The sequence below is a fragment of the Hypomesus transpacificus genome, chromosome 8 (assembly GCF_021917145.1).
Source record: "Hypomesus transpacificus isolate Combined female chromosome 8, fHypTra1, whole genome shotgun sequence".
NCBI lineage: Eukaryota > Metazoa > Chordata > Actinopteri > Osmeriformes > Osmeridae > Hypomesus > Hypomesus transpacificus.
In genome coordinates, this window is record NC_061067.1 from 11,012,275 (window position 1) to 11,084,363 (window position 72,089).

General features: G+C 41.5%; 3 protein-coding genes and 2 long non-coding RNA genes across 6 annotated transcripts; all 5 read right to left on the reverse strand.

The window, feature by feature from the left end:
* Window positions 1-7,024: 7,024 nt before the first annotated feature.
* On the reverse strand, window positions 7,025-10,271 carry slc35g2b (solute carrier family 35 member G2b). 2 transcript variants are annotated; one of them, XM_047024036.1, is made up of 2 exons: window positions 10,111-10,271; window positions 7,025-8,484 (listed from the first exon to the last, which is right to left on the reverse strand). In XM_047024036.1, the coding sequence occupies exon 2, from the start codon at window positions 8,458-8,460 to the stop codon at window positions 7,210-7,212; it is 1,251 nt and encodes a 416-aa protein (XP_046879992.1). In that variant the 5' UTR covers window positions 8,461-8,484; window positions 10,111-10,271; the 3' UTR covers window positions 7,025-7,209. The 2 variants fall into 2 exon arrangements, with proteins under 2 accessions (XP_046879992.1, XP_046879991.1); XM_047024035.1 differs by having other exon boundaries at window positions 7,025-8,507; window positions 10,111-10,194.
* Window positions 10,272-23,879: 13,608 nt separating this feature from the next.
* si:dkey-261j15.2 (uncharacterized protein LOC794828 homolog) lies at window positions 23,880-24,652 on the reverse strand. The gene is made up of 2 exons (XM_047024209.1): window positions 24,292-24,652; window positions 23,880-24,049 (listed from the first exon to the last, which is right to left on the reverse strand). The coding sequence occupies exons 1-2, from the start codon at window positions 24,650-24,652 to the stop codon at window positions 23,880-23,882; spliced, it is 531 nt and encodes a 176-aa protein (XP_046880165.1).
* Window positions 24,653-32,698: 8,046 nt separating this feature from the next.
* LOC124470370 lies at window positions 32,699-38,942 on the reverse strand. The gene is made up of 5 exons (XM_047024210.1): window positions 38,880-38,942; window positions 34,229-34,456; window positions 33,862-34,014; window positions 33,437-33,523; window positions 32,699-33,004 (listed from the first exon to the last, which is right to left on the reverse strand). The coding sequence occupies exons 2-5, from the start codon at window positions 34,382-34,384 to the stop codon at window positions 32,699-32,701; spliced, it is 702 nt and encodes a 233-aa protein (XP_046880166.1). The 5' UTR covers window positions 34,385-34,456; window positions 38,880-38,942.
* A 24,076-nt stretch (window positions 38,943-63,018) lies between these two features.
* LOC124470249 lies at window positions 63,019-63,497 on the reverse strand. The gene is made up of 2 exons (XR_006956389.1): window positions 63,434-63,497; window positions 63,019-63,201 (listed from the first exon to the last, which is right to left on the reverse strand). It is a non-coding gene; the product is annotated as an uncharacterized LOC124470249 (long non-coding RNA).
* A 2,867-nt stretch (window positions 63,498-66,364) lies between these two features.
* LOC124470091 lies at window positions 66,365-68,145 on the reverse strand. The gene is made up of 3 exons (XR_006956369.1): window positions 67,995-68,145; window positions 67,722-67,752; window positions 66,365-67,179 (listed from the first exon to the last, which is right to left on the reverse strand). It is a non-coding gene; the product is annotated as an uncharacterized LOC124470091 (long non-coding RNA).
* Between the last annotated feature and the right edge of the window lie 3,944 nt (window positions 68,146-72,089).

Below are 72,089 nucleotides of genomic sequence, written 5' to 3' on the forward strand. Positions count from 1 at the left end.
TTCTCATCCTGCACGGGGCAGATTTATGCTACCTCTAGAGGCCTGTCCTCAAGCGCCCGTCGACTTAACACGAAGCACCCCTGTCTCGGGCGGATGCTAGAGAAGTTTGTGCAGTAAAGAGAGTGATAGGGAGACGTTTATCTGCTTCAGGCCACTGCTTCCATGCACCACTCACGAAAAAATTGATAGACGGGCTCCCAGAATGCTGCATGATGAAGGATTCGCACACCGAACGTTCAACTGGAGACCTGCCACGAATTCTCGATGGACAACGGTTGCAGTTTACGGGACTCGAACGATGCACCATGAAGCGCACAGCAGACATTTACAGGCAAAAGGCTTCACAGAGAATGCACCACAGTATGTCTAAGAATATTGAAGCCAGGCAGGGTCATAGTATTTTAATGTGGAAGTGCACATCCCCACCTGCAGGGACAGGCAGATAAAGGCAACGTGCTGCAAAATCAGAATCAGCTTTATTTGTCATGGAAGTTCACACAGCAAGGAATTTACTGGGGCAAGAAGGTGCATACAATACCAGAGCTGCCAACTCTCACGGTTTTGCCGTGTGACACACGCTTTTCACCCATTTCTCACGCTCTCATGCCACACCTTGTATATCTCACGCTGAAAAGGCAACGCCAAACAAGTAGCCAAGCTAACGTTGTAAACATTAACGGACGACGCGCAGGTTAACCGAGTGAAGCAACATTGACGCGCAAACAGCCGTGCATGGCCGCGGGAACTAGGGGTGCTGAGGGTGCTGCAGCACCCCCTGACAGCACGATAATTTAAAATGATATGACTTAAAAATCCACCACCGTGGCACAGCTCCGCAGTAGCGGACTGGCAATCGAGCACCGGGAGAAGAATAACAATGGAAAACCAGGCTAAGAAACGTAGGGTGGGGCTGAAAAATTAAGAGACAAAGAAATCACCTTCACAAGACAAGATTTTACCAATTGAAAAACGGCTATGTTTATTTTACATGAAGCTTAACTATTTTGCGCTCAAATAAAGGCCAAAAATGTTTGCATCACATCGAACACAGACTATGATTGCATTAGCAGGGCAGCTGTGGTGGTGTATATGGGGGCCAGTTCTGGTGGGCCGGTCTGGATCAAAGTCCAGGGCCAATTTTTACTCCCAGTTCCTCCTTGCCGCCCCGCAACATTAAGCCCCCGCCAGCACCCCCCTGATAAAATATGTTCCCGCGGCTATGCAGCCGTGTAAACTCGCCTTTGGGGGAAGTGAAGCTCGCGAAAGCTCACCAGGGGGGGCTACCAAATCTCACGCCAAGGTTTTTGGAAAAGTTGGCAGCCCTGCAATACCCATCTATGGATCCAAAGACAAAAATGTATACCAAGACTGCGACGGAACCACCCGGCCCTACTAGCCTAAAGCACGGAAATGCAACCAGAGGAGAATGCGGAAAATATGCTATAAAACCCGAGCCCTGTATTCTCTCTGCCTTGAGAGACAATGAATGGATATACAGACCTGATTGGACATTCATGCCAGGTAATCGTCCAGCTCAAAGCATGGAACTCATCGCAAAACGTATCATGGACTAGGTTCCACGTCGGCAAAGTTCAATTCGGCAAAAATGCTAAGATATCTTAGGCTACGGTCGCTGCCTTCAGTAATGTAATACCTGGATTCCTGGTAAGTAAGCTGATGTAGCCTATTGCATCCTCTCCTCACGATAGGAGACATTCATGAAAATGGCCATCAGACAGTCACATGGTGAATAATGATATGTTGGAATATGTGTTCATTATTGGCAATTATCTGAAGCTTTGATTATATCTGGAACATATGTTCAGCATTGTTATTACACATTTAGACATGTCTGAAGTACTGACTGTCTTTGTGTAACGGACATAGAGCTAGCAGCAACGATTAGCATCATGATTCATTCCTCCACATTTGTTGCCGTTCAGAATTAATCCGGTGAGTTAGAGCTATCACCGATAACGTTGACGTATGCATTGTTACTACTTTTAGAAATATCACTAGGCCGATGTGCTCCAGTGTACCGCTATATTCATCATTACTGCTGCTTCAGAAATGTCATCAACGGCGAGCAAACGGGTTACGGAGCTGACGCTCCACGATTCTAACGTGGTCTTTGTTCTCTCCGCTGAAGAGGATGAGCAACTGAAACCCGCGGGAAGACCCAATCACTAGCGACAACCGATTAAACAACAGCACGAATCAGCAATGCATGTCGTAATGCTCCAATTTTTGTTGACTACTGTTAACCTGAGATGGCGTGCACATTGTATTTGTCCTTGCACGACATGTCCAACCGTACTCCCCGGACCAAGAAAATGTGAACATCCGTAATTAACTGCAAATTCGCTCTTCGTGCCAGATTGCCGCGGGTGCTCGTTGTCGGCTCCTGGACGCAGGTCCCCTTTCAGCAGCACAACGCAGCGCGGGAAAAGAGCCGCGTTTCCCCTTCGCCGGAGCCTCCTCAGGGAGCACGCTGGAGTGCGGACGGAATGGCCATGCTGGACTCGAGGAACAAACAGTCACAGTTCCTCGTGATCGAATCCCATCCTGTACAACGGACAGTCCTTAATGTTGGCCGATCAAGGCAAAAGCATTCATCCCTCAGTGGGACACAGTACAGTAGTACATACAGTAGGATCGCTGTGGCTGTCAGTGCCATACTGTTTCTGCTAACCCTAACTACTGACTGGATCAGAAATGTTCAGACAAGTGTTTCTTTTTCTTTTAAGATTAAACCTTGCAGATACGATTATTAGAATACTAAATATTTCCGACGGTCCCCACAGCGCAAGTTATTTTTCCGAAACGGTAGCTAGCTAGCTTTTATTAAGAAACGCACATGTTGTTAGCCTACGTTTAGCTTTGATTTACCAAAGCATTTTCGAATAAATAAAACGTATTATTTTTGTGTGGTGCCCACAATACACCACACAAGCGATTCGCCTGGCCCCTTTGAAAATGAATGGAAAGCATGTTGCCGCGTCGCTCACATCGCTGCAGGGAAACGCACCATATTAGTCTCAAACTAAGACTTTGTGATCAATGACTATGTTCTGTAGAGCACTTATCTGCCCAAGTACCTCTACAAAATCTTTAATGTGTGCCAAAATGATATCACCTGACAAGCCATGCTGATCAATTTGATCTACTAAGGCAAGCATGCCATCTCTAACACTACTTATGTCTTCCATCATCTCTCGAATCTAGGTGTCCCTGTCTGTCTTCGATCTTGTGCAGCTGCTTTGGTCTGAAGATCACCACGCCCCTCTCGCTTGCATGTTGGATTGGAAATAAATACAGCACCAAAATGAATGTGGTGTTACTTAAGAAATGTCAGGTTGCTGGGCGCTGAGGGAATTGGGCTAGTAATCTGAAGGTCGTCAGTTCGATTCCCGGCCACACCAAATGACGTTGTGTCCTTGGGCAAGGAACTTCACCCTACTTGCCTCGGGGGAATGTCCCTGTACTTACTGTAAGTCGCTCTGGATAAGAGCGTCTGCTAAATGTAAATGTAAATAAAAGTCTCAAAGAATCAATAAATGTGTTATTAGGCATTAAATAAATGTCTGTCATCTTTACAAAAACGTCAATTTGAAATAAGTACATTTATTTATTTATTGATGTACGTAAATGGATTCAGCTATATAATTATATGATCCTATATTTATAGATTTATTGCTTTCTTTTTTTTAGACATTAGTCTTACACATACACTAATGTCTAATTCTGACAACAGTAAACACATTCATTTATGCAACAACATTCAATGATATATTCTTTTAGTATATCCACTTTATATTGTTGTTGTTCTGTTAGCTAGCCAGCATTTCATCTATAAATAAACTAGATCGCAACAAAATATTTGAATGGTTTCAGGAAACCATTCAAGGCAGGAAACAAGGAAAACTGGCATATGATGATGATGTTTGATGAGACAATTATATAGAAGGGTATAATATCTGAAAATATGTTCGAATAATAAACATAGGATACTTAAAGAAATTATAATCACATAAAATTTGAAACAAATGTACATACTCGATAGGTGTCAAGATCCAGTGTAATTTGATAATATGAATTAAGCAAATTAAGGAAGATAAAATAGTCGAAAGAAAAGGTGGAAAATATATCAATGTGACAAAATGAAGTCAGCAAATTAAGGAAGATAAAATTGCCGAAAGAAAAGGTAGAAAATATATCAATGTGGACAGGTATGATGCCTGGAGTGACTTTAAAACGTTTGCTGGGACTACAGAGAACCAATGTACTCCCTGCAACATGGGCCTTAAGGTTTGGGGCACATTTGCAGATACTCTGAACTTGTTCTACAGTTGCTTTGATGGGCTTAACTTCACTTCAAGTGCCAAAGTCAACAAAGCATTATGTCCTGAGAATGTAATCTGTTGGGAATACAACTACTGAACATGAGTAAATCCTTGATTCATACTGCAGATAATTAAATTACACACACTCAGGGTCCTGTCTTCTCCCCGGTCAAAATACTTATGCAATGTACGTATTCTGTGATTCATTTCATTAATTTATTCTATGCTCTATTAAACCTAAATTTCCTCAGATAATTTTAATATTTAAGTTAAACTCTAATCAGTTATACTTTTTTTCACAAAAAATCTTCGTGTGATGTGGGATGGATGGGGCTGCGGAGGATCCACCACTTCCTTCTCTTCTGCTGCTGGTGGTGAACCTCTATGGTGGATGGGCTGCATGAGGATGCTTCCTTTGGTGTGGATGGGCATGCTAGGATGAACTGTTTTGTATTGGACATGACTCAAAACATTGACCACATGTCAGTGGATCAGATCATCTTTCATATACCTGTAAATACTGCACATGCCTGTGTGCATGCTACATTTTGTATTTGTCTGACACCACAAAGTTCTGGAAAAGTGAAGTTATATTCTATTTGCTATCACTCAATCAGTCACTCAATCTCAACCACAAATGTGTAATGTTACATTGGCTAGACACAAGGTTGACTCTCAGGGCAGATTCTTTTTGCAGTCATTCAATCTCAACCACAAATGTGTAATGTTAGAGAGGCAAGACACATGGTTGACTCTCAGGGCAGATTCAAGATATACATTGTATATTTTGAACAATTGTCAAACAATGACAATTACCCCTTCATATCTCTCCATCCCCCCTCCGTACCACTCCATCTAAACGTCCATACAACTTCATCCTTCAATGAGAGACAGAAGCAAGAAAAATAACGTTGTGGTTATTTGACTTTTACTGACCCTTCAATATTCAAACCCCAGATTGTGAAGTCGGTAACAGCACTACTTACTAGTTGAATGGTCTCCCTTTTGAGCACAATTGTTAACATATCAAACTCCTCCACTTCACTGAAATAGTACAGACAATATTACTTCTAGGTGAGCATTAATATCAGTCACACTAACAAAGTAGTGTACATTAATTAGCATTACTTAATTGGTTGATATTATAGGTATTAATAGTAGATGATAAAGTTGAATGGCATAGTGCAGAAAATGTACATTCTATACTTACCTCCAATGAAACTGGTCCAGAGATGAAGACCTTTTTTGCATCCTGCAGGCGCCTGCAGCCCAGCTGACTTGAAGCAGCCAATGGCATTCTCAGCTTCAAGGCAGCCGGCTGCAGCCGACTGTCGGCGCTGTATAAAGTTGAACACACCTACAGTCTCTACTAGCTAACTTTAGATCTCAGTGTCAATGTCGTGTGTAAGCGAGACAAAGGGGGTGGGGTAAGGGCTGCACAGACGTTCATTTGGAACAGGCCAACCGGCCTTGGGGAAAAGGGCCGGCCGGCCAACCATGTCGCTCAATCTTCTGCCGACATTTTTATTAGTAGTTAAAAAAATTCAAAAAGTCAAGCGGCCCTCCGGCCTAGAAGTGTCTCGGCCCATCAGGAATTCTCCCGGTGCTCCCGATGGCCAGTCTGGTTAAGGGCGCAAGTTTGATATCAGCATTGGCAGGGACATCAATAATTAATGAAAGCGCAATGATTTTCGCATTAATTTGAACGCAAATACTGTTTTATTAGCTTTATGTAATATTGTTTTTATGTTTTAGTCAAAGTAAGATGCTCGGTAGGCCTATCATCTTGAAACTTTCTTTAGTTTTGCAATGTTTTCTTAGCCTACCTACCTTACTTGTGTATGAGTCCGACACCTTGACTTGTGTGCCTGCTGTAGTGCTATTTGGCAAGCTCAGAAGAGCGCGCTGACATAGAATTCTGCAGGCACAAGCATTGATTGGGATACTGCATTTATTTTTCCGGAATTATCAGTCTAAATGAATGCACTGACAAATAAAGTAAATTGTTTACTGAGGCACAGCAGATTTATACTAGGGCACGTGCAATGGGTAATCTTTTATGATTTCTAATCTAGATGAGTCTGTGATCTGAGATCGATAATCCACATATGGAATATGCAAATATATGCTGTCTTGGAAATACACAAAAAGTATGTTGTGTGTCTTTGTTATTTGGAGTTCCTGACAACGCAAATTGCTTTGTGCATCTAACTTAAAAGCTGCATTTTTATAAGCATAACAATAAGACAATCATTTTAGTATTTTCCAAGATAAATGCATCCATTCCTCACTCTTATCGCTATTATCCTTTTCATTCTATTTTGAAAAAGTGGAAAGTATTCTATTGAGTGTGTTGATAGACAGAGACAGCAGTTTAAGAAAATTGATGGTGCATGTTTTAAATGTGGCAGGTGCTTTCTAGTTTCATGAGTCTTGGATGAAATTCATCCTGAAAGCTTTTTAGACAAGTTAATGATTGAATAATTTGATAGATAACTACAGTGTAAAAGATGAGAACACCTTGCATGACGAAGTAGACACGTCAGTAGACACAACTGTCTGCAATAAGATGTGCAGGATTTAACATGGATTCATTAACGTTATCAGTAAACAATATGTCTGAACATGTCGATATTAATTATAGGCTTTTGACATAGCAGATACAAAAGCAAAGCTAACAGTTTCACTGTGGAACATCAACTCTTGTATTTATTTGCACGCAATAGTAAGACATAACACAATTGGCACTCCTCCACAACACATAACAAAATCAATAAGTGAAGATCCAAACATTCTTCAATTGCACATGTACCGGGCAACATTGTAAACACCAACAGACAGATAGGCAGCTAGCCAAACCAAGAGCTCATTTGATAGGTGAGTCCAGGATCTCCTGGTAATCCTGGCGCACGGCCCGGCTCACCCTGTAGAGCTTGAGGCCTGTCAGGGCAAACACACTGATCATGATGACCAGGCATCCAAGGACGTCATACACAGAGGGAACCATCCTCAGCACAATGAGTTGAAGCAACATGGCCACCACAATTTCCAGGTGTTGCACAGTGCTGACCAGGGCGGGATGAAACCTGTTCAGGGCATAGTAGACCCCCAGGAATGCCATGGTGGAGCAGATACAGATCCCAATCAGATACCCCCAGGTCTCCCCATCCAGGGGGATGATAGGCTCCTGCATGACGAACATGGTAGACGCCCCCCACACAGTTCCCGTCCAGCCAAAGGTGAAAAGTGCCGTCCACATGCTGACACGCTCCTTGATGGCCCGGTAAACAATCATGGAGAGGGCGGCGGTGAGGCCAGCCATGACGGTCATGGTATAGCCGAAGGCCTCTTTCCAGAAGCCCAGCTTGGACTTCTCCTCATCAGCGACGTTGGGGATCATGACCAGACACAGGCCAAAGACACTGCCCACCACCGTCACCACGTCTGAGTAGCCTAACCACTCGTCCAGCAGCAGAAAGGCCAGAACGGCACTGAAGACAGTAGTACAAGCTCGCCACATGAGGGTACCATTGCTGGGCGGCACAATTGCGAACGAGGTGTAAGCGCAGGTAATAGAGATGACGTTGCACACTCCATAGAAGAACAGACGAAGACGGTAGCCCTTGGGGCCAAAGGGGGCTTCCTGATAGTAAAAGACCACAACGATAGACAGCACTTGGATCACGGAGCGGATAAAGATCAACTCGAGGGAGGGCACTTTGGAACGGTCAGCAGCCAGTCGCGTTATTAACGCCACACAACCGTGGGCCACCGCCGCCCCAAAGAGGGCCATCCAGGTGACCCTTGAGGCTAAGACTGAGGCCTCACCAAAACTAGCCAGTTGACCCCCCACACCCTTTTCTCTCTGCTCCCCCGGTGGCTTTGGCCGGGTCTCCATGGTGCCAAAACAAGTCCTGCTATGACTAGGGTCAGACACCAGTTTCTTACTCGGGCTCTCCTCTGCGAAAGAACTGAAGTCCTCGAATGAGGGTGCATCATCATATCCCTCATCTCCGGGCTGGGGAAAATTGGTGGCATATTTCACTGTGACGGTGTTGGGGTGGATCTTGACTTTCTTTTTGGATCCATATTGCAGCTTGGATGGAGGTAAATCCATGTTTCTTCAGATGTTGAGAGATGTCTGTGAAATTTGATAATGTCAAACTGTAAAATGATTAATAAGGGTTATACAGTTTAATTTGTCTGTATTAAGATCCCAATAACTGACAAATTATATTGTTAAAGAATAGTAGATGTTCTGGGATTTTGCTGACTCACAACAGAGGATTCCCTAAAGATGGCTAAAATGCTTACATAATTCATAAAACACTGCCTCTGTGATCTCTTTCTGCCTCTCCCTCTCCCTCCCTTTTTTCTTTCTGCATCCTTCCCTCTCTCTTCTCTCACACACACCTTTCACCAACACACACACTCTTTACCTCTCACCCGCTCACTCATGTGTTGTGCTATTTCTATATATATCTGCAGCTAGCACAGATAAACCAGTGAGCATCTGAGTTAACAGTGAGCGCCTGAGTGAACACTGTGAACTTGATTCAGTCTGATGGATTATATAATTATGTAAGAGGAAACAACTCTTAGGGGAAGTGCTCCACTTATTAGGCCTGAGGGCACAAGCCATGATCTTTGCTTAATAAATATTCTGAAATATATAGCCTTCAGGTTTGCGATTCTTAGTAAGACCATAAAGATTAAAAAAATGATCTCCTGCTTAACTGGTAAAATGTCATTTAGAAAATAAGTAACACTGGGTAGCACAATTACGTTGTAAAGATATACAACTAAAGCATAATATATTTTATACTCATAACAGTATTCAATCAATGAAGGGTAGCATGAAATTGTTGAGAATTATTTGGAATAAATGGTTTTGGAATAGTTTTTCTTTACTGTCTGCATAGTAATATGTAGCAGCGCTTGAGTACAACCTCCTCACATAGTTACATTTCACAGTATGGTGTCTGTCAACCCACAGTGGTGGGCCAGTGCCAGACAAGCTGAATTATGTCAGCACCACAGTAAAACCAAATCCACAAGGGGGCAGAAACATGTTGTTCCTCTCTCTTCCTTGCTCTCTCTGTCTCTCTCTCTGTGTGTGTCTTTCTCTCTATTTATATATCTACATCTCTATCTAGCCTATCCACTTATATATCCTCTCTCCCTTTCTCTCAAATGTTACTCATTTAGTTAGTTAATGTTAGTCACATTGATACATAATTGCATCAATTAAAAATGCCTGGATTAAAACAATAAACAAACTATCAGGCTAAATGAAAAATAAATCATTAAAACCTGGAGTCTGCTATAAGCAGTAGCCTATTCTCCTAAATCTAGAGTAAACGTTTTCTGCGTCTTGTGGTCGTGGAACATGAAATGAATCATAATATGTGTGCATATTTTGAATATTTCATATTGGTTATATCTCTGTATAGCGTAATTTATACCGTATAAATTACACAATTATTTCTCACCAAACGTAATATGAAATGCCACAAAAAGAGGAAAGAACTTACACCGAGAAAAGGCAGTCACTTACAGCTTAACAAAACGCGAAAATGTAGTCTAGGCAGTGTACAATTCATAGGAGATAACAAAAACTCAATATTCAGCATCTTTCGTTTCTCGTTGTTTACTTCATTTAAAGCAATAAGAGTGCGAGAATAGGTGTCATGCTATTTTGACTGTGAACCAAATACCCAGCGAATAATTGTTTCAATATATCAATTAAAAATATGTTCACACGTACCTTGTATCTAGAAATAGGTTCCTATCAATTGTAAAGCAACATTTGAGTTATAAACGACAATGTTCCTTGATTCCTTGGTCTTTACATTTGGTACATTGCGTTAGCCATTTCTCCATCTTCCCCTTCGAATGAAGCGCGTCTCCAAGAGGCAAGGTGCAGCCTACGTTCAAACGAGACCTTCTCCACGCCTTCGGTAGACGTGGATGTCGGGTGCTGGGTAAGGGAAAAAGGGGAAGAGTCGCGCGCAGTTAGTGTGTTCTCTCGTGTGTCCCGAAAGTATCTTCCTTTGGTTACAAGTTTTCATCATTTTGGTGTGTTAATGTCAGGCATAGGGAGTCTGACATAAAGACATTGATGCTTTAATAACAGTGACAGCTTGGATTGTGTTTGGATTGTGGATTGGGGATAACCAAGGCTCAACATCGTGCATTTGAACAATCAGTTTCTACAATTGTAATCGAATTTGTTGGCGTGTCAAATTCTTGCGACCTTTTCAAGAAACGTAAATGTATTTTCTTTAAGACACAGCCACATTTTCAGGACAACTAATGGTCCATTTCCAGTCAGAGCTCATATCCTTTACCTTTATAAAACATTGACACTTGCATTTCAGCAAGCTGGTATATAGTGTCAGACTCTGACAATAGATAGGCAGTTAAGTGTTTTTGTGTACAAAAATAAAAATGAACTGTACAAGAAAGAAAAAAAAAACAACAAAAAAGGTTTTATTAAATTTGTGAATCGATCTGAATCGTTAGAAGACTAAATGGCGATTCAAATGTGAATCGATTTTTCCCCCACCCCCTACAATATGTTCCGTGCAGTGACGTGCGGTCAGGGGAGGCAAGGGAGGCAGTGCCTCCCCTGTGTCATCATGAAATGTAAAAAACAAATAAGGATTACAAATAAATAAATACATATTTAACCACTGATTTGTGATAGACAGTTTTTTTTGTCAATATCGCTGAATTGTGTATTTCCTGTTCAAATACGGGGGAAAGACGTGAAATGAGGCAGCGACCCAGCTAACACATAGCATTGCGGCAACGTTGCCAGGAAGTGCTCAGTTGGTAACCCGCAACGTTACCTTCTGGCAACGTCGTAGCAACGTTATAAAGGGAATGTTGCCAGTTGGTCCCATGGGCAACGTTGCCACAACGTCGTACCTTGGTCGGCTGGTTACGTAATTTTTAGACCCGTGGGCAACGTTGCCGCGACGTCGTACCTTGGTCGGCTGGTTACGTTATTTTTTGGTCCCATGGACAACGTTGCCGCGACGTTGTACCTTGGTCGGCTAGTTACGTTAATTTTGGTCCCGTGGACAACGTTGCCGCGACGATGTACCTTGATCGGCTGGTTACCTTATTTTTAGACCCGTGGACAACGTTGCCGTGACATCGTCCCTTGGTCGGCAGGTTACGTTATTTTTGTCGCAGGACAACAGATCTTGAGTGCAATATAGTGGTTTATATATATAAATGTAGACAATGCATGTAATTCATGTGCTGCTCAGCCCCAGCATGTCATTGGTCATCAATTTTCTCATATGCAGACACATAGCTTTAATAAAAAAAAAGACATCATGTGGAATATAATTAAATCTTTCATTCTTTACTATGAACATGTACAAAAGCAATCAATGTGTGTTGAGAAACATGATTAAGCAAACATTATTTGTATAGCACACTAAAGCTGTATGACACACAATGCAAATTTGTGCTCCAATAGTTTTGTAATACAAAATTGTTAAATGTGACTAAAAGGTAAGCGACTCTTAAGAGTTTCATTTTCAAAGACAAGTCATCACAGAATATTACAATTCTTCCTTACCAAACCTGCCCCTCAGTCTGCCCCTGAGCAACAACTTTGTGCATGCCCATTTCAACGCATAGCTGAAACTGGGCTTCCTAAACAGATTTTGCAGGGGTCCCACCGTCTTTCACACAATGGATTTTACCTGGAAATAAGTTACTTCAAAGGTGAGTTTCTTTACAGACAGTTTTAAATATATACACATATTTTCAGAAATTGGATGGGGCATATAGGTTTGAAATTGAGTTGTTTATAGCGTTATATCAGATTCACATTGTTTTCAATGTGTCAGTTCAGATTGTTTACGTTAGGATTTCGCAAGCTAGGTTAAACCCTCCAGAAAGTTATCTTGAAATACTGAAAATGCATACATGTTATCAAAGTTTAGCGTCTCACAAATCACCCTCAAAAGAATCAGTGAAAATAAACGTTCAGAACTGTTAGAAAACCTTGTCCCCAAATTGTTTATTTAGCTAGCCCTGAATTTTCAAAGACGCTAGCGCGTGGCTGATCACGTTCACAGTCAGTCATGGCATGCACAGCAATGGCGTCTGTAAAAGTATCATGTCACTAATTTTTCCAATTTGTACATGACATTTGTTTTTGGATAAGTTTATTCGTTTTAACCTTTAGATGCGTGAGTTCTAAATATTTCAGACACTTTCACCAGAGTATGTGAGTTATTTTTCCAAAACGGAAGCTAGACCTAGCAACTTAAGATGATACTCGTACCAATGCTACTACTTGCTAGCGTTACTTGTTAGCCTACTAATTGTACATTTTGAAGCCATACTGTAGTGTTTATCATATAGTTTTTGCCCATGGAAAATAGTTGGTTGGAATGTTCAGAATCACACATGTGCGACGCTACGCTGTGGGGCCCTGCTTTCGAACGATCACGTATGTGCGATGCTACTCCAATATCAATATACTAATACTATGTACGTAAACTACATTCCACTTTCATTTCTGTACAGGTGATCCGACCACCATCACAAGCACTGTGTCCCTTGGAAATTATGGTAAAGTAATGAATGACCGTTTATAACAGTGACAATAATTGTATGAGCCATGGAAACCCTAAAGGCTATGCTTTGAAGCAAAAGCATGGCTTAAAACGTTTGCATCACCAGATGCCAGACCTCTAGGTGTCAACTCTGGTCTGGTGGAGGAGAACCCATAGGGGGCCCCGGAAAACAGCTGGCAGCCAGGCAAGTGCAAATATAAGACACTCAAAAAAATACTCAAAACAACAAATGTTGTCTGGAAGACAAATCTAGAAGAACCACAGTGTATGCCAATCATGCAAACTCTTGTAAACTTGTTTTACTTGTCGTTAATTACAGACACATTACAGGTTATGCTCCGGAAGATGGAGACATTGGAAGAGAACCAGCGAGAGGCTCTCCTGTTCAGGCGACCACAGGGCAGACACACTGAAGAGGTGCCAGTGATGGACCTACAGGTGGCCCAAACACAGGCTGAACTCCAAGACCTTGAGGAGCGCCTTAAGGTGCTGGAGTTGCGAAAGAGACTGGTAAGTGTTTGGAGATCCCATAAACTATGGCTTACACACATTCAACGTTTACATTGGTGCTGACAATAAGTTCATGACTTCTAATTCCAGTTCAGTCAAGACAATCACGTATTAGATTTGAGCATTTATTGTTACATGACATGGAAATGTAGATTTACTTTGGCGGAGTGGATGATCTAAGGGAAGCACTCCCTGCCTCCTCGATGCAACACATACATACATGACATATGAGGCAGGGAGCAATAGAGATATAATCCCCCTGTCGGATAGATACACAGACAGCATGGGGGAGAAGGGGACGGTGGAGGGTGGCAGCAGCACTGATCATACAACGACCGGGGTGAGTGTGTGCATATCCGCGCGTCTTTTAAAGACGCCTTATCGGACGTGGCCCAATGGATATGCGCTGCTACATGGGTGTGGTAGTGGGAGGAGTAAGGAAGGTGGAGTAAGACACCTTATGTCCCCGATCACTGACTGACGCGCGCTGCCCGATTGCCCTGCCAGAACTAGCTGCGCTTATTTCAGTCAAGACAATCACGTATTAGATTTGAGCATTTATTGTTACATGACATGGACATGTAGATTTACTTTGGCGGAGTGGATGATCTAAGGGAAGCACTCCCTGCCTCCTCGATGCAACACATACATACATGACATATGAGGCAGGGAGCAATAGAGATATAATCCCCCAAACACACGCCACCACTCCGCCATGCAGACTATGTGTAGAGCGGACTGCCGCTGCTCCTGAGCCACAGGAGGACCCCCTGAAATCCCACTACGTACGTACTAGTGGCAAAAACAAGCGTTTTCTGGATGCGGGGGTCATGCTAACATTAACGATGACTAAGACTATGTGTGCACATCCATCGTGTTACATACCATCTGATGTGCGGTTTACCGAGCCGTCCCACGCGCACATCCCGTCCAGACCCGGTGCTGGACGGAAGGTGAACCTGCGACAAGCCAAATACACCGACCATCTCCCCGGTACCCTTCTCATCCGACATCGGGCAGATAGCTACCTCCAGAGAGCTGCCCCTCTTTGCGCCCGTCAGCGAACCCATCAGGATGTACACAAAGGCAGCATGTACGCCGGAACACGAAGATATGCTTATCTAGTGAGAATGACTAGTGTCAGCAGAGCACCTGCTGTTCCCTGGCCGGTATCCAGGGTGTCTCCGCAGATATCTTGACTCGGACGCTGGATTCTGATCGATTGCTACCGAATCAGAGCACGTCTGCGGATCACCAGTGCTGAGCCAAGATCTACAGGGACATTCTACAATGCTTGTGATCCGGTAACCTCTCATCCATACAGGGCAGAGTTACAGCTGTCTCTAGAGACCCATCCTCTAGCGCCCGTCGGCAACCCCAAAGATGTACGCGAGGCGCATGTTGTACCATCAGTGTTCCTATGTGAGAATGAATAACAAATGTGTCAGCAGAGCACCTGCTGTTCCCTGGCCGGTATCCAGGGTGTCTCCGCAGATATCTTGACTCGGACGCTGGATTCTGATCGATTGCTACCGAATCAGAGCACGTCTGCGGATCACCAGTGCTGAGCCAAGATCTACAGGGACATTCTACAATGCTTGTGATCCGGTAACCTCTCATCCTTACAGGGCAGAGTTACAGCTGTCTCTAGAGACCCATCCTCTAGCGCCCGTCGGCAACCCCAAAGATGTACGCGAGGCGCATGTTGTACCATCAGTGTTCCTATGTGAGAATGAATAACAAATGTGTCAGCAGAGCACCTGCTGTTCCCTGGCCGGTATCCAGGGTGTCTCCGCAGATATCTTGACTCGGACGCTGGATTCTGATCGATTGCTACCGAATCAGAGCACGTCTGCGGATCACCAGTGCTGAGCCAAGATCTACAGGGACATTCTACAATGCTTGTGATCCGGTAACCTCTCATCCATACAGGGCAGAGTTACAGCTGTCTCTAGAGACCCATTACTCTAGCGCCCGTCGGCAACCCCAAAGATGTACGCGAGGCGCATGTTGTACCATCAGTGTTCCTATGTGAGAATGAGATAAACAAATGTGTCGGCAGAGCACCCGCCGTTCCCTGGAGTCCAGGGCATCTCTAGAGATATCTCGATTCAGACACTATGGATTCTGATTGATAGCTACCAGATCAGAGCACGTCTGCGGATCACCACGCCTAAACCGAGATCTAAAGAGATATTCTACTGTTATGGGTTAACAAGCCGACCCAGTCACCGTCTGCAATGTAGGCTCGTGTATTGACACACTGCGATTAGTCCTTTGACCACATGGCCGCAAGCTCGTTCACGTCAAGCTCATAGATCTCTGGACTCCTACGATGTCCAGGGCATTGGGGCGTACATGGCGCTCGTAAGCCGAGGACGACCAGTCCCCATCATTCCAGCGTGGCTAGGCACTTGAAGATGCCCAGGTGGCCGCCCCAATCCGGAAGCTTTGCGATGTATACCAATCCTGGGCCAGCCCACAGCGAATCGTTGAGCGAACCAGGATTTCGTCATGGCCTTGCCGGCATCGGTGACAACAGGGACTCGGAAGGCGGGACTCGGAAGGCGTCACCCCGGGCGACACGGCGTGACATAGGAGAGTGGACAAAACGCAGTTAGATCGAGAAATCACAATAGAGGCACCTTGTAAAGTATCAGGTTGGAATGTTCAGGACACTAAACGTTCACTGCACAATAGTGGTGAATTCCCCACACCGTGAAACATTAAAAGGTTGTGAAAACACTGACTCGAGTGTTATCGCCGTATAGGGCCCTAGTACCCTTGATCAGTCGGACACCAGTAATTTGAAGAGCATAGCCCTATGACAAGCAATGTCACGGAAGGCTCACATAAGTGGCCCTCGACCAACATAACCCTCAGTGGCCTATGTGCAAGATGGGTAGATGATAGTAGACGTAATCTTGATCCGAATTCTGCTCTCTTGGCCCGTTCAGCAGCTTGCTGAGGGCTCCAAACACCTTAATTGAACACCCCGATATCAGTGTGTAACACGTCTGCGTTGTGCGCTCATTGCCCCTGCTTAGACCACAAAGTTGCATCCTTCATCCATCAGTGTGGATTGAAAAACGTCCTCATGTATTCGCCGGCAGACAACATAGGCCTACATGTGCACCGCGCACTCACCCGGGCCTAAGGTCTAGCACCGTCCGAGAGATGGCGGCATGCTTGCCTATCGGAACTCCACTGAACAAGACAGTGCGCCACACCGTCTCTATAGCCTGAAAGAATGCGGTGCGCAATGAGATTCCCACACTCTGGTCCAAGTGAGCAGTCTGACTAGATTGATATGCACAGACCTCCTTATGATGTGGACCTTGCTTCGATATTATAACAGTAAACTTTTCCCTACGCAATAACAAGCATCACGATGGAATGCAATTCGTGTTAAGCCGTAAGATACGTCTCAAGAGCCAGGAAGTAACCCCGTGGCCACAAGGCCTTGTCCGGAGAGCTCGATAACCCCCAACCTAAAGAGGCATCCTCGTCGATACGAAAATCGAGGCGGAGGACGACTCCATGGAATCGTGATAAAATACCCGAAGCCGTGCCAACGCCGCACAGCCTAGCACGGGTTGAGAAGTCCAACAGACGGGACACGAACTCTGGCACGATGCATGCATAGAAGCGGGGCTGAGCGGCCACCACGACGCAGAGGACACGCTCCGAGGGTAACGACGCACGCATGAAACGCTATCAGGAATGTCTGTATCAGAGTATATTGAGTAGCCTACTATTGGATTCAGACACCTAAAATGATGGTTCGACTACAGTTTGTAAATTTAAATGTACAGTATATATATGTTTTATCTCCCAAAAAATCCCAGACCTTATACAATGTATTTATGTATTATTTTCAGCACTACCATTAGTAACTTAAGGCACTTTTGGCACTTGTTTTCCACAATGTATGCTTCATGTTTTGGCTGCTTGCAATGTTTGGGACTACCTCGCTGTTATGATCAGTGACCTATGCTCTTTTGTAAAGCTCTCTCTTGGAAGTCGCTTTGGATAAAAGCGTCTGCTAAATGCATAAACGTAAATGTAATGTAGTAACACCAAATCAACACTTGGTCCAAGGGTTCTTCCCAACTACCTCAGAAAGGTGGGGTTAATCTCATTCAGTTTTTATATCAAATACAATTCAATATAGTAGTGCATTTGTACACGCGGTGAATCTAAATATTGGCTTCTCCCGCCCGGAACTCCCGGGAGACGTGGAATGTCTGTCTTGACAGTTTCAAAGCATGTATGCAGATAGACGTACTTCATGCGATGGTGCAACAGTACCCATCGACCCACTAGACTATAGCCACAGCGTAGGGGCACTCTGACGGCCCATCACAAGTCAAATACACCCGCAACGATTTGCATAGCCACACTCCGCACATTAGATGCGTGAGTCCAATTATCCCCACGCTCCCACAGCATAAGTACGGTGGGGCCCACAGCTTGCTAGCTTGTTCCTTCCGGCAAGTACCTAGCATGACACTCGTAGCTAGCAACGCTAGACGCTGGTGTTTACCGGTACGGTACCCTCTTGCCAGAAGGCCTACATGTTTTGCCACACCAGCGTAGTGCATAGAGCTAGATAACCGGACGTTCATTTTGTCCGAGTCACACATCCGAGATGGTAGTCTACGCTGTGGGCCCACACACGACGACAGACAGATACTGTGACGCTACTCAACTGGTTAACCGATAATATAGGGATACCATATTTCACCTTAGTATGTATTTGACGTTTGAAGTAATTTGGCTGCCTTAACATCTGCCCGGAGACATCAGACGAATTTAGCGTCTCTGGCTAACTGCTCAATTACACTTCCTATTGATCAGTGCGCACCCCTGAATTAAAGAAAATTACAATGAACAATATTGGCAAGCTGTTACGTAAGCACCGGCTAATACATTCCCGAAATCCGAGTATTCCGTTGCACAGCGTATACTACTGAATGCCATGGCAATCAAGCAATACAATCGATGAGCCGCAGATACACAACCCTCTCATTCGGGTACGCCATTCCTGATTACCAGCCGGTGGTGTCCTAAGACACGGTACCACGTCATTCCTCCCCTGAAGTCAATGCGAAGTCGAAGGCCACGGGAGCGCCTCCGAAGCAGTACCGGGGATCGGCGGATCCACCGCTGTCGTTGACCCCTCCTCCAACGCGACGACCCGAGCACTCGTTTCCGCCAGAGACCTCAACGTCCAGAGGGGCCAACAGCACCGGGTCTTCCTCCCTGGACCAGAGCATTCTCAGCGGGCACCGTTCGGGAAGAGAAGGAAGGAGAAAGGAGCGGCCTTGCAGCACTCCACGGACGTGCAGTTCATCATGATTACACTCAAGGAAAGAGACACGACCAAGACATTGTAGAGTCCAGGATGCGTTGAACCGCCAATCCTGGTAGCAGGCGATCTTTGAGCCGACGCGAGTTACGCCGGGCCCGGCTACCTGCATCGTCGCAACCGCCGTCGGGGTGGTTCTCAGAGGCTGCGAATCCAGGCGAATACCCGAAACCTCCCGCAAACACCCCCAACAACAACAGGCTCGCAAGAGCCGGACACAGCAACACAGGCGAAAGCAACAACCGACAACGCAGGAATACAAACACATTGGCAGCAGCACTGATCATACAACGACCGGGTTGAGTGTGTGCATATCCGCGCGTCTTTTAAAGACGCCTTATCGGACGTGGCCCAATGGATATGCGCTGCTACATGGGTGTGGTAGTGGGAGGAGTAAGGAAGGTGGAGTAAGACACCTTATGTCCCCGATCACTGACTGACGCGCGCTGCCCGATTGCCCTGCCAGAACTAGCTGCGCTTATATGCTGTGATGAAGTGGAAGACGGGACTGGGAGAGAAAGCTGTGGAGCTCCGCATAGAGGAAACACTCAAACACACCCCGGCAGCCCATTCAAAACAAGCCAGGTGAATGAATCATGATTGCAGGTTCCATATGCAATCTTTCACATGGCTATGACACAAATTTAGAATCACATAATATTTTTTTGATGATGTATTATTTTTAATTTTTTTAATGACTTGTATAGCCCCTTTTCACACGTGCGATTATGTTAATCGAACACTAACTTATTTTGTGCTTCCTTGTCAGGGCCAACAGACAGGACTCGTAGCGGGAACTGGAAGAAGATTTTAATTAATTTTTTGCACTTTGTTTGTTTGGCACTTTTGTTTTGCACTGGCACTTTTTATCACGTATGTATATATTTTGGCCATTTTAGTTTTTATTTTAAATGTTACATCCATACTTTGTGCATTGTCATTTTAGCAGACGCTCTTATCCAGAGCAACTTTCTGGAGGAAAGTAAGGTGAAGTGCCATGCCCAAGGACAAATCATTTGGCAACCTTCTGATTTAATAGCCTGATTCCCTAACCGCTCAGCCATCTGACTCCCCTTTAGTATAGGTAGACCACATATTTAAGATTCCTATATGTTGAATGTATATACCTTCCTGCCAAAGTAAATTCCTTGTCTGTGCAAACTTTCATGCCGATTAAAACACTTTCTGATTCTGAAATGCTGCCTCGTTTATGATTTAGCTTGAGTCAGGCTACACATCACACAAACATATTCCTCCTAACGTTGGCTATCTATTATACCAAAATAAGTAGCCTTCTGGGCAAATGAGGTCTGCATATGAAATATAGGTTACTTCATAATTAAGTAAATTATTAACGTCGCAGTTACGGACTAGCAACGTCACAAAATTACGTTGCTAGGAGGTCGCGGTTACGGACTGGCAACGTCACAAAACAACGTTGCTAGGAGGTCGCGGTTACCGACTGGCAACGTCGGAAAATAACGTTGCCACGACGTCGCGGTTACGGATTGGCAACGTCACAAAACAACGTTGCTAGGAGGTCGCGGTTACCAACTGGCAACGTCAGAAAATAACGTTGCGACGACGTCGCGGTTACGGACTGGCAACGTCAGAAAATAACTGCCACGACGTCGTGGTTACGGACTGGCAACGTTGGAAAATAACGGTGCCACGACGTCGCGGTTACGGACTGGCAACGTCACAAGATTACGTTGCGGCAACCTACTGGCGCCCCACAGATGCACGGCCCCGCAACGTCGCCAAACGTGTGTTAGCTGGGGACGAGCTGATCCAACTCTCGGATCGCACAATCCCTCACAAACTGGGTTGAGCTGCTATTTTTTTTGCTCAACTTGAACACGTGCAATTGATCTCTCTGTATGTCACCAGTGTAATGTTTGTACACACTTTTATTATTTGTCCTCACATTCCATAGTCTAGGTATTGTATTTTACGTATGTGTATATCATATTAGTCTTGCTGATCTGACATAACGCCGCAGTTAAAAAGCAGGTATCGCTACACGACTGTGGGTCACAATGACCTGAGGTAGCACAAGTGTTAGGTAAAGTTATCACAACACAATGGTGGGTCACAATTAGGGGTACACCGATCCGATACCAAGATCGGATATCGGCCCCGATATTGACAAAATAGCTGGATCAGGGATCCAAAAATTTAGCCGCTGGCCGATCCATCCTTTTTTTCACAGCACATTCTATGTCATTTTTCAGCAGCATGAGTTAAGTTTTTTTTAATTATTAACCCTGCCACCGCCGAGTCAGTTAGACTCTTCCTAATACAAAAACGTAGATACGTAGGGGAGGGGTATATCACGTAATACCACCAGTAAAAACTAGGAGGAACACTCGCGCCGCGAGGGAAGAAACTTCAGAAAATGTTCGAGAATGAGGCCCATTGTGATATATACCATTTATATATCACGTTATATCACTAGTTAACACTAGGTGGAGCTGTCTCCGGGTCGTTGTGGTCCAGCACAGTGTCTGCGTTGTCAATTATGAACCCGCCGCCCGCCCAAGAAGTTTATATATCAGGTTATATCACTAGTTAACCTCGGAATCAGACGGGTGCCGTTGACCTAGATCAAATTGATAAGGTCGGAACAACGGGAGACAAATGAAATCGACACGTCACCAACCTCGTCTCATCCACTTAATTTTTGTCCAACCAAAGCCTTTACGATTCGACGATTCCTCTCGGCGGGAGAATCGGCAGACCGTCAAAGAAACCGCAGCCGGACCTGTCTGCCGAGTGGCATGGCAGTTCTTGAAATGGGAGGGTCTGGAGTCAGAGAAAACGCAGCCGGACCTGTCTGCCGAGAGGCATGGCGGTTCTTGGAACGGTAGGGTCCGACGTCAAGTCTGGCGTCAGAGAAATCGCAGCCGGACCTGTCTGCCGAGAGGCATGGCGGTTCTTGGAACGGGAGGGTCCGACGTCAAGTCTGGCATCAGAGAAACCGCAGCCGGGCCTGTCTGCCGAGTGGCAGGTCGGGCCTCATAATCAGACAGGCGACGTTGACCTAGATCAAATTGATAAGGGCCGCGTTTCCCAGATTTGTTAAGAAGCTCTTAAGCGCTAAGACCTTCTTAGGAGCGCTCTTAAGAGCGCTGTGAAAGAAAGACGTGTTTCCCAGAGTCGTTCTTAGCTTAAGAAGATCTTTCACTAAGAAGGAAATGTAAGATCAGCCTGACCCACTCTTAAGAGCCTTCTTATACCCCTTTTCCACCAAAGCCGGGCCGGTGCTGGTTCTGGGCTGGTGCTTATGCGGTTCGGTGCTGGTTCTCTAAGAACCAGCTCGATTTTCCACCGACTGAGAGCCAGAGTAGGGCTACTACGTCATACGCCTCCGTTGTCCTAGCAACGCAGCATGAAATCATTGTAACAACTCATTACAACATTGTCACACACAACAAGTCATCAAACATTGAAGTCATTGTAACAAAAATGGAGGAATACCTACCAGTAATGTTTATATTGGCTATACAAACGTATACTGCACTTCGTAGACGTGCATTTACAGCTATTCGTGGTCGCTATGAAGAGAGGTTACGTTCAAGAAGAACGGTAGGGTAATTATCTTGAACGTTTTGGCTGTTAGTATTATAGCTAAACGTAGCAGCTCATATGGACTATACCTGTAAACAAACCAAAACATACATGATTTTACCTTTGCAGATCGTATTACGGCTGAGGGCAAGGCGGAGGTCACATGTTGTGTGGACATACCCCCGATTACGCTATTGGTGGGACACAGTTGTGCCGGATTTCACCCCTGCACAGTTTGTTCAAAACTTTCGAGTGTCCCGGGAGTCTTTTGAATACATTTGCGATCAGGTCAGGCATCTCATGGGCAGAGTGAATACAAATTACCGTCTCGCTGTTCCTCTGAGAAAACGTGTAGCAATCGCTCTCTGGAAGCTGGCCACCGGCAGCGAATATAGGTCCATCAGCCACCTTTTTGGTGTTGGAATAAGCACAGTGTTCAACTGTGTTGAGGATTTCTGCGACGCTGTCATAAATGTCCTGCTTCCTCGACACACTCCAGATGCGGCCAAGCTCATTGAAATGGCCACATTCTTCCATAACCGCTGGAGAATACCACAGTGTTGGCGCAATAGACGGAAGCCACATCCCTATAATTGCACCTGAGGAGTATCCCCGGGACTACTTTAACAGGAAAGGGTGGCACTCGATCGTCTTACAAGGAGTTGTGGATGGGAAAGGCCTGTTTTGGGATGTGTGTGTGGGCTATGCAGGGAGTGTGCATGATGCTCGAGTGCTGAGGCAGTCCCATCTATGGGAGCAATAAATGATGGGGAATTTCTGGGAAAGAACAAAATGGACATCTCTGGCATTAACGTTGGACACTATTTAATTGGTAACCCGGCTTACCCCATGCAGAACTGGCTTATGAAGCCCTTCTCCGACACTGGCAGACTGTCAGCAGAGCAACACACGTACAACTACAGACTGAAGAGTGCGCGCTCAGTTGTAGAGATGGCTTTTGGGAGACTAAAGGGGCGATGGAGTTGTCTCCTCAAAAGAAATGACTGCAAGCTGGAGCTGAGCAAGACGATGACCTTGACCTGCTGTGTACTTCATAATATTTGTGAAGAGCATGGTGACAATTTCATTGAGGAGCACGACAGGCAGTTCAACATTCAGCCTCCAGGTCAGGTATTGCCTGAGCATGGTGAGCTGGAAGGGGCAGACATTAGGGCAGCCATAATGAGCTACTTCAACAGAAGAGAAGAATAAATGTTTGGACTGCATATATATTTCAATTGTGAAGAGTCCCCTATAGTCTCCTCCCTTAACTGTGTTCTGTTCTGTTTACCTGATAAAAGCTGCACATCTCATCAATTCAAGTTTGAGTTGTTATTCACATATTTAAAACTGAAGAACAAGAATACACGGATAAAAAATTATATTTTTATTAATAAATAGTTAAATATAAAAACAAGAATAAGTAGATAAATAATTATATTTTAAATTCATAAATAGTTAGATGGAACAATGTATATTTTATTTATTGGCTTGGGACTCCATCGCCGTCACCATGCGCCCCATAAGACCTAGCAGAGCGCCCGTATCTGCCTCCATTTTCTGCATCATCTCCCTGCTGAAATCTAAAAATCTTGTGTCCGCCTTCTCCATATAGACAATTAAGTCCTCGTTTGCACGCTTTCTTTTTCCTGTTCACAAAACAAAAAAATGGTGACAAACGTCAACTCGTGAAAACATTAACTTTTTACCTTTGTAGCCATGGTTACGGAAAGTTAGCTAAATAACAAGAGCTAACCTATCAGCTGTTTTATTAACTAGCTTCAGCTGCTAACGTCAACAACTTTAACGTTACCAAACGATTTAATGTAATGTTAAAAGGAGACACATTTAATAAATATATTAAATTACTTGACGTAATGAGAAGACCTACCTGAGGCAGCGAAACTTTGTCCGGCTGAATTCAGCACCCCCCTCACCTGACAAGCCGGTCTGTCACCTAATACCGACTCCAGGATGTCATAATATGGGCTTTTCTTAGGACGACCACTGCCACTTCGCCCAAGGTCCTTATTCTGGTCCCTATATTCTTTTTTTAATTTTTTTATTTTATTTATTAGTTGCTCAATACTTCTGTCGTAGCCAGCCGCGGCCATCTCCAGCTTTATATTTTCAAAAATTGGTTTCCTTCGAACGGCACCGTCTAATTTATTTTGAACCTCTGTGGTGGACCACAGAGCCAGTAAACATTTCGTTTCCTCCTCAGACCATTGCTGTTTTAGTTTTGCGTCCATTGTGTTACTGTAGCTGTTGTACTGGTCTTTTTTTAGAAGTGGTGGCGTAATGTATAGGCCTATTGTTTTGGCACGGGACGGGACGATAATCCCGCCCCCTGGCACCCGACGTCATCGGTTCTTGTTTCTGGCCCACCTTAATGTTGGTGCTGAGTTGGAACCTGTTTTTTGGAACCGGAGCCAGGTTTATTTGTGTAGAAAACCGAAGAACTGGTTCGAGAATTGGAACCAGCCCAGAATCAGCACCGGCCCGGATTTGGTGGAAAAGGGGTTTTAGCGACCAAACGCTCACTGCAGCCGCGTCATGGAAAGTTATATCTGACACAAAGGAATACTAAAACCATGTGTGATGATAAATGTGCGCCCACGGCTGCAGAACACTGACGCAAGAAAAATAATAGCATAAGAAGAAAAATAACGATATAAAAATAAATAATTGCCCATGTGTTCCTGTAGCTACATAAATAAAATGAATCATTACTATCACTCATTACGTTTTCACAAACATTCGGCATCTGCATGAGTTTACTTTAGATATAAAAACATCAACAACCCTGTGGTATTTCACAGATAACAGGGAAACTGACAGGTGTAATTGAACTCGGCTGGAACCTCATCAAGAGATCGAGGCTCCACCTTAGTCTATATGTAAAGGCGTTGCTGAAGTCCACGCGAGTGAGACACCATGGCTGCAATACAGCATATTCTTGCTGCTAATCAACAGCATCGCCGTGCGCGAAGCCAGACAGTTTATATAAATTCTCCCCACTGAATGGGCTGTCCAGTCCAAGTACCGGCTTCCCCGTATGGAGATCCAACGCCTCGTCACGCTAGTGTCACCACACATCCGGAGGGCAACCCGCTGCAATTTTGCCCTCATCCCGGAGGTGCAGCTCCTGGCCTTGCTGCGTTTTTACGCAGTGGGTGTCAGAAATATTAATCTATCAAGCATTGCACAGTCAGTCGGTGAACAAGTTTAAGAAAGCTTTATTGCTTGTGGCCGGCCCACAAGGAGACAAAACATCACACCCCATTGTGCTACAAGTTTGTCCACTAGCATGTTGTGCTAGCTAGCTATTTAAGCAGCCCCACTCTTTACAGTCATTGGTTAAGACAAAAGCATGCAAATGTTCCATTGCTCTTCTTCATTGGCTCCTTGCATAGACCTGGCGCGCGCGTGTGTGCGTGCGTGTTTGAGTGTGTGCGTGTGTGTGCCTTTGACCCCTGTAAGCTTGACCACATGATTTACCCAACACAGATAAGGCCAGACATCTTTTATGGCCTCTCCAGTAAGAGAGAGTGGTCAGCCCAAGTCACCTTGTTTACGTATGCCTCATGTTACCCAAAGTCCAGATTTGGGGGTAGGCTTCTCTCTACACACAAGGAATGCTGAACACAGAATCATTCTTATACAGGATAAATGTGTTACATCTTCAATTTTTCCAACATATCCCTCCTGTTTATCCTGAATAAAATGTGTTATTCCAAAGCCACGTCTACACACAGTCAATAAAATCCAAAATACATAAATCAAAATAATTCATAAAAATCCAAAATGTGTAATATTCAATAAGACTACTCAGCATTATAGTCTAGTAGTGTGAATGCTTGGACATGACGGAAGCCCATGGTATTGGGTAAAACCTGTCATCATGCAGCAGAATGGTCATTTGACGTCTCATGAGTTGGGCCTCATCTCAGATCTACTTCACACAAAATCAAATGGAAACAAAGATTGCAACAAAGACATCAATACAGAAATTATCAGGACATAAGAACATGCCTACTTGTTGTCTGCCTGGTCATCTCTAAAACCATCAAACATTCAGTAGACTGTCAGTCAGGTTTTTCTAAGACAGTCGAAACCAGGCCCTGATTGTGCTCTTCCTCTCCAGGTTAGGTGATAAGCATTTCTCTCCAAGTCAGGGAGTCATAAACCTCAGTTAACCAAACAAAAACCTGTTTAACCCTTAAGTCACCCAAGATTCTGTCTCCAGATGTACTCCCCCAGTCAAACTTATCTCCATTTTATAGATGGCAAAAGAAGCTCACCCTCCCCCGAAGGTGATCTCCTGCAGAGCAGTCAGGACTTTAGTTAAACAGACATTTCTCTCCAGCCTACTGCTAACTCTTTTACAACCTCTTCATGATAAAATATCTCTTTTGCACATCTCCTGAAATCTCCTTACATGTTCTCAATTTCTGTTTTCAAATTAATATCAACTTTCTGTTTCTCAAAAACTAAACATCAAGCTTTAATGCAACTCCCAAATAATACTTAATCAAGTCATATAAATGAAACAGTATTGTTATCACCTCTTCCGACAGTCTATAACTGTTCTCAAAACATTCAAACTTCTGCTCTGGAACATAACAAATCAACTGGAACATCTTTACGTAACTGGTAGAACGTATCATGATAGGAGTGTTTGTACCTAAATTTTAGTCCACAGAAAAGTTTCTCACTTATCTCAAGATTAAAACTTCACTTCTGAATCTCTACCATTTGCATTGTTACCAATGAAACAGTTACATCATTATATCCGTATTCATAGCACAATTTTGAATTGTTCATACATTTCTCAACATACAAAACGGGATGTCATTCCCAAGACAATTCCCATCATTATCAAAGTCCAATTGGCTGAAACTGATGCCATGATTGTGTGCATGGTGATTGTGTAATCTTCTCATAGAAAATGTAGTCTAGTTGATAAAAACGGCAACCTCAACGCACTGTACTATAGGCAAAGCACGGAGTTTTCCTTAATTTGACGTCAAACAAAATGCACGCTTGACTCACGTGTACCATGCCATCTCTGAAACTAGCCAGAATGACCCCGTTCACCTTGGGTCATTTTCCAGGACTTAACGTGTCAAATCGGTCACCACAATCCAGTCTCCTTAGGTCAGGGACCTCTCACTGGATTGAGACAGCATCTCTCTCCTGTCTGCAAATTTCAGAACAAAGTAGACTACACAGTAATTAAAATTACATTCTCACAGACGTCAGTTGAAAGCAACTGACTCGTCGTTGGCCCATTCCTTAATCATTACATTTCTTTAGCTCAATAAAGTACATGCATATCTTGTTCTCGCTCAAATCGGGGTATGCTAAAAAAGTTTTTTCTTAAAGTTTTTCTTGAATAGTTTGTAAATCCATTTCTTAATACTAGTTTGTTTTGCTTGTCTCAGCGGTGTTGTCTTTATCTGTCCTATTGTTTCCACTAGTGGCATCATACAGGAGCAATCACCTTTTCAAACCATAGTATAGGGAAGACTATTATGAATATTAGCAACAGTAAGCTACATATGGTACCACGAAGGTCACAATACTACGGATGAGGAAATAGGTCACCCATCCCTTCTACCTTTCCCTGCTTACGGTCTCCTATCTTTTTAGCCCATTTAGTCTACACCAGGGGTGTCAAACTCATTTCGCATCGTGGGCCACATACGGCCTAGGGAGATGTCAAGTGGGCCGGACCATTAAAATTATACCATACTCTGCTATAAATAACCAAAATATCATGTCTTTCTTCTGTGTTATCTAGTTTAATTGATATAAAGACCATATCGTATAAAGTCCGTCCAACCGCTTTAACAAGTAATGATCTCTTCGGTGGTGTAGTTGGTTAAAGCGTTGTACGACTACATATTGTTAATGCGAATCTGGGATCACAAGTTCGCGCCCCAGTCCAGTGAATCTCGTACGATATTCTTTAACTTTTACTGTGAGAAAATGACATAATTCTAAAGGCCTACGGATGTATCACAACATTTTAATGTGTGAGCACTAATATCAGATCAAAATGAACACATGTAGCCTTAATTAAATATTGAATAACGTAGGGTAGTCTACCGTCGGAGACAACCACTACGCCTCATTCAGCCAGTTTAAACGGCTGCTAGATGACGCTGTTCATTTTCAAAGCGCCGATAGTTCGGCTCTTTGGGCCGGCACAATCCGGAAGAAACCACCAAAGCTTCACAAGGCATCGTTCGCCCATCCCTAGTAGAGACCAAGGTATTAACAACGTCGTAACAAGCAGCAGATGGCGCATTGATACCGTCTGCTGTTTTCAGTCTGTCTCAGTGATGCGGCTTGTCTTCTACTCTGATGGAAAGAGTGCGCCCCTTAGCGGATAATCCATGAATTGCAGCGAATTAAAAATATTAATTCCATGTCTTATGCATTTTTTCCACTTTCAAATTATCCTGCGGGCCTGATCGAACCTCCTTGGGGGCCGGTTCCGGCCCGCGGGCCGTATGTTTGACACCCCTGATGTAAAGGCTACACTGTTAGGGCATTTAACTCTCCAAATATCTATGAGATTAAATCTAGTCATAAGGTTTTTTCAGACTCGTATTTGTTGAGTTCGGCCGACCTGGTGGCCACTTATCTATATCATAGTCCTGAATAATACTAAAATCCCCTCCCATAATTATGTAAGCCTTTGGATATTTGCCCAACCATTCTATACATTTATTTTCTATGACCTCCAGAAGATCATCATTGTATCCGTAAACATTGGCTGTAATAATAAACGTATCATTACAGATGAGTAGTAAACAAACAAAGTGCCCGTCTGAATCACAAAATGAATGCACAACTTCGCCATTAAACCAATTTTTCAGTGTCTTCACCCCGGCTGAATGTTCGGAATTGGGACAGAATTGAGATTTGGCATCATCGTCAAGCGAATGATATTTTTGAATATAACAAAAATCAGCCCTGTATTGTTTAGTCGCTTTGGAAGTGACTGGAAGTTGCTTTGGATAAAAGCGTCTGCTAAATGCATAAATGTAAATGTTTAGCGTATAGAAATAGTGCTTTTTGTTTGTATTTCGCATCCCCCTAGCGTAAAAAGATATTAAAGATAAATTCAACAGGTTGACAGAACAAATTGAAGAAATGCAAAAGTAGTATTTAGATGAAGATAAGAAAGAAGAATCAGAATAGATCAAGATCAGCACCCTTTAAGAGCCATTTTCACTAGGATAATCATTAGTTTATCAGTAAAAAAATTACATAAAAAGCTAGGCCTAAGCCTGTTCAACAACTCATCAACACTTTCAGCAACCTGCAGGCCATTTTCAAAAAACAACTAAGCACAGAATGTTGTAACCTTACTTTTGATGAGGATTACAACAGAAACATTTCTCATCAACCATCAACAAAACCTCTACCTCCAACAAGTATGCTGTTTTGCCCTCTCGTGCCTTTTTAATCTTCGGCCACAACTTCTGCCTTGATTCTCTGTCCTCCTTCATTATACCTAGTTGAAGTGCAGGCCATAATTTCGAAGGAACAGGCTGTTTTTTGCAGCTTTCCATACTGCATCCCTGTACCTTCTCACAACGAAGCGAATGATAGGTCTCGACTCGTTCTGGTGCTTGAACCCCAAGCGAAGCGCAACATCGATTGCAGCTGGCAGATCATCTTTTTCTTGTTGTAAGACTTCTTGACAGATACGAAGCACCTCCTCACGAACATCTTCCCTCGCTGCTTCTGGGATGCCGTGAAGTTTCAGGTTCCACCTTCTGCCATAACGTTCTAAATCAGTCACACACAAGCCAGGGTATTTTGCTCACTTACCTTCACACGTTTTTCAATACATCCCATTTTCTCTTTTAGAGCCTTGATTTCTGCACGTGTTGCTTCAGCAATTCCTTCTAAGGCGTCGCATCTGGTGTTAATGAGACTGGCTAGTTTATTAACAATTTCGTCAGACTTCAAGCTATCTGTATTTGTTTTGGTGAGTGTAGGTTTTTTGGCTAACAGAGGTTTACTGGGTGTAATTGGAAGTAATGGATATTCGTCAACGTTGTCCAACTCTTGTAACATACCGTCTTCGTAATCACGATCGTTGCTAACTAGCATGCTATCATTGTTCGCCGAAGCAGCATTTTGTCGTTTTTGTGCTGATTTGGGCATTTTGCTCAGACGTTATAATTCACAAAAATATGCCGAAACACTTTACTATCCCACTTATCGACAGATAATGGCCCAAAACCAGGTTAATCCTATTCGAACTACATTTTATGCTGAGAGCTCGAAAGTTCTGTCCATTCACACCGCCATCTTACCGGCCCCCCCTAGCTACTCGTGCATGCTTGCAACTAGCTGTACACGTCATAATTTGCGACAACCAGTCGCGAGCGTTTGAGCTAATGCATGGCAGTGGAGTTAGAAAACTGGCCGAATGGGGTACAAGTCCGATCAAGAAGCAGGGAGTCAGATGGCTGAGCGGTGAGGGAGTCGGGCTAGTAATCAGAAGGTTGCCGGATCGATTCCCCGCCGCGCCACATGATGTTGTGTCCTTGGGCAAGGCACTTCACCCTACTTGCCTCGGGGGGAATGTCCCTGTACTTACTGTAAGTCGCTCTGGATAAGAGCGTCTGCCAAAATGACTAAATGTAAATGTAAGAAGCAGATACATCATGTGAACTTTACAAACAAATATTAGTACTGTATAGTATTCCTTGCACTTGGTTTTTAGAAATATAGGCCTATTCTAGATGGAACATACATTTCACATATGACTCAGACTCACTAAATATACGTTGTTCTTTTTGGTTAATGTTTTTAGTATTACTGCGTAAGTATTGTGTAGGATTAAAGAAACTGTACACTGTAAACCCGAACTTGTTGTTTCAACTCAAAAATTCAAGTGTCCATGCTGCCTTGAAATTTTATGTCAAGATAACTAAGACAATAAGTTAACTTAAATAGATATTTCTAGTTGACTCAACTCCATCTTCAGTCTATATTACTTGAAACCTTTAGTTGACATAACTTCATCTTGAGTCAAAACTACTTAAATGTATTAGTTGATTAAACTTAAATAGCAGTATAAGTAACATACATTTTCTTGTTGATGTAACTACAAAACTAGTGAGATGTACTTACATTTATGAACTGATTGAAGACAAACCCCAATCAAGATGACATAAATTTAAAAGTTGATTTAACTGCAATACTAGTGAGTTGTACTTACATTTATGAACTTATTGAATATAAACCTCAATCAAGTTTACATACATTTACAAGTTAATTTAACTGATGTACTAGTTATTTGCACTTACCAATATCTTAAATACTCTTATTAAGATCTACTTACATTTCTAAGTGGATAATATTTCTCTTTTTAACCTGTAAAAACATTGCTCAATACATATTATCTGCATACATCACATTTCATTACGTCTAAGGATTTTTTTTCAAGAGTAAATGACGAGCCTTTACACCAGACATTCTGGCAGTCACAGATCAACAGTTTTATTGTAGGCCTACCTTTTTCTTTTTTTTTACTGAAGATGAAATCTTCACATATAAAAAAATACAAAACAGTAACAAGTTACAACTGTACCGACATTTCATCAAAATAACAAATCTGTACTGTTGAGGATTTTTACAGCCCTTTTCTGCATATATTATTTTGTTACCAATTGTATTATGCACACATATTCGCAAAATACTTGTTATTTTAATGAATTTAATTTAGGTATCAATCCTAAAATTATTTCCTCCCCCAAATTTCTCCTACAGATTTGTATTGTGATAACATTAGTTGGCATTCAACAATTTGCTTTTACAAATAGTGCAACAAAACATAAAAAAGGGATGCAGGGGGAAAACTAGTCTGAAAATATGCATTTCAAGTTGTAAATGACTACCAAAAATACACATTATATATAGGTGGTGTCAACTTGAAAAAATAATAATTTGTTGCCATGCAACTATGTGGATTTACAAAAAGTGCATAAAAAATTATCAGCAAGTAAACAACCCAGAATTGTCTGTATTGCTGTCCCCCACATCTAGACAGTGTCTAAATCTTCTACAGCGGTGACATTTGGTTGTTACCAAAACACAGTAAACTCTGCTTGAACTCTTAAACATGCACGGTTTCAACAACTTAAGTTCTTACACCATGAACCAATGCAGAACCTTGCTTTGTTCAGATCGCAAACACCTGACCTTAAATGAGTCCATTTAACACTCAACAATGTTCACTTTTGCGTAAACTGTGCTTTTTAAGCTTACATTTTCTTCCTCAAGAGTCGGTTTTTTAAGCCATGAACCAAGACAGAGCATTGCCCTCCACCAATGTCCATAAGCACCTTCTGAATAACTTCAAAAGTGTACCTAAGGCCCCTGGGGTAGTCGATGTTAAGGGCAAAGAGCAGACCCATCAGCAGTGCCACAGCAGTTGGGAAATCACTTATGCTTGGAAAGATGATCTCTTCCTCGAGGACCACTGCGAAACGGACCAGCTCATCAATCTGTGCCACCATGAGGATGCCGACTGCCATTCCCTTTGTCCAGTCCTCCTCTGCATCTGTGACCTACACAAAGTGGACAAATATGTAAAAAAAATATAAAACTTTACTGATACCCATGGGGAATTTCAGGTTTCATAACAACAGCAGTAACAGATACCAATATTAGGGAGTGCACAATTCTGCCATATTGGCCAATTTAAATAAATTCCCAAAAAATGTAGATAACTTATTTTGTGATCCATTAAGTATGGTTCAAACACTTGTGACAAGATATATTGGAACTTTTCTTTAATTGTAATATGAATTGGGAGAAGCATTACAAATAAAATCACGTGGGACATTTTTAAACAGATTAAAGGCAGAGTATGCAACATTTACGATAAAACAAAGTAGAGTCACACTAATAATCCCTCTCAATGATCACTTCTGCCGCTCTAGAATGTGTGGTGCTGGTTTATCTGGTGTGGTCCGGTAAATTATTATTGAAAAACATACCTGTACTTTCTTGTACAGTGTGGACCCATCTTTAAAGTAGTGGGGGAGCCCCATCAAAACAACTGCCCTTTGCCTTTGGTTGGAACCCTGTAAAAATAATAAACATACAGATGGGATGTCTTAGACCAGAAATCAGAATATAATTCTAAGTGATGTTATATATTCTACTTAAGTCTTCATACTTGTTTCAGTTCAGAAATAGTCAATATGTTCGGAAAAGATGGCTATTGGACTAAAATGAAATAAATAACTTTTCATTATAGAAGTATGCCAAAAGTTCTAGCTCAAAATGTGAGTCTACAAGAGGTTTTGAAACTATTGCTCTATGATCTGTAACACATGGGAAGGTTATGGACTAGATAGATAGACAAAAAATGGATTAGGTAGATTTAATTGGCTTTGTGTAAACAGACTTATCCACGGACGTCAATGTCCAGAGTCCTCAAAAGGCTGTTCAGCTCCACCAGACCCATCCTGGCCCTGTACACCCCAAGGAACCTCAGTAGATACTTGTCAAGGCCAGCGAAGAGGGAGTCTTTCAGGTCAACAGACGTAAGGCGAGCAAACTCTGCTTCAATCTGGTAGGCAGAAAAAAGCAAAGGAACACAAGCGGTTGGCTGTAAATTCAATTACTTTACTGTTGTTGCAGAAAAACATGTTTTAAATCGATGCATTTTTTATACCAAATTATTCATGACTGATTAACCATTCTTAAATAAATTATTTAGCAAATCTTAAGCAATTTCAAATCTGATCCACCTAACCGCATCTGAAATAGAAAAATACTTTTACCTGACGTTCAGAGAACAGTGCCGGCCATCTTTCTCTGACATCCGCCACAGGTGGCTCATCCTCCACAATTTCTTTTCTCCGTAAAGAAAAAGTGCTGGTCATCAATCCTTTTATTTTCTGCCAATCAATTTTCCTTTTCTTCATTTCGGTGACCATCTCGGTTCTTTCCTCTTCGAGGGAACGTTGTGTTTTTCCCACTGGAATGTCTGGCAGGAAATTGACTTCAGATTTTCTGGCCCTCTTAAGTTTTCCTTTCCCAGGTGTACCTGAAGAGCGTGAGTTGATCTTGAGCTCTGGGCATCCAGCCAATCATAGCTTCTGTCTGAAGTTTCCCATTTTGAACTTCAAGCTAAATTTCCAACAGTACCAACCGCTGACAGATCCTGGTTCCCTCAGACAGGGATGTTTGTCGACGAGAGCTTGTGACACCAAGTCATAATCTTCCCGTGTTGGGTATGCGTTGTGGACATAGATGGCTTCCGCTATTTTATCCAAAATGTCTGATTTTGTGTCTTTGGACACATCAAGAAGGGTTCCATCTTCATGGAAGGCTTCATTTCCTTTCTTCAACTTAAGTTCCACATCATACGAAAAAGTAGGGATGTCAAATGGCTGTGGCAGCTGACGGGTATGACTGGCAGAGGGGATGGGGCTTCCCTCAGAGGATGTGGATAGGCTTGCCGTGTCTAAGGTTGAGTCTGTATGATAGGATTCAAGATTCTTGCTGTATACTTTCAAAGTCACTTTGTCCTTAGGCAGCTCTGACATGCTACTCAAGTTGCAAAGCTCATTATCGAACTCCGGATCTTGGAACTGCACCACCAAGTCACCTTCCAATCCAAGCTTGTTCTTCAGCATCAAGTGAAGGCCATCAACAGTCTCTGGCATGCTGTCAATTGTTATCCTCCGGATGTCGTCTTGGCTAAGGATGACGCGCAGCAACATGGTGAATCCCAACTAATAAAAAATAGAAATTATGTTACAAAAATGGTTGTGTCATGATCAGATATCATAAATTGGCCTATGGATATCATACGAGTAACTTCAAGGTGAAATAAAATGTTAAATTTTTGTTCTGCCAGACTATAAATTGAATGCCTTAATTAAACCCTATGAAATACCTGAAAATTGGTTTTCAAATTTTGTATATTTTGGCAGTAAAGCTTAAGGTAGAGTCAGCGATTCGGGGGAGAATGCTTACCATAATCAGTGAATTTCTCCTCACGATCTGCTACCTGTCCGTACTCTTTGCTGCAAAAAAATGCAGTGGGAATACAAAGCCTAGGCTCTATAAAGTGGCATGTTGCTAGCTATGGTGGCCCCTTTGTTTACATTACAGTTTACAGAACCTAGGCTGTGTATTACCATTGGATTTTACTATTGCTCACAAAGTACGGACATGTAGTAGATCATGATAGTAGTAGATATTCACTGACAAAACAACAACAAGGGTCAGGGTTAGTGTACAATTACAAGTATTCACAAGACAATCAGCAAAATTATCACCTCAGTGCAGTAGGGATGCCTTCGGAGAAATCAGGTGTCTTCCTTGCACGGTGTAGGCTGACAGAGGAGCGTAGTGGTTCAGCTCTGCAGGTTCGACCACAACCAGTTGGAGATCATCAGCGCTGCAAACTTCAAAACATCTGAAGTGGTCCAGGTACCAGGCAGAGAAAGGTTGAAGAATAAAGAATGCCTTGTTGTCCACTACCACAATGTACAGAATTTGACAGAAATCAGGAAGTCCGCTTGTGCTTCCAAATGATACATACATTCCCTTTACATATTTTGTCCCATGTATAAAGGCTGTTGTTGCAAGTGATGCACTGGTCAGATGACTGAATTTGTGCTGAATAGCTTGTCTGACTGAGGTTGACAGATTTTCAAGGGAACTGTATGTTGCTCTTTCTACTTCCACTGCTGGCTTGAACAGGCACGGCATGTCAAAAAAGTATGACAACATAAGTTGGTGTCTGTTGGCCAAGGATAAAACAATGTTCTTGAAGTTATTTAGATCACGGACCGCTTTCTTGAAAAAGTTATGTTTAGCTTCAAAGCGAAATGTCCAGAAGTCAACCACAGGTCCAAAGCATCGAATTAGACAGGGATAATGTTCAAGGAAATGATGTTTGGGTTTGAGTTTTACATCAGGAAATACTTCTATTAAAAGTGTCCTATGTTCAAAGATCTTTGCTTCCAAGTAAGAGAGGCTTTCTTCTGTGAAAGTGGACGATACCAAGATTTCAACAATGTCTTTCAGTTCGAGAATCACAGACCAAGCGTTATCATTTTCAGGAACAACATCACCAATAATTAATGGCAACAACCTTAACAGAGTCCAATTCTCATGGCCATTCCCTCCTATTGTTCCAACCAAATGAAAAGTTACTGGAATCTTCTGAGGGCAATTGGTTTTGTCTGAGAACTTATAAGGGAAGTGCTGTATGGCAGTATTTAAATAATCTACAGTGAAATATTTCTTATCAATTAATTTTTTCAAACACAAACACAGCTCAAAGGGTACAATGCCTTCCAACAGGTCGTGCAAAAAGTCAGGTGGAAACCCTGTGATGCAATGAAAGTACTGTAGCTCATTTAGAACACAGTCCCTTTTTACCCCATTCACACTTTTCAAAGTCACATTTTCTTTAAGCTCAGAGAGGTCTAGGTTATGCGACTCTCTTGTTCTCAATACAAATGCACCACTTCTTACAGAACAAGTTTGAATATCTTTACGACTTGCAAGGCAAAATCTGCAAAACTTGTCCACATTAAATGATTCTTGAAAGCCAGCAAAAGAATGTGCCCCCAAATTATCTGATGAAATGTAGAGTACTGTGCCTCTGACACTAGTTCCCAATCTGTTGATGTAAATTCCTTGATTTTCAAGCAATTTTAGATCTCTTAGTAATGGTTGAACAATTGGACTGTAACCAAATGTTTTAACATCTTGACTTTTGCATAGGGCAGCCAGATATATAGTAGATAATGATGATCTGTCTCTTACAGGTAAATTAGCAATTATCCAATAGATGGCACACAATTTATGTTTTTTTCTGGATGTCCCTAAAGGATTACAGACTTCGAAATCATCAATATACAAGCCCAGAGAAATACTCAGATCTTCACCAGAAATAAGTGGATTTTCTTTACAGTATGATGCATCAGAAAATGATGTATAATGGCCAGATTGTGATTTTTGGCTTTCTTCTAAAACTCTGTCAAGTACATCACCCCTATTTAACAATACTTGAAGAACACCCAAGATTGACACATAAACAAATGTTCGTTTTGATGACAAATCTAAAACGAATTCAACTGGGTTAATAACACTGAAGTTCTCTTTGAAAAATGATAGCCTTCTTTTGTCAGTTCCCAAAGACCCACCTTCAGAAAGACAGCTAAAATGATTAGCCTGGCACAAAGTATCTTTAACTATATTTAAAGTGTTTTCATCAATGGTACAACCATGCTGCCTCAATGCTTTATCAAGAGTGTTTTTGTTTAGCTCACCAACTAAAACACCAATATCCCTCAATTCTGTAACTATTTGCTGAACCGCTGTCTTTGAGACATGCAAAACTCTTTGCAATCGCAGAAATAAAGATGCAAGTCTTGCCTGAACTGTATCAGTGTTAACCTCCTGCTCATTTATATTCTCACCCCCAGAAAATTCAGCATCACTGATATCTGACTGCACTTGATCAACCAGGTGCTCCTCATTTACATTTGTTTGAATAACAAGCTCAGATTTCAAGTCTTGCAGTGTGACATTGTTATGAAAACGAATTTTGTGTGAAGTAAAGGTAGAGTAAACACTTGATTTGAAAGAACAATGATTTAAGGGGCAGGTAACAGTCTCTTTGCTTTTAAGATGTTTCCCAAGATGAGAGAAATACTGTTTTATAGTCACTGGATCATTGAAATTGCATAACTGACAGTTGGTCAGTGGTTTTTCAGAGATTGTTGTGATCGGAAAACTAGATGACAGTCACTGTAGATACAGGGCAATGGACAGTTTCTTCCAAAATGTCCATGGACAGCTCTATAATGTTCAATTATTCTTCTACGATTTTCTGAGAAGTAAGTACAATACTTACAAATCCACCGCATTTACGTTTGCATTCAAAACATGTAGACCTGGAAAAAGAAAGAAAAGATAATTAGGAAAGATATTTTACTTTAATAAGCATTTTATATTTCTCAAATAAATTTACAAAATAAAAAACCTACATTTGCATTTTCAGCATGTAAAACTGGAAACAGAAGGGAGAAAAAAGGAGAATTAGGATTAGAATTAGGACAGATATGTGACTTGGTAGTTAAATAACCATTTCCTATTTACATACAACAGTACACATATCTCCATAATAAGTCTAAAAGTTCAGTGTAAAAGACAGTTAAGCTGATATTGATTTATTTGTATTGATTTATTTGTTAATGATTCTTAAAATGCCAGGGCAATTCATAACAAATATAGCACTTTCTCATTTCTATTCAAAGGGGCATCTTAAAGCATGCCACGTGCACCGGTCTTGTAAATGGCAAAGTTCCATTTACAATACTTTAAATCTATTGGGAGCTATTGAAGACCGCTGAATAACGCTATGGTCCAATTCAACCTTGTCATGCGTGTGCGCGCGCGCACAGGTCCGCGGCCAGCCAAGAATAAATACAACACGGAGAGACAGAGAAAAATAAACAACACCGGTCGGATGTATTGTGTTCTACTGCCCGCACTTCCTATCAGCGTTCTTCCCCTGTCTTAAATGTAGGTTAACTAAAACAGTTAAAGAAAGCGAAGTGGAGGTGGCATTAGAGCACTCCACTCTCTCCCCTCCCTTCTCCTCACACAAGCACAGCAAGTAGGCAGACACTAAAATGAGAAATAACTCCTGACGCTATAAACAGTTGTAGAGCCGACGTCGTTTAGTTCACAAATGCCACTAGGAAATGGACTATTAAAAAAATTAAAATATGATGCGGTTGTTACTAACCCATGAGTCTGCGATGCCCAGCTCTGGCATCGCAGACTGGAGCGGAGAAGTCGTTTCTGGTGTTTGAACTAACAGGCGACGAGGGCGCTGTGTGTAGGCCACAATCCGGCAGCCATTTTAACGGTGCCGCCTCGTGTAAAACGCTAGCGTTAGGCCTACTTGTTGACATTTTTTAATTCGTTTTTTTGCCACCAGTGACAATGAAAAGTACAACTTTCGATGTAATTTAATGTCATTACACTCGATATTTACTGTGCTGTCGAACATATATGTTTAAGTAGGCTAGCTAGTAGGCTAGTTAAGTGGTTAAGAAAAACTGCTCAGTGTAAAGCTTGCATTTTTTTCAGTTAAGTTTACAATTAACGAGTATCACGGAATACCAAACACATTAAATGTTTCAGAAGTATTACATGTATGTTTATAAGAATTTGCACTCACCTTCTGTCAAGTAAAAGAGTCCAAAAAGATGGCGGCAGTGCCTTCCCGTTCCAGGTGGATTCAAAGTCATGGAGGCACGCGTGAAGTCGTACCACGTGACTCTCAGCGTACAACGTGATGACGCATAAACGACCAATTTTAGCCTGGTTTTTTAACTCAACTAGGACTTTCTAGCTAACATAACATTGATTTTCAATTTGGTTAACTTCCATGTAGTTGAGGCGCTGTTAATTGATTATTTGAAGTTATATCAACTTTCTACACACACCCATGTCATATTGACAAGAAAACATTTGTTAAGATAACAAAAAAGCGAAATCCGGGTTTACAGTGTAAACTTGAATATCTGGCTCCATCGTTGTTCTAACTCGGCAAAGCAAGCTAAACTAGAGAGCATACAATTTCTGGGGAAATTGTGAGGGTGTGCTTGCGGCTGCCCCAGCTGCCCATAGTCTCCTGGTGTTTACATATTTTAAAAAGCATTTAAGTGTATGACTGCAGTTCTGAGCATTGTGTTCCCTTGATAACAATTTTCCAATAATTTTGTAAGAATAACGTGTATCACTCAGATGGAGGAGAGGTGATACTAGTTGGTTGGAAGAGAAGGAGGCCAAATGTAGCTCATGAAGATGTAGCGCTCAGTAGGTAACTTAGTAAATTGTAATCAGATATAAACAACTTATTGGTTGCCCAACAAGAGGAACACACAGCATCTGCTTCTTCAACACCTTAATCCTCTCGAGGCACCTGTTGCACCTGGTCATGAGGTTGTAGGCTATGGGACGTCTAATATTGCATTTGTCTAATTATGTGTAGGACAGTGTTTCTCAAGTGGTAGGACATATTGATTCATAAAAGCATCTTAATGTGTCAACGTCAATATATTAATGTTTTCTGTTATTTTAAAGCAAGCTCAGAGACGTATGAATGTGGAGTTGCTCGCTATAGAGTAGGACACCGTGAGCTGAGCTTCATGACACACTTCAAAGATGTAAAGATGGTACCATTTAACCCTGTAAGACCCCATGGTTGTAAAATTACAATGGCACTTTGAACGGTCAAATATTTAATTTTTTTACATTTTGGGTGGCTCTTAAAAGAGTCGTTGTTGTGTGTGCTGTGGCTAGCACAAGAGTCGTCGGAGACCGTCTTGGATGTTTCCCAAGAACACATTGTTTCCAACGTGATCAAGGTGGACATCGTCGGGTCGGTACATCTACACGAAACCGTGTCGTATTTGGGGGTGTTGAATGCTCCCCATCCCACGGTCGGCCAGGAAGCTAGACACCGCTGCGTTGACTCGACGTCTTGCCCTGTCAATACCAGAAGCGCTGGTGCTCCTCTGATACCTCCAGACGCAGCGTTCCAGGATATCCGAAAACACCAGCAGAGTGTTTGGGAACATCTCCATGGCCCCCAGGTCTCGCTTCATCCGCCTCGTCAAGTCTAGCCCGGTCACTTGGCTGAGGTTGTTTCCCCCGACGTGGAGCACCATTATGTCCGGGCTGTGAAGCATGCCACGCTTCTCACGGAGCTTACGCACAAGGTCTGCCCACCTCATGCCCCTCACCCCTACCCATTCAATATGGCACTCCAGTGCAAGGTCGGGGTACAGTCCGACCTCCTCCGCGTGTTGCGCAAGCCAGTATACCAACGAGCTGCCAACGATCCAGACGTGGGACGACTTTGGTTTTCCAATGGTGTGATATGATCCAACATCCAACATCTGCCTCTAGCTGGCTTCCCGCTTTTCAAACAATACAAGGCTAACATCTGCCTGTTTATTTGCCGCCTGTGTCTGTGTTGTTTTTATTCACAATATTCTCATTGGTTGGCCTAGAAGACAAATAGCTCTATATTATTTCTGAGACACTCGTGTCCTATTTTGTAATTTTACCACCCTGATCGGCATCATTTGAGTAATGAGGGCAAGGACAGGCTTATTGATTACTTAAAAAACGTTTTGTTTCATTATCCAAGATAGAGGAGCCTAGTTAGAGAAGGATTTAGCAGTTTTATTATTACATTAGCCTATTTTATGAATAATTTTCAGAGTAACCTCAAACCTTTCTTTTGTTTCTTTGACCTAACATTTTCTTTAAGGGCTTAGTGGTCTCGGTTTACATCATTATTTATAGCGACATCATCATTTATAGCGAAGAAGCCTACCGAACACTGTTAGCTCGCAATGCACAAAGAATGCTCCTGCAACAAAGTTGTTACTTAGTAACATATAATAATAACAACCATATGCTAGACGCCCAGCAGAAGGTTGTAGCTAACAAAGAATGCTCGTGCAACAAAGTTGTTACTTCCCCTGCAAGAGGGAATGGTGATCAGCAACCTCATAGTTGAATCAAAACGAATACATTTGGCAGACCGGTGTAAAAATGGACCTAATCTTTATGACTTAAACGTCATTGTAAGTTTTGCCCCTCTCGTGATATTTTCAGGCATTTAGCTTACTCATATTGCATTCATTCATGAATAAAGAACCCCCTTTGAAACTTATTTTAACAACGACGTTACCAGCAGTAGCTATATCTCAGATGGAATCGTGATTCAAATAGTACCATAGGTTAACTGAAAATATGAGCAAATAGTTATCACCCAGGCCTCTTTGCTTGTGGCGTTTCTGCAGCTGCCTTGCAGTAAAGCAGTTAGCCTAGCCATCTCCCAGAAGTTAACGAGCTGCTAAACTAATGTTCTGCTAGAGATAGTCACGCGAGTTTTCGTGAAGTTGGTGACGTTAGTGGCGTCAGTGACTGTGGCTAGCAAGTTAGCCACCGTTAGCTTCACTTTTCGCCACAAAAACCTAATTTCTACTTAAACCGTGCAACGGAACGTAAATCCCAATACAAGCAACTCAATTCCTACCAAAACGAAACGTCTGACACTGAGGTTGTCTATGTAGTCCAAATATTAACAAAGTTTTAGGGGGGCAAAAAGAAATAATAACTAGAAAAGGCTGTTCCTGCGAAACTGCAGTGAGAATGCTGAAAACCTGAATGGGGATAGCTGAAAAAAAATAAGCTGAAAATTGTGAACATTTTTTGAAAGTTCTAAGCTGAAGCTTCAAAGCATCCGAAAGGTATTTTAAATAGGGGCTGGAGCTGGACGAAGGCATACAACTACAGAAAAGAGAAGAAAAATGCAAAACAAAAAGTGAAAAAAAATCAGAAAGAAGAGAAACAATACATACAAATGTGAAAATGTAGCTTAATATTATTTGCTGGAGTTTCAAAAGGCCTGAAATGTATGTTAGAAAGGACCTGCAGCAAAATGAAGGCAGAAAAGTACAGAAAAGAGAAAAAAAAATGCTAAAGCACTGGCAGTTGGAAGATACTGCTGTGAAAGGTATTTTTGAAAGGACCTGGAGCAAGATGAAGGCAGAAAACAGAAGAAAAGAAGAAGAAAAATGCTAAACAAAAAGGGGAACATTTCAGAAAGATGAGCTGCAGGAAAATGTGAAAATTGAGCAGAAAACCACTTGCTGAAGTCTGGGTTGAACGAATTTGAAGGTAAAAGGACAACACTGGAATGACTTGAACTTGCTGGAAAAACGCAGCAACCGTTGGTCATTGCCAACAGACTGGCAACATTTCTAACCTACAATCTAGGTTTCAGGTTCAAGACGGAGGAGAAACTGATCATGCGTGCCTGCACACCCAGTCCTGTTCATCAGACACTTAATTTAAGATGACATCAAAATAATAATTCATAGTGCAGGGTTGCCGATGTTGTCGTTGTCCCTGGTGAGGTTTTTATACGTAAATAATAAGATCGTGTTACATTTAACCAGCGGATCATTTCTTGCAAGTGTGTCAAAGTGGTATGTATTAACACCGTAGGCTTGAATAATAACCAAAGGCGTGAAGCTAGAGAGGATGCAATGGGAGATTGCCTATATAAGCTTGATCTACTAGCGTTACTTCAAATTGAAAACGGAGAAGATATTTAGAGTAAAGACAAGTTACTTAACATCTGTGTTCAATATTGTCGATTAAAAGTAAAAACTGTCCAGTTACGAAGCATTTGCTCGTAGGATTAACGCCAGCTGCAGCAAACACTTACCCCAGCCCTGGTTTGGCTGTTCGTGACGGTCAGCTATGCCTGTCTTGAGCCTCGATTTTTGCAGATTTCTGTGAAACTTGCTAAAATAAAAAAGATCTAGCTAAATTATGCACACTTTAAGCCCATGTACATGCCTTGTTTGGCCAATTTGGTCGATACTGTAGTGGAAGAAAAAGTCGAACCGTTTATGGAGAGCCATATCGCGCTAGCTCGATAAGAGAATAACAAACATTTACATAGCATCCACATCTCAAACAAGTTAACCTAGACGCAAAGCTGTACGTCCAATCCAAAAAATAAGGATATTTTCCGAGACCCAAGACTCTGCCGAAACTATATCCTTTAGGTGTCTGTGCGGTCAGAAATACAACTCTTTTGGCAGTTTCCAAAACGTCTACCCAATTCTGCTTTTATGGTGCGTGTTTGTTTGGTTGCCACGGTGATGGCGCAGCTGTGATCGCTAACGAGCTGGGCAGAGAATCACAAATTTTGCTGGAATCCACACCTCAAACAAGTTAACCTAGACGCAAAACTATACGTCCAATCCCAAAAATTAGGATATTTTCCGAGACCCAAGACTCTGCCGAAACCAGAGATGTCCTTTATATGTCTGTGCGGTCAGAAATACGACTCTAACGGCAGTTTATAAATACGTCTACTTTCAAAATTCTCTGACGAATTTTACCCACCTCTCCATTGAAGTTAGTGAGAGAATTTGAAAGGCTGCTCTCGCTTCCAGGCTCAAAACTGAAACTCTATAAATGTGAGCTCTTTAGTAGTTAAATTGGCTGAAAGAGGACAAGTTTTCCTCCATTTTAAGGTCAAACTTGTTTCTGTAAGTTAAACTATATGAACGTCAGAGGAATTTGTTTGACAATTTAGTTGAATATCAGAAAAAGAGCAGCCAGCAGAGTGTGCTCCTGAAGGAGCTGAACGTTTTGATACCAAAATTGTAGGAATCGCTGAAAGTATGCAGGACTAGTTAAAGGCCAAAAAACGGCGGAAGAACTAAGAAGTTGGAACTATAAAAGGCATTTCCTGCTGAAAATGCGTTGGAATGCTGAAGGCTGAAATTAATTTCCGAAAATTGCTGAAAATACAGAAATAATAAGTTGAAAGTGTTTTTTTTTAAATGCTAAAAATACAGAAATTAGAAAAGCCGAAAATTATTTAAATAATTGCTGAGAATACAGAAATCCGAAAATGTACCAGCAAGCGCAAAGATGAAATTAAGTTAAATTGCTGAAAATATTCAATATTCCAATGGCTTTGCTGAAAAAGTGTTAATGCCAAAAACTCAAGACCAGCACAGCAGGAAAACATAAAAGTGGCAGTGTGGAAGATGAACTGCAGCATTTAACAAAGCTAAGAGCTGAAATACAATGCAAAAGAAGCCAAAGTCTGCACTGTTAAACTGTAGAAATACTTGAAGAAGCAGTAAACATATTATCAGGGGCGTTTCTAGGATTCAAAGAAAGGGGGGGGCTTAGCCCCAAGGGGAGTGGCATGTTTGCGTGCGGCAATCTTTTTTTTTTTAAGGCCCATTTGGGTCCGCGGATATCCATTGTTTCAGACAGTTCATAGATTGGTTTAATCAGAAAGAGTGTGATTTTGCTCTGTAGTTTTGCTTGCATTCAGTATATGATAACACAAGAGACAGAATGTCAGGGTCATAGTGAAATTTGACAACACAAATATTAACTTTTCTCAAATAAAGGGAGAAATAATTTTCTCTGCTTTTATTTAAAAGGATTGCAATGTACAGAGAAAAACTCTATAGGACTAGATCCAGGATGTCAAAACTAACATACAGAAAACCCGAATATATTGCACATGCAAAAATATATATCACTAGATTTTATTGAGGAAAAACAATAGCAATTATAAAAACTGTCAATACAAATTATCTGTACACGTGCAAATGAAAACTCGCAAAGTAAAAATGGTTTTCTCTTTGTATATTTAATTGTCCAAGTAAGGATGCCTTGTTTTTCATACTGCATTAATCTGAAATAAGTTACGGTTAAATTAACTCATCATAATTTAGGTGCTCTCAAGTAAATTAAAACATAGAATTGGAAATAAAGAAAAATTAACGCTTTTTGCAGAAGCCTTTGGGTTTTCCACAAAAATCCCACAAGATATACCCATAGTGCCTAAGAAGCAAAAGTTTTTAAATAAACGTATACCACAGACCATGCAGAACATTATTCATTCATTATTATTTTGTGTTGTTATTTTTCAGTAGTTTGAGGTGTGTGTGCTATATTTCAAAAGATGCATTAACATCCTGTCTTTACATCCTTTTTTGACCAATTTTCTTCTATTTAAATATAATAAAATAATATAGATAAGTACAGTGCACAATTTCGTGCAAAATAAAAACTTGACAAATTATCAACACAGAGTTTTGTGAACATTGGTCCCTTTGATATTCATGAATAAATATACTTTCAATAGTTTCAATAGTTAACAATATGGTTAATTTCCTACAATCAAAGGCTTTGCACATAATTTCCAGACCTAGGTTAATACTCACAGAAGTTCAAGACCTCAAGGTCCAGTAGCCCCGAACGGATAAGTCTTGTCAACATTGTCATTTAGACTATCCCAACGTTAAGCTTAGTTTACTGAGGCTCACTAAAACACTGAGTTCTCTTTACTTTGATGGAACATTCAGTTAGAGTCACTTGTTGTCTCAAGGTTAGGACACAAGCTTTGTAGGATTTGTTTTCCTGTTAAATCTTTTGACAAGTCATGCTCTGGCCAATCTGGAGATGACACACCTGGATGGATTTCACAGCTATACAACACTGGCCTTAAATATTCATCATCTCAGTAGAGTTTAGGTTACGCTAAGGATCGGTGTACACATGTGAAAAACCTTGAATATACCTACCAGCTGAAACCCCATACTAATGACTCATTGTGATACACATATGCAATTTCTTCAAGGTTAATTTGTTTGTATGCACGAGGCAAACAAACATTTCCATCCTTAATTTTCTCATATATCTGTTAGAAAACGGACTTAAAAGGGGACGGTTGACATGAATAAATAAATAAATACAGTCAACTAAAAAAAAGAAATGTGATGAATCATAAAGAAAACATACATTGTTAGATCAAATACGGTAGAGATGAAACAAACAAAATAGACTTGCAGTTTTTAGAGACATTCATACTGTTCATGAGTTAGTAGTGTATGCTTTAAAGACCTGTAACATTAGGACCTTTGATCTGTGCAGTAGCTGTAGAACCACTGCTCCAGTCATCACTTCAGGGCCTGGTGTAATGGTAGTGTTACTATAGCTACATAGAGGAGGAGAGGCCTTAAAGTCAGAAACAGAAGAAAATGTATTCATGTAGTTAAAAATGTAAATAGCACATGCAAGTAGTAAAACCACCACGGGATGTTTTTTTGTGGTCAGAGATATATTTTTAAAAAGACCTCATAACAATTGTTACCTTTACAGCTGGTTTAGGGAGGAGCTTGATACTGCATAAAGGTGGGGCTGTCACTGTGACAGTCTTAGAAGAGTCTAATGACTCTTCTGCAGCAGTTTGCTTTCTTGCAGTCGCACACCTGATCCTGACAAAAGAAAACAGGAAGTTATTGTTATAAACTAAAAACAAACTAAACTTTCTAAAAGGGTTTTATAATTCACAGTAATAAAATACCTTGAGCTCTGCTGCAGGGCAGATCAACATGTACGTCCAGTGCACCTGAATACGCTTCATGATGTTTATCTTCTTTCATATGCTTTGCCCTCTCTGCCCTGAGTGTCTTCACTGTGAGGTGGAGGAATCACAAAGAAGGAAGACCTGAAGGAAGAAATTGATATAAATTACAATGTTATATTGGATGTACAACTACTGTTATTAAGAATATTGCATTTATACAAAATGAATACACGAATGATAACAGAATTAGAACAAAACATTAGAAATCACATATGAAATAAGAAGACAATACCTTATTATCTGTTGTGAAGAAACCTCAACACTGGCAGGGAGAACACGTGTCTCAGTGATGTGTCCACTGATGATGAACAGTTGAGATGGTGCTTCAACTTCTGCTCTGTGGTGGCATGATGTCTTGGTCGGTATGAGCTGATCCAGAATCTCAGGGCCAGACAGGAAGTGAGGCAAGGACAGGCAGGTGTTTTCTTGTCCTTTGCTTTGAAGAATGACGGGGACAGGCAGGAAGTAAAATGTGTCCCTATGAGGTCTAACAGTGATGGGTCCTCAGTTGATTGACAGTTCAGTTGGTGCTGCAGTCGTAGATGCTGTGAGCTGATCCTCACAGTGTAGAAGGAGGTGAGGCCAAAATGGAAAGTGCCTTTACGGAGGACACATAGAACTGTGTCTCCTGTCCATCAGAAAGGAAACTTAACACCACAAAGGACACATGAGAACTGTGTCTCCTGTCCAGTACAGAGGAAACTTAACACTACAAAGGACACATGAGGACAGTGTGTCCTGTCCATCAGAAAGGAAACTTAACGTTACAGAGGACATAGGAGGACTGTGCCTCCTGTGAGGTACAAAGGAAACTTAACACTACAGAGATCACAGGATAATTCAAATTAAATTAATGGGGATGGAAGTGTGGGGATTCAGCTGGTAGGTACATCAGAAAGTATGTGTTACATCTAGAACACATACTTTCTGATGTGCATCTGCTACACTAAATGTCAGCAGCTGTGTACAATGCTGTGTACAGCATTGTACACAGCTGCTGAAAGAGTTTTGGCATGTGCATTTATAGACCCTGACCCAAACCCACCCTGATAAATGCACAGGCCAAAATGTGTTAGAAATATAGCTAAAAACAACATGGTTACCTGGAAAACTGTATGACCCATAATGTTGTCCAATAATATGAACACTTAAAATTACCCCATTCTACTAACTAATTAAAGTGCAACAACATGTTTTGACCAGATGATTACGTTTTCTTTACATCGACAATTACATAATCCCAGACAATAATGTGGTGTTGTTAGAAAATCCATGATTCTCAGTGGATTTTGGTCTTACCTGACAATTTCAAGACCTGTTGTAGGAATGTGGACAGAAAACGTGATTGTGGCATGTGAAATGTTTTTTTACTGTACAAGAATAAAGGCCCTGCTGTGGCTGAGAAGATACAAATAATTGTCTTCTGAATAATTGAACTGAATAATTGTGGACAATAGTACTAATATTATTAAATCAATGTATATACAATATTAGTTTAATTTAAGTCACGAGTACCTTACATTTTCTTTAAAACTCAGCGGATACCTTTATGAACCATTAGAGGACATGACACAATAGACAGGGTTGTGATAACTGTAATAAGTTCTCATCACACCAGAGTGGAGACAGTGTTGTGGTTGAGAGATGAAAATGAGGTCTAGCAGTGTGTTCTTATCAGTGGTTGCATTAGTAATGATTTGTGCATATCCTCTGGACTGGAAGAGCTCAAGGATTGGCTTAGCAGTGTTGGAGAAGAGAGTCTCGTTGAAATCACCACATACAATGATGGGCTGACAGTCCATGATCTCCAATGAGTCCAGCAGTCTCCCGAGGTTAAACAGGAATGATCTCACACTCTAGTCTGGAGGTCTGTACACAGCTGCGATCAGGGCACTCACTGGGGCTTCTACCTTCAGAGCCACAAACTCAAGATCAGTTCTATTATGTACGTACTGTTTCTCACGCACTTGAATGTGGCTTTTCACATAAACAGCCACCTCCACCACCACCTCTGTTGGCTATTTGTTGAACATTTGTGTAGGAAAGGTGTCTGTTGCGTTTGAACATGTTGTAGCCCTCTAAATTGAGACTCTCTGCAACAAAGGAACCTTGAAGGTGAGTTTCTGTGAGACACAAAACATCTGCAAGACACAGTTCATGATGGCTCCTGATATCATTGATGTGAGAAGGCAAACCTTCCGTGTTATTGTGAACAATGGTCAGAGTGTCACATGTGCTTGATGTCTGTTTGATACGAAGAAGAGGCATTATGTCGTCCAAGTTGACTTGTCTCATGGTCTCAAGGGCTCCAGTGATTTCTCGGTTGGCATAGATTTTACTCTAATCCAGATCCAGCAAGTGCATTCCACTGAGAGAGGTCACTCTACTGATAGCTACGTAAGCCATGCCAGGTTCAAAAATGTGTTTCAGTGACACTACAGCTGATGTCCTTGTCATACCCTGAACCTTGTGTATCGTACAGGCAAATGCAAGCCTAACAGGAAACTGTCTGCGTACCACTCCTTTCTGTTTCAGATTGTCCTCTGCTCTCTCTATGTACACTACATCATCAGAGTGGCCTGGTGCTCTATTACGGTAATTCCTTCCAGCGTTTTCATCATCCATCTTGAGCCCAAGCATAGTGACATGTGCAACACCACTTTGTTCTGAGGTTATTACTCTGACTAGTGTAGAGATGGATCCATTCACCAGTCCTTGAGACACGTCTATGTTTCTGGTGAGCATGATTTGTGCACCTTCGGCTACACTTAGTGTATCTGGTAACTCATTTCTGTTTCCTTTGTATGGTTTGTCTTGTCGAGCCATTCTTCCAGTTCGTGGGTCCTTCTTATAGTCATCTGCATCAATCTTGTTGATATTAGAATGGAGCAGAGCTAATGTTACTCAGTTGTGAGAATCAACCTGTTTATTAGTTGCAAAGATGTGCAGGACATCAGGTGGACAAAGTGATGGTTCAGTGATAGTCTGTGACAACAAGGCTCTGTCTGCTTGAGACAACTCATCTGACTTTCCTTTCACACGGATCCGGTTCAACATCTCTGCAAAGGCAACATCATCCTTCTGCCGCATAATCTCAGTCAGGGTGATTGTCTGAAAGTGCTCCTGCCATAGATCAATCTCACACGGCTCATACACACAGAGGGTCTTGGACTGTCGAACTGATGGTAGCTGATAAAAGTCTCCAACAGCTATCACTGACATTCCTCCAAAGGGTCTGGGGCTACCTTTGATCTGTTTCAGTCTCGCATCCACGTAAGTAAACAGGGGCTTTGACACCATGGACACTTCATCAATGATGAGGATTTCAGCATTTAAAAGTTCTCATCGGACTTCATCCAGTTGGTTACCAAGTCCTTGAAATGGAGGTTTCAGACTTCGTGGAAGCTTGAGCAAAGAGTGCAGTGTTGATCCTGATATATTAAAGGCTGCAGTTCCAGTGAAAGCTGTCAACAGGACAGTGGGGTTTTAAATGTCAACCTCCTCAGAATGGCTGGGCAGTTTGCACAGTATCTTAGATGCCTCTGAGTAGATGCATTTAATGAGATGGAACTTTCCTGTTCCGGCACCACCATTGACGTAAAAGAAAAACTGCTCAGGATTTAGGCCACAGACACGCTTTACACACCAATCTCTAACTGCATAGAATACACATGCTTGTTTCTGGTTCAGGTTCTGATACATCTGCCGTAACAGTGTGGGGTCAAACGCAACAGGCTCTCTGATGTTCTCTTGGTTCTGTTGCAACATTAGCCTGATTAGTGTATTCTGGAAAATGTTCTTGTACATTTTCATGATCTAGCTCTCTTGCCTCCAGTTCTTCGATACATTCCAACCTCTCCACTTCAGATTCTGGAGCCAGATTACACCATTCATCAATTACTCCTCTGTTCTGTTCAAATTCTTCGACTGCTTTCTCAATCTCCTCGCTGTTTTTCTCATATTTGTCTTTGTTTTGTTTCACTATGTGTTTGACATACTCATGATGGTTAGAACCTGGTAGTTGAACACAACAACATTTATAGAAGGACTCGTATGTGGGGAAATGCTGTCTTTTAAGTTCCTTGTCCGATCAGTGAGGAATGTACAGTTTCAGTAATGTGCCATAGAACTTCTCAGGATATTTCTCCTGTGAGCAGCGATAAAATCTGATGATGGCAGGTTTATCGTTTTTACGCTTTTGCACAAATCACATCTCATTGAGGAGGGGCAACACATCTCTACCTTTTTTCTGCCGGCCATAGACAATTCTGCAAGTAACTGCAGAATCAGCCAAACACATCTGCTCAAACTCTGGTGTTTCTGGTCTGGCTTTGTATTTGTTAGTCAAAGATGTCATCCACACATTTACACTTTCTGATGTTGTGTTCTCCAGGTAAGACATGGGGCGACTCATTTTCAGTGCGTTGTCATCTGTTGGTACGAATGTGACACCACATGAACATTTGTTCATGTTTATTCCACATGCACGAGTCACACACTCCTGAGCTCTGACCTCTCTCTTTTTAGAGTAAGCCTGCGTGATATCCCTCATTTCATCACATTCATTGACGTGGTCTCTGGTGGAGTTCTCAATGACTGTTTTGAGGTACTCAGAAAGTCCAGCTTCCTTTTTGGTTATGTAGCTGGTGAGATACATGATGCATGAGTATGCATTGAGAATATAACTAACATCAATATTGGCATCCCAGGCTTCAAGAAGATGTGCATTGTCTCCATTTACCCAGCAGTCTTTAGGCTTACGTTTCAGGATCACCACATTTGATTTGTTGATAACATCGAGGCATCCTTCATACTCTTGGAGTGTTAAGTTGCATTGAGCTAGGAGCTGCTGCAAACTGAGTGAGGCATTTTCAGGTTCATTCAGCAACAAGTTCAGTGGTTGGAGCTTCGACTTTGCTATTTGCACTTGTAGTGGATCAACACCCTCACCAGGTCTTGATATGATTGTCTTTGTGGAAGGTGGTTTAGGAAATCCAAATCTGCAACCAGAGTTGGGACTTCTGAAACATGTCCTTGAGTGTTTTTGCTGTGTATTTGCACTTCTGTGACCTTCTTGTATACTTCAGGTTGTGTGCGTGGGTCAGGCAGCTGAGCTGTAATGTATTTGGACACAAAATCTGACACAGTCTGATCATCATCCTCGTCAAACACAGGGGCACCTTCTACCCATATGAGACAGTGAATGTGTGGGCTTCCTCTGTGCTGAAACTCAACTCGGTAAAAGTAGTCAACAACTTTGCCAAGAGGCTGTGCAGGAGATAAGAGCAGATCTCTTAATAAGGCCTCAACACACTTATCAAACATGCGCATTGTTGTCACAGGATTGCTTCTCAGAATGTCACACTTTGCTGACCAGTCAAGCCCTTCAAAATGTACTTCTTCACCTTGCTGTCTTTTTATTGCTTCAATCACTTCAGGCCAACGCATCTCAGCTGCAGAAAACGTACAAAAGAATGTGGAGTTCCCAACTGTCTGATCATGGCAAAAAGATCTTGTGTGGTTTTTTCCCAGTAGGCTGGTGTTCCTCTCAGCGGCTGCATGAATCTGACTGCATCTTTGTTCCTCACCAGTTTCTCTACCTCTCGTTTATTTTGCAGCATACCAGAAGTTATTTTTCGTCCATCTCGAGTCATTGGCTTTCCTTTCCTCAACTGTATTGTCATGCTGGATGTGGCCAAGTGTATTTCAGTCACAAACTGTGCAAAGAACAAATAGTTTGTGTCTCTGGCAAAACGATCATCAATGCAGAAAAGCCTCGCTTTGAAATAACTGCTGGGTGTTACTTTCATACGTCTCCCTTCATCCAGTGTGTTTTGGCCTGTAGGGAACTGCACAGGGAAAGCCTTCACCTCAAGTTTAGGAGTTTTGAAGAAACCAACTGGACTGTTACTTTCTGCAGGGGCAACAGAGTAGATTCCTTCACTGAAACATAAAATCTCGTCTGAAACATCACATGGCTGAAGACATAATTCTAGAGCAAAACCACCGTTAGGCATCTCTTTGCTCCTCTGGTTGTTCACCATCACAAGACAACATGTCAACATCCTGCTTTCCATCAAGCTCAGTTTCTGTCTCACACAGTGCACTTTTCTCACACATATCAATTTCCTTTAAATCAGCATCATCATAGTCGTTCTCATCCAAAGTGGCATCCTCATCATCCTCATCTTCATCAGGAAGTGTTGGGTCACACAGCTCAGCTTCATCTCTGATAGTTATGTCCTGATATTGTGGATGAATGCGTTTGAGTTTATGCAGCGCCTGCACTAGTTTAGACCAGGTGACAGTCTGGAACAGCTGATGACCTCTGTACCACAATCGTCTCTTCAGTTTTACTCTCATCACTTGAGACTCACTTCTCAGTCTGGGTAACGCTTCAATTGTTTCCTGCACCTCAGACGGGACACAAACCACGTTGCCATGTATCGCTCTCTGTCGTCCTTTGGAAAGAGGAATGATCTTTGCAAACGCTATGCACTTGGCTATGAGATGTCTCTCCAATATGTTGAGGTCACACAGTTCAGGTGGAATGTCAGCTAGCTCCAAGTTGTTGGCTACAGCGAGTGTTGGCATGACTCCATCTTTAAGATGATTATGGCAGGTGTGACAGATCCACTCTTCCTTTCTCTCATCAGGCACATTGCACTGTTGTTCATCTCTGCACTCATCATCACACACATGGACGTACTTTCCTGTCAGGCATGCTGCAACCATGTCTGGGTTTTGTACATAGTTTAACCTTTTACAGGGTCTCACTTGGTTTGGAAATGATGCTTTGTGACAGACGGTGCACACATAAATTGGACCAGACTTTATTTGTGACCTGAAAACAAACATAGCCTCTTTGATCAAACTGTTGTCACTTTCTTCTGTTGGTTTATTTATCTGTCTGTATTTCCTTTTTATTTTCATGGCACATCTCATGTTCTGCATACTCCGATATTTAGGATTGTTTTTATATTTGTCTTTCATTCGTTGTTTCATAAGTTGTTTGTGTCTCAGTCTGAATGCCTGGTCATGGTGGTAACGCTGAACAATATGAGATCTCTTCTTTTGTCTAAAATCAATGCTGTCTCTATAAAAAGCAGTGAAGTACTGTTTTTTTTCTTTTCTAAACTCAGCATTGTCTCGGTAGCGGTCCGTAAAGTGCTGTTTTTGTTTCTCTCTAAATTCTGGATTATTTCTGTAACGAGAGACCAACATTTGTTTTTGTTTCTCTCTAAATAGAGGATTATTTCTGTAACGAGAGACCAACATTTGGTTTTGTTTCTCTCTAAATTGAGGATTATTTCTGTAACGAGAGACCAAGATTTGTTTCTGTTTCTCTCTAAAATCAGGATTATTTCTGTAACGTGAAACCAAGATCTGTTTTTGTTTCTCTCTAAAATCAGGATTATCTCTGTAACGAGAGAGCAAGATTTTTCTTTTGTTTTCTCTAAATTCAGGGATATTTCTGTAATGATAGACAAATATTCGTTTTTTTTCTGTCTAAAATCAGCATTTTCTCTGTACTGGGAGGAAATGTACTCTTTCCGTTTTCGCTTGAAGTCAACGTTGTCTTTTGTATTATTTATTTTATTTTGTCTATATTCAGGGTTGTTCTGATATTGCCTTTTTGCATTAGATATTTTGTCTGCTTTAAATGCTTTATTTGAAGCATACTTTTCCCTTTCTTTCCTTTTCTGAATCTCTTTACTTTGTTGAGTTTTCTCTGACATCATCAGTCTTCTCTTCATTTTTCTCCTTTGGTTTTTACTACACTTTGTCAGTTTACATGAGATTCCCTGTAATAGAACATCAGATAGATCACTGGCATCAGTATTTTCTACTGAAGAAGAAATATTTGGTTCATTGATAGAAGCATCATGTGATGGGAGGAAAGTGGATTGACTTGACAGTTCTGGTTCATTGGGGGTATCAGGGAATATGACCTCTTGTTGTCTCACCGATGGTGTAAAGATGATGTCACTGGACTCTGCTGTCAATATGTTGTCAGAGGGATCACTGAGAAAAGGGTTTATCACTTGAGCAGTTGATTCTGATTCATTGTGAGGAGTATCATGAGATGATGTTGTGATGAAGACCTCTGGTTGTTTTACAGCTGGAATGTGAGGAGTCATTTCAGGTGAACTGGTCTGATCAGTGGTTGTGTTTCTCTTTAGAATAGGTGAGTTTGATTCATGCACAGAGACAGCTGTAGGTCTGCAGTCTGTGTTTGGGACACCAACGTTCAGGTTGACTGTGTTCACATTGTAGAATTCCACAGGCTTCAACTCATAGGTACAGGAGGACTCTGTGTCCATAATTCTGTGGGACTTCTTGAGCCTGTCAATCATGTCACTGAGACGTGAGAATGTCACCATGACAGCAGTACCTGGTGTGTGTGAACCGGCTGGTAGGGGCAAACCTCAGAATCAGAATGGGATTTATTCGCCATGAAAGTTTGCACTGGCAAGGAATTTGCTTTGGCAGGAAGGTGCATACAATAAACATATAGGAATCTTAAATTTAAATATGTGGTCTAACTATACTAAAACTAGCAGTAATAAGTGAAATACACTAAAATAGAATAAAAGTGGGCATAAAATAAAATATAAGTTGACAAATTACATTATATACAACCTCTGGTTGTTCTGGAATGTGGGTCAAAGAAACCATATCTGCCTGACTTGGTTCTGAACACTGCGATGCACAAGAGTCTTATCAACAGCAGAGCGTACTTCACATCAGATAACAAGCAGCTGAGTCCTGACTCTAGGTCCAGAAAGCTATCTACAGCTCCAGGTAAAGGTTCTCCTAATGTGCCGTACCTTGAAAGCTGAGTCATGTTGGCATAGTGTGTAGCAATGCGTGCAGGAACTTCATCAGTGAGGTCATCGGTGGTCAGATAGATGTGATTAGTGACTTGTTTCCTGGTCTCTTTATACATTGTGTTACCTTTATCCAAAACATGGTCCAGGTCTGCTCTTGTGATGTTTTCATTCTCATGAAGGAATGCAAGAAAAGTCAGTGAGTTACAGGTGCACTGCCGATTTCTGGATCTGCCGTATCTGATAGAAGCCTGGCTGTGGGATGCGCGGACATGTTGTTCAGAAGGCTGATCTCCAGTCTCTACACAGTCTGCATTAGAAGGTCCTGCTGCACATGGTTCTTTAATGGGTTGTCCTCTCTTTATAGTATTTTCATTAGATACCTCTGGTTCACGTGACTCTTCACTTTGACGTCTAAGGTTTACCTGCTTGACATTAGAAGGTCCTGCTGTACATGAATCATCACTGTGACGTCCTCTCTTTACTACGTCTGCATATGATACCTGTGGTACACATGACTCATCACTTTGACCTCCCTGTGTCACACTTCCAGCATGAGACTCTGCAGACATCTTTTCCTGTCCACTGCTCTGAGGACCAACACATTCTGCTCCTTCAGTCCGTGTTGCAAAGGGATTCTCATTGGACAGCTGCCAGTGCAGGCACTGAGCTTTTGATCTCTTACTCTTCCTTGGCATTGTTGTTGTGTTTCAAAACCACAAATTGTATTGTTTTACTTGTATTCTACACAACCAATATATTAAACACAATATTAATGGTAAAATGAACTATTAACAAAGCAGGATGTGAAAATAGATTAAACCAGTGTCTGGTTTTATTGACTAAGAATGATAAATTAACTCACAGAAAAGTTCAGGGTTTAATGCTTTGAAACTATACCCAAAGAGACTTCTCAGTATGCAAGCAAGTGTTGCTCTAGAAGGCTTGGTCTGTAGATATAAGAGTGAAGTGTGTGCTCTATGGTATTTATATATTTTAGTTCTTGTTAATCAAATGCTTGGAAAGTCAAATTCAGTGACAGTATATATTCCTTAGAAGTATTACAGTGCGTTCACACTGCAGCGACGCGAATCGCTTGCCATCGCTTGCCTTCCCACACAGTTCACCACGCTCGGGGGGCGTTTCAAACAGATAAATGTAGAATGTAGTTCTCTAAAGTCACTATTGTAGTTGTCATGGCCAAGTGTGCAGACTTGGGTTTACGTAGTTGCAACATCGATCAAATACAACTTGTATTCAACATACAAAACTGTTTAATAGACATGCACGTTGACATGTGTAAAAAACGTTTTACTATATTCCTCAGTCTCTACTAATCTGTCGATACGATAGGGAGTTCCAGCCGGGCTAGCTAGCTAGTCACCACAGAACGAAGTTACCTAATGTGACAAACGTAATGTGACTAAAAAGATACATAGCTGTACAAATACAGCTATGTATCTTACAGGACTAAGCAGCCACACAAACGATTAGTTTCTCCTCCACCTTGAAACCTAGAAAGCTAGAAATGTTTGCCATGGTTGTTACGTTACGAGAAACAAGAAAACACTCCAATTGGCCATCGCTAGCGAAAATTGCTCCTCATTTGCATGAAGTTGAGAGGGTGGGTGATACAGAATGAATCAGTAGATTTAATCGAACCAAATCACAAAAAAATCACCCATTTGAATCAATTAGTAGGGCACCTCCTGTCCTACCAGTAGTTTAGAAGGTTGGAATTACTCGATTTGTCTAATGATATGCTAAGCCGTGTGTGTTATTAATGAGCCACCCTGGACCTTAAACAAGCAGAAGGGCAGTAGATTACAATCGCCCGTTTCATATAGTCACGAAAAATAATCAAATATTTCGTGACACGTTCACGAAATTAGCACTTTTTTCGTGACTGCCACATTTTTTCAACCAGTGCATTTCAATGGAGAGAATATTTCGTGACCCTCGGCACGTTTTAATTAGCCTACCCAATTCATTTCAAAGGAGCAACAATGGTGAAATATTTTCGTGTTCATTTAAGGTTTTGTTGCAATTTTTAAGCGATAAAAAACGAGTTCATAATATAACTTGCCGTGTTGTTTTTTAAGAAGTAGGCTATAGACTATTTATTCGAATAATACCCAAAGCCTACTACTTTACCACTGATCCGTGCTTTTATGTATTCTTTACCACCCGTATTCAACCGATCTTAATATTTATAACCAAGAAAGGACTTAAGCAATAACCGAGGAAACATAGAAGCTGTCAATGTCATTCATAATGGAACGAGACCTGGACAACGAGAGCACGCGAACTGGCTGGCCCTGGCTACTATCTACCACGCTATTTTAACTTTCAGTGTAAGTAGCGTAATCAACCTGCTCGATTTTTCATGTGCAGTCTACGTTGTGATGAAGTTACTAGCCATAATTCCTGTTTTTGCAACAAAACATACAAGCCCAACTCTATTGCATTTTTTTTTTTTTGCAGTATTCGTACATATAGTAGCCTAACATTAAAGATTAGGAGGCATATTGAGGAATAATGTGGTCCCGGTTCTTGGGCCTTTATACCGTATATATCTATGCTTGGGACACCACCGGATAGAAAATCAGGAAATGACGTACTCGAATTAAGAGAGTTCGTGTAACTTCGTGTCTTTATCAGGAAATGACGTCCCGAAATGAAGAGATTTCGTGTAACTTCGGCTCTTTAAATCGATTGTCAAGAGCGTTTCCATGGCATTCAGAAATATACAACCGCGCAAATCGCGGTTAATGGCTGTCAGAGTTTTCCTTGATGCTAGCTAGAGGCTAACGTTGTTAGTTAATGGGTTAGTGGGGTGGTTCAGTTACATGTAGCAACATCTATCTGTATTACATACTTAGACATATCCAATGTTTATTATGACTAGACAGACCATCTTCAAATCTCAAAACAAAACAGCTATTTATCAACCTGCCTTTCAGGTCCACAACCCTAGCCCTACCTCCTGCTTTGCATCCAGCGCTGGTCCCAGCCTCCTTCCACTAACCCCTGCTCTGCATCCAGCACTGGTCCCAACCTCCTGCTCTGCTTCCAGCGCTGGTCCCAGTCTCCTTCCACTAACCCCTGCTCTGCGTAGCACTGGTCCCAGCCTCCTAGCCCTACCTCCTGCTCTGCATCCAGCGCTGGTCCCAGCCTCCTTCCACTAACCCCTGCTCTGCATCCAGCACTGGTCCCAACCTCCTGCTCTGCTTCCAGCGCTGGTCCCAGCCTCCTTCCACTAACCCCTGCTCTGCGTAGCACTGGTCCCAGCCTCCTAGCCCTACCTCCTGCTCTGCATCCAGCGCTGGTCCCAGCCTCCTTCCACTAACCCTTGCTCTGCATCCAGCACTGGTTCCAACCTCCTGCTCTGCATCCAGCACTGGTCCCAGCCTCCTTCCACTAACCCCTGTTCTGCATCCAGTGCTGGTCCCAGCCTCCTTCCACTAACCCCTGCTCTGCATCCAGCGCTGGTCCCAGCCTCCTTCCACTAACCCCTGCTCTGCATCCAGTGCTGGTCCTAGCCTCCTACCACTAACCCTTACTCAGGTCCTAGCGCTTTACAATTATTTCGGTGTTGTAACCGCTAAACACTCTCAAATGAATGACAGTCCATGATGTTTGTGTGATGTGTCCAGAAAGCCCAGTACAAGACTGGTTGCCAGCCACAGAGGTGGCGAGAGAACTTGTCCTTTTCATCCCCCAACAGTGGTAAATCTGTTGATTAAATCAAAATATGCCATTAATAGTTAATATACAGCTAGCTGTCTTTTGTTTTTATGATAGAGACATTGCATTGCAACATCTCTAAAATTCCTTAGGTGAAAACAGCGGAACGTTTACTACATCAGCAGTGCGAGGGATCATCAACTATTTTTTGTTATGGCTTGACTTAGGAGGTTAGTTTATGAAATTAGTATCTCTATTAATCTATTCTTCGTTTTATCTTTGACTCACTGTGTTGTTTTTCAGAATGATATAGAAATGGAGGTCAGCTTCCCAAACAGCCCTGAAGAAGCCAGGGAGACCTTTACCAGCAGCTCTGCAGCAAAAACATCTTAATAAAACATGATTTATAACATTTATGTCCAATTATTTAATCAGAGATAGAATACAAAATGCAACCATATGAGCCAAACCTCAATCCAACAACTTATTGTATATAATATATACTGACCCTACTTAAAACGTGTAACCTGACGAAGCTATTCCTAATAGCCTAGTTGGGGTTCCAAATATTCTAGGTTCTTTTAAGATCTTTTTTAACTAAGTGCAAGATCACAGTGACAAAACACTTCAATACAACACAGGTATAAGCATTATACATTGCAATTGACTTTTTTTCCAGTCTAAATTAATAGACAGCACACTCCTTGCCTGGTATAACGTGTCATTACAGTAGCCTATACCACTATGACTATTCTGACTGGAGCAAAAGTTATTGTGAAACAAGCCGAGCTAGTCAGTACTGTTGAAATTCCCCGTCTCACGATTGTCACTTCTACAGTATGAACTGGTGAAGTGAGCAGCTCTTTTGAAGTAACATGGCATCCAAGATGCAAAGGGCAACTCCAATCATTCTCGCCCATGCTCCTCCTAAATGTGACACATGGGGAATTGAAGTCATTTAGCTGACGCTTGTATTTACCTTCAGCTCTTTGCAGGCTCCTATTGAATTATTACCTACTTACCTATGACATAAAATTAGATTTAGTGTATATAGTGGCTAAATTCCTTAATGATATATATTTTGTTACTTACTATTGTTGTTAAGGATTCAACATGGGGCCAAATCCAACTTTTAAACAAATGTACAATACAAATACAGGGTTGCAGTCAGACATGCAGTTTTGGTCCAAAATTAGGGTTAGGGTTTTGAGTTCCCTTTATGGTACATAGTCATGACTTATAACAGTGAATAATTGGGGTTAGTCAAACACAATCTTTCAATATCATAACCCTAGTACCAACAGGGGGTCAACAGCGCCACCTAGAATCCCAGATTTTGGGTCAAAAGTCCAAGTTCAGATGTCCATATTTCACACCAGGAACCAAGTAGAACCTTCAGACTGGCATTGTTTTATTCTCCTGATCGAGACCTTTCCAATTATGTATTTGGTGTAGTCGCATGACAACATTTTAATTTTCACCCTGCTTGACTAGACCTTGTGTCGGGCGCACATTTCACAGAGGCATGAAAAGGTCAAATGCATAGAATTAGATTTTGTGTGTATAGTGGCTAAAATCCTTAATTACTGATATATATTTTTTAACTTACTATTGTTGTTAAAGGATTCAACATGGGGCCAAATCTAACTTTTAAGCAAATGTACAATTAAAATACAGGGTTTTAGTCAGACGTGCAGTTTTGGTCCAGAATTAGGGTTTTGAGTTCCCTTTATGATACATAGTCATGACTTATTACAGTGAATAATTGGGGCTAGTTAAACACAATCTTTCAATATCATAACCCTAGTACCAACAGGGGGTCAACAGCGCCACCTAGAATCCCAGATTTTGGGCCAAAAGTCCAAGTTCAGATGTCCATATTTCACACCAGGAACCAAGTAGAACCTTCATACTGGCATTGTTTTATTCTCCTGATCGAGACCCTTCCAATTGTGTATTTGGTGTAGTCACATGACAACATTTTAATTTTCACCCTGCTGGACTAGACCTTGTGACGGGCGCACATTTCACAGAGGCATGAAAAGGTCAAATGCATAGAATTAGATTTTGTGTGTATAGTGGCAAAATTCCTTAATGATATATATTTTTTAACTTACTATTGTTGTTGAGGATTCAACCCTTGGACTAAATACGACACCCTGTCTGGGATTTTGTATTTAGACCAATATTGATACTCTTCACATAATGTCGGAACCACTTTCGAAGATTATGTGAAATAATGCTAGGTGAAGGTTACATATAAAGACAGTTAAATGTTGACTTGTTGAGTATTGATCATTTGTGGCTTGTATGTATATTTTAAATTGTTGACAAAGATGTTTAAAATAACGAGTTTAAAAAGAAAACTACATTTCTCAAATCGCTGCCAACAGGTTTGAACGATAATAGGCACCATATTTGTAGTTTGGTTTGTTCACTTTGGTTGTAGCGCAGATTATATAAAGTTATTAAATATGAAATTACTTTAAAAACTTGTTGGAGTAGCCCACTATTAAATACAGTGAACCTTCAATGACTAATGGATCCCCATCATGGTAAAAAAATATTTTGTATTTCTAATAGGCCCTTACCTACATACATTGTAAATTTCTTGCCAAAACAAAAGAGGAATACAGAATGGAAATGAATGACTATTTAAAGTTGATAATAATAAATCTTTACTTTTCAAATGCATTACAAATGACACAAATAAAAGGATGATGGATTAGGTGGTGGAGGTGAGGGTGGAGCTGTGGAGAAAAAGTAGCTGAGGGGACCTAAATCAACAGCTCTGTAGTATCAACATATTAATAAAGATTTGTTATTTAATCAAATTATTATTCAATTATGTATCATTAGTTATTCAATACAATTATTGTTGGTGTCTATTCTTGGGTCTGTCCGATGAAGGGTCTGTCCATTCGCTGGTACAGACTTTCTCTTCTAATCACAACCCGACCATACTTGCTCTCTTTTTCTCACTCACACACACACACACACACACACACACACACACACACACACACACACACACACACACACACACACACACACACACACACACACACACAGTCTGCTTTCTGTTGCTCTTGTTGAAGTGAGCATGTGCAGAGGTGAGAGTCTTGTTGCACTGGGATGCATGCGCCTCCTGATGGTCCTGGGTGACCTTGCCCAACTTGCCAGGGTTGCTGGGCTTCTACATCTGTAATGGTGGATGGGTAGAGGGTGTTTACTTTAGGTTACACCAACACAGTCTGTGGGGAAATAGGAACAACAGTATCATTTGTAAGTGTAGTTTGTGCATATAGTATTATTATGGTGAATTATTTAACATTGGTATCAATTAAAAACAAGACCATTATGTGAATGCAGTCCCAGCAAAGTGTTAGTGTCATTATATATTAACTGTAGTTATATATAGTTTATTAGTTTACCTCCTGGATTCTGGGAAGGAGTTAGTGGTAGGAGGCTGGGACCAGCGCTGGATGCAGAGCAGGAGGTTGGGCTCAGCGCTAGATGCAGAGCAGGGGTTAGTGGAAGGAGGCTGGGACCAGTGCTGGATGCAGAGCAGGGGTTAGTGGAAGGAGGCTGGGACCAGCGCTGGATGCAGAGCAGGAGGTAGGGCTAGGAGGCTGGGACCAGAGCTGGATGCAGAGCAGGAGGTAGGGCTAGGGTTGTGGGCCTGAAAGGCAGGTTGATAAATAGCTGTTTTGGTTTGAGATTTGAAGATGGTCTGTCTAGTCATAATAAACACTGATAAACATTGGATATGTTTAAGTATGTAATACAGATAGATGTTGCTACATGTAACTGAACCACCCCACTAACCCATTAACCAACAACGTTAGCCTCTAGCTAGCATCAAAGAAAACAGTATTAACCGCGATTTGCGCGGTTGTATATTTCTGAATGCCATGGAAACGCTCTTGACAATCGATTTAAAGAGCCGAAGTTACACGAAATCTCTTCATTTCGGGACGTCATTTCCTGATAAAGACACAAAGTTACACAAACTCTCTTAATTCGAGTACGTCATTTCCTGATTTTCTATCCGGTGGTGTCCCAAGCCAGCCCAACTTCTCCCCGCCCCCCAAAAAAATTGGTCGGGAAGTTGGGTCTGGAGAGTCTCACATTGGGGACCAACTACAGAAAACCAGAATCTGGGCGAACCAATGAAATTGCCAGGGCGGGCTTTATACGATGATGGACAGATGATCAACAGTAACGTAATCACCCACGACACAAAAGAGCGCTTAAGTTGAATTCGTTTTGAACAAACATGGCTACCGCTAGAGATCTGGGATGTTATGATTCTGCCATCGAGTCTGTTTTAGAAGACATCGACAGCGTATTAATTTTGAAAGAGGAACAGAGAGACGCAATCAAGGCATTTGTCGATGGAAAATATGTTTTTGCCGTCCTTCCTACAGGATTCGGTAAAAGTTTAATTTATCAGCTGGCCCCGATGGTCGCGAAGAAGATGGGACACAATGAAAACCCAGTGGCCATTGAAGTTTCTCCTTTTCTTTTGTGGAGTTGTAATCCTAAACGGAGAACTTGTTTGTATATGCATTGCCCTTTATTGTTTCGCTCTAAAAGGTTGACCGTGTGAACAAGTACTCCCCCTACCCTTAAATTAATTTTACAACACCGGCAAAAATCCTTTGTATTCATTGTTCAAGCATACTTCAAGTCTGCTTGCAGTTTAGTCAGTAAAGATTTAGCTGCCTTTCAGTTTAGTTCTGTTGACAACAACTATGCGTCGCTTAACACACGTCACATACTCTGTTGCTCTGATTGGTTGTAGATTTATCCAATTGAGCTAAGAGGCATTTGTTTTCCAGGCTCGTTTGAAACAGGCCCTGTAGTCAAAGCCCAACGGAGAGTTCTCAGACTCATATTCTGACTAGAATTATGAGTATGACAACGTCAGGCTAAGTAACTTCATCACAACGTAGACTGCACATGAAAAATCGAGCAGGTTGATTATGCTACTTACCAGGAAAGGGATGAAGTCACTGAAAGTTAAAATAGCGTGGTAGATAGTAGCCAGGGCAACCAGCCAGTTCGCGTGCTCTCGTTGTCCAGGTCTCGTTCCATTATGAATGACATTGACAGCTTCTATATTTCCTCGGTTATTGCTGAAGTCCTTTCTTGGTTATAAATAGGAAGATCGGTTGAATACGGGTGGTAAAGGATACGTAAAAGCACGGATCAGTGGTAAAGTAGTAGGCTTTGGGTATTATTCGAATAAATATTCTATAGCCTATTTCTTAAAAAACAACACGGCAAGTTATATTATGAACTCGTTTTTTATCGCTTAAAAATGGCAACAAAACCTTAAATGAACACGAAAACATTTCACCATTGTTGCTCCATTGAAATGAATAGGGTAGCTTAATTAAAACGTGCCGAGGTCACGAAATATTCTCTCCATTGAAATGCACTGGTTGAAAAAACGTGGCAATCACGAAAAAAGTGCTAATTTCGTGAACGTTTTACGAAATATTAGATTATTTTTCGTGACTATATGAAACGGGCGATTGTAATCTACTGCCCTTCTGCTTGTTTAAGGTCCAGGGTGGCTCATTAATAACACACACGGCTTAGCATATCATTAGACAAATCGAGTAATTCCAACCTTCTAAACTACTGGTAGGACAGGAGGTGCCCTACTAATTGATTCAAATGGGTGATTTTTTTGTGATTTGGTTCGATTAAATCTACTGATTCATTCTGTATCGGGTGCAAAATCTCAACTCTGTCGCGTCGCTACCCACAATGCACCACGCAAGCGATTCGCCTGACTCCATAGAAAATGAATGGAACACATGTCGCGTCGCTGCAGTGTGAACGCACTGTAACAGTATATGACAATTTTAACAAAGCACTTTTATAAATACTGTGATCGGGTTTATTCTGGGCAGTGTACGTGAATAAGGGGTTCAATAAAGGAACAGATTATATTGAATATGTAAAAGATATTTCTCAAAGAAACCTGGAGGAATGTTATTTTGTACTCAATGTAATAACTGAAGTTTGACACTGAGACACAACTGTATGCTATGTTGCTTCCAATTGTTTATAACAGCGAGCCACTTTTATTACAATCTGTTTTGTAAAAATTAAATACACTAATGAAGATATTTTCCACCAATCCACAACCAGTTAACTAATATCAGCAGTGATTTGATCCTCCACTGTTTGCACTTACCAGCAGAGAGTAACTTATAATACTAGTGTTTTATATTCTAAATCAGGAAGAGTTGTCGTGGCAAAGTGATGATGGATGAAAGCTTCTGAAGAACGCCGGGTCTGCAGACAGAAGGCAGCAACTCCCAATGAATCCACTTCCTCCTTATAGATGGCTTTGTTTTATTTCAGTATGAACAAAGTAAATCAACTAAACACACATACACAGTGAATGATTGAAATAATGTACGTTACGTTCTAGAGTGAAGATATCTGCTACCAAAACAAAGCTTTAGGTACAAACAGCAGAGCTCCAAAGCAACAACGATCAGGAAATTAACTTATTTCATAATATAGACTTTTACTACAATAGCTTTTTATGTTAAGTAACAAGAGAGCTTGAATTATGTTAATTTAATGATGAACTTTCATAACAAATTATATATTTGGAAATGTAGCTTGTCAATTATCAATTACAAAAAAAGTGTATGTTATGTGTTGTCTTTTATAGTTTCTGAATTCACTTTTCAGTTTTGTTCAAACCAATTGTGTTGGAAAAAGTCTCAGAAATAGCATTAATGCTTAGTCTAAGTTGTAAAAACAGCAAGTGTTTTATATAGATAAGTGTATGTAGACAGGAGAGGTAAGAGCTGAGGGTGAGAGAAGAGAGCCTCTCAGATTATTCAAATCAGATAAAGCGGGTACCGGTAGCCCAAGTCGAGCCAACAGACAAGTCCTTGTGACCGAGGTTTAGTCCAAAATTCAGTTCAGAAAAAGGGCTCCAGAGTTTGTTCCATTCCTTTGCCAAAGATAACCAACATCAGAGTGGGATAGAGGGGGATACAAAGTGTGAGTTGCCAAATGCAAAAGACAGAGTGGTAGATGTGACAGGAGAGACAGAGAGCCAACGTGTAGACAGAGTGGATACAAGGTACAGGAGAGATAGAGAGCCAATGTGATAGAGGAGAAATGCTGGTCAGCAGGACATCTGGAAGACACAATACAAAACACACTTTAGACAGCAGTTTGAAGATCAATTTAAAGAACGTTTAAAGCTAAAATGCAGAATTTGCTCAAATAACTAGGATATTAAACAGTCTACCACAAGTAATACTTCACTTATTTATATTTAAAACGATGCTGGTCCTAAATGTATCATTAAGTAGACTGGTTCAGAAGTCTCACAGAGTTGCTGCTGCCAGCTCTCATTTTATGATTACCACACTTAATTTATTATGAACCAACTATATAATACTTACATGTATTTTAAATAGATTAAAAGTTTAGGACTTGTGTGTTTATTCATAAGATGTTAACAATCCACAATTAAAAGCTGATTCTCTGAATTCACAAAGCCGTGAAAGTCATAGCATTTTCCTTCACGTTCTGCAAATATTTCAGAATAGAAAGCGTTTAAGAAATAAGGGGATTCTTGGGCAGGAATCTCGAAAAGAGCCACAGACTCACACAGGCAGCGCAGCTGGGAGTTTTAACAAACTGCGTTCAGTTTTAACTCATGTGTGAACTTACTGTGAAGTCACCAAGGAGTCACAGTGATGGTCTGTAGTAAAAACAGAGGAAACAGGAAAAGTAAGGAGAGAAATACATTATATTTCCATTCTTCTCCAAAAGACAGCGTATCACATCCCATTTCACTCTAGAACTTAAGGTTGGGTGACTTGAATTTAAGGGACGTAATTTGTGTCAAGACGGATTATTAGGATGGGAAGACATTCTAAACTGTATACCAATGTAATATCAGTTTAATTATAGCATAAACCATAGCAATGTTTGTGAACTTACTCTTCAGAGTCAGCCTGCAGGACGAAGGAGGGTGAGGGATGGAGAGGGAGAAAGAGAGACATTTTTAGTTCACTTCAGAAAACCAACCTCAAAGCTTACTTTAAGTACTTTCAGGTTCTTTAAATATTATCAACATCACATGTAAAATGTATATTACAGTGTGACTTTGGTAATCCTGTGTTGTCAACAGCAGTCAATTGTGTACCTTCAATATGTGTTACTGCATGTCAAGGACTTAAACATAATGCAACTGTCTCAGAATGGGACACAACATTGAAGCTGCCACGATCAATTGTCAGTTACCTCCACCAACACTCTAAAATAAGTCATACGGCGTCATTATAAAATGTACCCAATTATGGTTCGTACACAGGTCTCAGAGGTCTATGTGAACACCGAAGCGATGAGCCTATAAAACGAGTCATGTTGTATGTTAAGTTTTCACAATAGCGCAACAAATTCGCGCCACGTTGGTTATGAACATGATAGCAAACGCTCAGCTAACACTAGCATAGCGGCTAGCACTTACTTTAGCCACCCTAACCGGTTAGCTAGCTACAGTAGCTGGCTAAAGTGACAATAGCTGCTATGCTAGTGTTAATCAAGCGTTAGCGTATGCAATACAGGGAAAATATTTCACTTCCATTCATGTATAAACTCTGTACGAGTTACAAACTAACTTCAACGCCTTTTTAAAACGTTATTTTGTATTTATATCATTTAAATCATCATCGGTTAACGGCTCACAGTTACTCACCAGAGAACACGTCAGGGGAGAGGACGGAATAGGACATTTCAGCCTGACGTCACAACAACAAATATCTTACTTCCGGGTGGATAACGTTGATCCTGGCGATAGTAAAGCCATTGAATTAAACAGGATTTTCCATGTTATTAACCAAAGTACGAACACGTTTTATGATTATTATGATTGTAACAGGTTTTATGATTATGATCATGTGAACTGAAAAACGAGACGTTCCCGATGTCGTAGCTGTGGATATTTGTTAGCGAATAACGGTTATATTGTATCAAACTCGTACTGTAGTGACTGATCTCGAGATCGCTAGCTACATTATCCAACTTAACGATAAACGATTTTCTGGACTACTTGTAGCTTTCTAGCTATCTGTCTGGACACGATTATTTCCCTTCGGTGGTTAATAAAGTACCTATCTATCTTATTGACTGTATTGAAAACGTTGTCATTGTATTGCAGATGAGTTTTGAGGATTTGTGGATGATGAGCAGAGTTGACTACTGTACAGTAGAAAGGTAAATGTTGGACAAAGCAAACATTAATATTTCTTACAAGTTAAATACAGATTGTTTCAAGTTATTCTGATAAATAAAAGATAAATAAACTGTTTTCGACAGTGAAAATGAGGGACCAGGCAGAGCAGAGTGAACAAGACACTGCAGACAAACCGTAGAGAAGTGATTTGAAAGAAGGAAAGAGAGCCCAAAGAGGAATAGACAGGCAGGAGTATCCTGATTCCAGACAGAGGTTCAAATACAGAGATAACAAAAGAAAGGACAGCAGCACAAAGGACAGCAGCCCATATCAAACCTGGGAGAGAGAGAGAGGGAGACAGAGAGAAACCAAAGCTTATACATTTAAATATGTCTAATCTTTCTACGTATGTGTAACGAGTGTCTAACTTTAACACCGCTACAGAGAATAATAATGATGATCAATGGGAGATGTATCAGAATATCTGGTTCTTCGGAAAGATGGTACTGTTTGCACTACAGAATGAAACACACAGAACACGTTGGCTATATTTCAGAGGTAATAGAATTGTTTTTGTTATTGTTTTTGATATTTTGTTTCTCTATTACCTCTGTTTTATTTTTTTCCCTTCTCATGAAAAAAAACACATTTACCAACCAAACAACAATTGCAATTGACTTAATGACAATAACACAAAAATAGTAATTCCCCAAATCAATATGAAAGTGTCAATAAATTGTTCTCCCTGATTCCCTTAAGTTTTATCTATTTATTCTTATTAGCTTGTGGCTTATTTTTGCTTTTAAAATATCTATGGGATTATCACTATATTATATTGATTTGGTTGTGGGACTCTTATTTTGGAAAACGGGCTTGACTTTTTTGGATATTATTTTACTCTAATTAAATGAGAGGATTGTTGATTTTGATTGAAAGTACAAGTATAAAAAACAACAAATATATGAATACACAAGTCAAGTAGTAGAACAACTAATTCTAAAAAATCCCTCACTCCAACCTCATCTCTAAATCACAGCATATACAAAACACAGTGCTGCGGCGTGAACTCACGCGCACTCACAAAGATTTTGTACAAGTCTTTCAAAACAACAAACAACACAAAAATGATCAGTCCGGGTCCAAGTGTCTGGCTCCAGGGTAGTCACAAAACAAATCAAATAGAATCAGGCTCTTGTCCTACCAGTCGTAGCAAGGCTCTTTCTGCTTGATCTCTCAGGCAGCCAGCAGATAGTTGGCCACAGTACTGTAGACTCACGGTGTTCCGTGCTCAACTTTTACTCACGGTGTTCCGTACACGTCACCTAAAACACCCCAGCCAATAAAAAATACTCCCTGGCATAATGTGTAATCGATACTGTTGCAAAGCTAATTTTCTCCCGCTCCCAGCAAAGTCAAATTGACATCAGTTGGACTTCTGCTGGCAACCAGAGCACAGTAAGTAGCGAAGCTCCCCCTACCGTTGAATAAAAATGGTGCCGGGAGAGGAATTTGCATAGCAATTAGCTAGGCGGAGCCATATCTCCGTAAGGGAAATTGCTCTCTAAGCCTTGTTTTATCAACTAACAAATGTTTAAATTAAACAAAAACATATTAAAGTATGTTTTGACGTATCATTTCATACAATTTGTTGTTTTAAAATGACTTGTTACAGTCGTATTTACGCTATGTTTTAATGCCAGAGTCACCGGAGGAAAATTGACTGTCATGACGCGTCTCTTTGAGTGAAACTAATATAAATGTCTTGTTATGTATTGAATTACGTCAAACTGATCGTATTTTATTTAACGCTAAAGTATTCCTTTACAATCATTATCGAAACTACCCATTTAGACAATTTATTTTTAAAAAATTACCTCAGGAAACCTTAACTGTCATGTTGTGTCTTATGCAGCCGCAACCTAAAATCATAGGACTGAACAATATTGTTTAGACGTGATATTTCTCTTACTTCAACTACAATTACTGAACAGTTATTACTGATGCTATAGTCAACATTATTTAATATATTATGAAATAGAAAACAGGTACAGTAGGGTCTACTACTGTGTGGCGCTCACTTTGACTCCAGTGGTGGCACTCCTGCTTTGTCAGGACGGGGTTCAAATCCCTGTGGTGTCTTTTGCCTTTATTAGTAGACTTAGCATGATCAATATATGATCATCAATATACTGTATTGTAGCCTAACCGTGGCACACCAGCCAAAACAATATCTAGAAGAACTCGAGCTTCATCTATTATGCCACAAATGATAACGCAAATTATCTGCCTGTTTCTACAGCCATGACATCAAAACAGGCAAAGAGGAGGAGAACCTACACCCACTACACTCAGGAGATGGAGGTAAGGGTGGCAGAGGTGAGTGGGGGGAGGAGTGTGAGGGAAGTGGCCAGGGAATGTGGCATGCCTGCCACAACCCTCCAGGATTGGGTGACTGGTAAGTACACCCATGGGCCCCACACCAACCTGGCCATCACTCCGGATGAGGAGGAGGAGCTCATCAGGTACTCCTTGTGGATGGCAGACCATGGGTGGCCATTGAGCCGGGCCACCATCAAGGTGTACGCGCTGGAGATGGTCAGAGCCTCAGGGAGGGCATCTCTGGTCAATCTGGAGCGGGGCCTGAGTGACAACTGGTGGTCACGGTTCCGGGCTCGCCATCCGGAGCTGTCTACCAGGATCCCCAGCCAAATAGACAGGGCCAGGGTGTTTGCGGCCACCGAGGAAGCCATCGATGGGTTTTTTGAGCTGTATGAGCCGATCTTCCACCAGCACGGCTTCCACACAACACCTCATCTGGTGTTTAATGCCGATGAGACGGGGTTTGGGGACAAACCGAAGTC

What these genes read in the sequence shown, in the direction of transcription:
- slc35g2b (XM_047024036.1), bottom strand. Translation starts at nt 8,460, where the DNA reads ATGGATTTACCTCCATCCAAGCTGCAATATGGATCCAAAAAGAAAGTC.
- si:dkey-261j15.2 (XM_047024209.1), bottom strand. Translation starts at nt 24,652, where the DNA reads ATGGACGCAAAACTAAAACAGCAATGGTCTGAGGAGGAAACGAAATGT. An exon ending in ACAAAGTTTCGCTGCCTCAG is followed by an intron (nt 24,050 to 24,291) that starts GTAGGTCTTCTC and finishes TTTTGTGAACAG; the next exon opens with GAAAAAGAAAGCGTGCAAAC.
- LOC124470370 (XM_047024210.1), bottom strand. Translation starts at nt 34,384, where the DNA reads ATGGTCACCGAAATGAAGAAAAGGAAAATTGATTGGCAGAAAATAAAA. An exon ending in CACTGTTCTCTGAACGTCAG is followed by an intron (nt 34,015 to 34,228) that starts GTAAAAGTATTT and finishes TCTGCCTACCAG; the next exon opens with ATTGAAGCAGAGTTTGCTCG. An exon ending in CACTGTACAAGAAAGTACAG is followed by an intron (nt 33,005 to 33,436) that starts GTATGTTTTTCA and finishes CACTTTGTGTAG; the next exon opens with GTCACAGATGCAGAGGAGGA.